Below are 72,089 nucleotides of genomic sequence, written 5' to 3' on the forward strand. Positions count from 1 at the left end.
CCCTTGTAGAGATTGCTTCTCTGTAGGAAGGTGGGGTAAGAACCTTTTGGGGCATTGCAGGTGCACATTTTCCCGCCATCCATCCTGCAGGCCTCCCTTTGGTAATACTTTCTTCCCTTTTGGAGATTGCTTCTCTGTAGGAAGGTGGGGTAAGAACCTTTTGGGATATTGCAGGGGAGACTGGAACCGGTGGGGAGGTCAATCCCTCGGTTGGCCACTGCCCAGTTTTTGCCATGGTGCCATCTGCTGAGGGAGGCAGGTGCCCACTGGCATTCCTCCCATCCATGACCTGGGGTTAAGACCCATCCCGGGGTTTCCTGCTTCACAGGTTTCAGTTCAACCAATGATGGCTGGCTAGGGGGGGTTATGTGCCAAGGACCCTCCTGCTGGCTTGGAGGAGTTATGGGCCAAGTAGGTGCCCTCTGCTGGCTTGGAGAATTTTCCCATGTTGATGGCAAAGGAGGTGCCCAGTGGCATCTTATCCATCCATACTCTGGGAAGAAAACCCAATCTGGTGGTGCTTCATTCACTGGTTGCAGTCCAATTTGTGACTGGCAAGTGAAAGATGCTGGCCAAATCCCTTCTTGCTGGCTGGGTTGAAATTCCCATTTTGATAGGGAATCTGTCTCCCACTCAGTTGCAGAATAATAAGTCATTTTATTTATTGCTGTCTGGAAGGAGTCAAAATCTCCACTCCAATTTTTTTTTCCAAGCCTTTCTTCCAAGCTGGGGGGAAGGAGGGGGAGCATGCACTCATGTTTAGTTGTCCGAAATGGTCTGGGAAGCCCATCAGAGATGATTGCGTGGGGATGGCTTGGATCTCCATTCCTTTCATCTTCTAGTCCTCCTCTAACCAGGTGTAGAAAAAGTCTTTTCCAGCCCCCTCCGTCCTCTTGCCAAATGCAATAAATCTTGAAGCAGATTCCTTTGCCTTTGAAGAATACAGAGAAGCGTTCATCTCAGCTTCTTATCTCCAAAAGCTTTCTCATAATTCTTCGCTGATATTTTACGCTGTCCCGGTCAGCGTTGAGAATTCAGAACCCCCCATCACCACCACCCCTGCGAGGGGGGTTGTTAGTGGTTTATTTTTAAAGAGAGAGTTGGAATAATGTTAGCGTTCTAAATACCATGTATGAAATCAATCAGAGACCAAGGCAGAATCATCCTTAAAGTTCCAATTTAATGATACAGGCAACTTAGCACGTCTATGGAATTCCAACTCTGATCTTCTTCCTGGAATTCCACCCAGTTGAAAGTTCATGATCTTATCCCCACACCCACAAATCCATCACATGTTCCAATCATCATCTTCCACGCTGGCACCTACACCACTCTGCTTCCGGTCAGGTGTCGAGGTGCGGAGACAAAAGATGACCTTGAGCTTCTAGAAAAGAATGACAACAATACATTCCACAATCCTACTCCTTTCTATTCCCCCCTCCCAACTACTACACTAATGAAGCAGCATAAGAAATTAATAGAAAGTGTGGCAGGCCAAAGATCCTAAAAGGAACATAACTACAGGCCTGACACAGTAGCTATGATGCTGTACTATGAATTAATCAATGATTTCACCCAGTAGTTTCATATCAAAGTGAGCTAATTGCTTATATCCCATACCAGCCAGCAATCCAGATCTAATGACTGACACTATTCTGTCTTTAGGAAACGAGTTGCGAACTTTGTAGATTTATTTTATTTATATCTGGCCTTTATTATTTTTACAAACAACTCAATGCAGCAAACACATCTAACACTCCTTCTTCCTCCTACTTTCCCCACTAAAACAATCCTGTGAGGTGAGGTGAGTTGGGCTGAGAGAGAGTGGCCCAAATTCACCCAGCTGGCTTTCATGCCTAAAACCGAATTAGTCCTCACAGTCCCCTCGTTTTTAGCCTGGTGCCTTCACCACTAGACCATTTAGCTAGCCTCAGATATTCAGATTATTTATTTTAGTTGCTATCTAATAAAGAACTGTGCTACTTTTTCTCCAGATTGACAGGGCTGACCTGGGAATTTGGCACCCAATTGGGAATGGACCTAGAAATTTTGGACCCAATTCCTTACTAGGCATTCCTAATCTTATGTATTTGGTAGATACAAAAACTTTGTCCCCCACACGGAAGGGGTTTTGGAGCGAGCAATGTTGATCAGCTTGCTTTGTGTAGGCTTCTGCCGCAACTGCTAGAGCCTTCTTCATATTCTCCCATCCTTTCTTTAGCATGTCCATCCATTCATTCCAAGACATGGAGGAAGAAGGTTCTCTAGGCAACTCAGGCATGGCAACAAATTCCATGCTGCTGTTAATCCGGAAAGGAGTAAATCCAGTGCTGCTGTGGACCGCATCGTTGTACGCCACTTCGGCGAAGGGTAGCAAGTCCGACCAGATGTCTTGCTGATAGTCCACAAAACACCAGATGTATTGTTCCACCACCGCATTGGCTCTCTCTGCTGCGCAGTTCATGCTGGGATGAACCTCTGAGCTCAGTTCTTGTGTGAACCCAATGGATCTCAGGACCTCTCTCCAGAACTTGGCTGTGAACTGGACTCCTCGGTCTGAAATGATCCTCTTGGGTACTCCGTGCAGGCGATAAATGTGTTTGACAAACATTTTCGCTAATTTCTTTGTGGATGGCAATCCTGAGCAAGCAATGAAGTGTGCCTGCTTAGAAACCAAATCAATAAGTGTCCAGATTACTTTATTCCCACTGCTGTCTGGGAGTTCCACGATGAAGTCCATTGTGACCTCTTCCCATGGTCGGTTAGGGCTCTCTGCTGCAGGTGCTGCAGGTTCTGGGCTCTTGGATTCAATCATCCACGGCTGGCCCTTTTCCTCCTCCGAGGCCACCCCCTTGTTAGGACTTTTCGTCACCTTAAGTTGGGGATCCTTTTCCAGAGGTTGTTGGCCCAGATGACACCTCTGTGGTGGCATCTGGGGCCCTCTCTTTACCGCCGTGGCGATTGGTACACACGTTTGTTCTTCAGCAATTCCCTCCTCCAAGGCCTCCTCCTTGGTAGGACTCTTTGTCACCTTAAGTTGGGGATCCTCTTCCAGAGGTCGTTTGGGCTTTTCCCCCTCCGAGGCCTCCCCCTTAGTTGGACTCTTTGTCACCTTAAGTTGGGGATCCTCCTCCGGAGATTGTTTGCCCTTTTCCTCCTCCGAGGCCTCCCCCTTGGTAGGACACTTTGCCACTTTAAGTTGGGGATCCTCTTCCAGAGGCTGTTGGCCCAGATGACTCTTCTGTGGTGGCATCTGGGGCCCTCTCTTTACCGCCGTGGTGGTTGGTGCTCATGTTTGTGGCATTGGGGCTGGAGCCAAGCACTCTGACGCTCTGTGGCCACGTTGACAGCAATGGTGGCATCTTGTTGGCCCCCACGAGGAATGGAACCTAGTTACAGCTCTAAACTTCGGAAGCTCCTCATCACATTGGACTGCTCTCCACCTTGCAGCTTCCCCCTTGGTAAACCCTTCTTCCCTTGTGGAGAATGTTTCTCTGTAGGAAGGTGGGGTAAGAACCTTTTGGGGCATTGCAGGTGCACATTTTCCCACCATCCATCCCGCAGGCCTCCCTTTGGTAATACCTTCTTCCATGGAGATTGCTTCTCTGTAGGAAGGTGGGGTAAGAACCTTTTGGGGCCTTGCAGGGGAGACTGGAACCGGTGGGGAGGTCAATCCCTCGGTTGGCCACTGCCCAGTTTTCTGCCATGGTGCCATCTGCTGAGGGAGGGCAGGTGCCCACTGTCATTCCTCCCATCCATGACCTGGGGTTAAGACCCATCCCGGGATTGCCTGCTTCACAGGTTTCAGTTCAACCAATGATGGCTGGCTAGGGGGGGTTATGTGCCAAGGACCCTCCTGCTGGCTTGGAGGAGTTATGGGCCAAGTAGGTGCCCTCTGCTGGCTTGGAGCATTTAACCATGTTGATGGCAAAGGAGGTGCCCAGTGGCATCTCATCCATCCATACTCTCTGAAGAAAACCCAATCTGGTTTTGCTTCATTTACTGGTTGCAGTCCAATTTGTGACTGGCAAGTGAAAGATGCTGGCCAAATCCCTTCTTGCTGGCTGGGTTGAAATTCCCATTTTGATAGGGAATCTTTCTCCCACTCAGTTGCAGGGTAATAAGCCATTTCATTTATTGCTGTCTGGAAGGAATCAAAATCTCCACTCCAGGGTTTTTCCCAAGCCTTGCTTCCAAGCTGGGGGGAAGGAGGGGGGGCATGCACTCACGTTTAGTTGTCCGAAATGGTCTGGGAAACCCATCAGAGATGATTGTATGGGGATGGCTTGAATCTCCATTCCTTTCATCTTGTAACCGGGTGTAGAAAAGTCTTTTCCAGCCCCCTCCGTCCTCTTGCCAGATGCAATAAATCTGGAAGCAGATTCCTTTGCCTTTGAAGCGTCGGCTCTCAGCTTCTTATCATCAAAAGCTTTCTCATTATTTCTTCGCTGATATTTTACGCTGTCCCGGTCAGCGTTGGGAATTCAGCACCCCCCATCACCACCACCACCCCTGCGAGGGGGGGTGCTAGTGAATTATTTTAAAGAGAGAGTTGGAATAATGTCAGCGTTCTAAATACCATGTATTCATTTAACCAGAGACCAAGGCAAAGTTATCCTTAAAGTTCCAATTTAATCATACAGGCAAGTTAGCCCGTCTGTGGAATTCCAACTCTAATGTTCTTCCTGGAATTCCACCCAGTTGAAAGTTCATGATCTATCCCCACACCCCATAATCCATCACATGTTCCAATCATCATCTTCCACACTGGCATCTACACCACTCTGCTTCCGGTCAGGTGTCTAGGTGCGGAGACAAAAGATGACTTTGAGCTTCTATAAAAGAATGACAACAATACATTCCACAAATCTACTCCTTTCTATTCCCCCCCTCCCAACTACTACACTAATGAAACAGCATAAGAAATTAAAAGAAAGTGTGCCAGGCCAAAGATCCTAAAAAGAAACATAACTACAGGCCTGACAGTGTGTGTGATTGTGTGTGTGTGTGTATTGTATTTGTGCTGATAATTTTATTTATTTACAAACAAACAAAATACACACACACAAAACTTAGACGTACACTACGTTTACACAATACAGTACAAACAGGAACTTCCTGTTCTTTCTAATAGCAATTTCAAATCGATACAGTTCTCCTTATGTTATTTCTCCTTCTAGTATATTTCATTTGCATTTCACCATTTTTTAAAAAAAGAATTTTATTGGTTTTTAAAAAATTTTGCGGAAAAGGGTAGGTGGATATACAAAAAAAAAAAAAAAAAGTTGGCAGCTCCATCGTGCCAGAGGTAGGAATCTCTCCAATTCTCACAACTTTTTACAGAAAAAAAAAACAAAAGATAAAAGATAAGCAGAAACAGCATCTTATTATACATTGTATCAACCATGTGTTCAATCATCTCTTTTGCCACTTTCTAATATATCAACAATTAAAATGATATTCCAGATATATTTATTTTTGTGACCTGAGTCTTTCCATTATTGTTCCCTCCCCCCTGTCCCCAGGCGGAGCCGCAGCCCCTCCCTCCTTCATGTCTTGTGTTTTGTCCCCTTTTTCACTACTTCTTATATTTCCGTCCTCTAGGAGGGCACTATGTTTTTTAATGAAGGCCTCTGCCTCCACGACTGTGTTAATTCTAATTCTGTTTCCCTCCCAGAAGATCAGCATTCCTTCTGGCAATAACCATCTAAACCAAATTCCCTTATTATATAATTTCTTTGATAAGGAGGAATACTTCCTCCTCTTATCTCTTATTTTTTTCGGAATTTGCTTAAGAATGGCAATTTCTTTATCTTTACATTTTAGTGGTCCCCCTCTCTGAGCCCCTAGAATCTCATCCCTCGTGGTCTTCCTAAGAAATTTAACATATACTTCCCTTGGAACATTATGTGTTCTGGCATATGCTGAATTAATCCTATAAACCAGATCCATATCCCACCACAACTGTTCTTTATCTCTTTTAATATATTCTGCTAAAATTGTACTCATACTATCCTTAAGATCTTCATCTTCTGTCTCCGGTAGGTTCTGGAATCTGAGAAAGAAGGACATTCTTTCAAGTTCTATCTTTGCCATAAAATTTTCCAATTCTATATTCCCCTTCTGGACTGCCTTAACCTCCTCCCCCAGCCCAACCGCAACCTCCTCTAGCACACCAATTCTCTGTTTATTTTCTTTTATTTGTTGCTGCACACTTTTAAGCTCATCTCTAAAATCTGCTACCTCCTTTTTCAACTCATTTTGTCCCGTTTCACCATTTTTAACCCTCTTATTTTACTCATCTATCTGCTATATTGGGTGATTACCTCTAATAAATTTAAACTCTCTTGTGTGTATATATATATATATATATATATATATATATATATATATATGTATATGTATATGTATATGTATATGTATATGTATATGTATATGTATATGTATATGTATATGTATATGTATATGTATATGTATATGTATATGTATATATATATATATATATGTTAATTCTCCTTAACTTCTATTTTTGGACTTTATTGACTTCTTTCATTGATCCTTGTTTCTTTCCTCCATCCACCTATACCATTTTTCCCGTATCTGGTAATATTCTGTTTCTTCTTTTCCCTGGATTTCTTTTGTTAATTTGTCCATTTCGGCACAGTCCATAACCTTTCTTATTATTTCATTTTCGCTTGGTATTAATTTATTTTTCCATTTCTGAGCAAAGGCAATCCTCACCGCCGTAATTATGTGTAAAATTAAATACTGGATTTCTTTTTAATATTTTTCAGTCATTATTCCTAGTAGAAAAACTTCTGGTTTCCAATCTATTTTGACTCCTGTTATTGACTATAGCCAATTTTTAATCCTTTTCCTGTACTTTTTAGCCTCCTCACACGTCCACCATATGTGATAATATGTTCCGTGTGTTGATTCACATTTCCAACATTTTGGGGAGGTATTTGCTGAGATTTTTGCTAACCTTACTGGTGCCAGGTGCCATCTGTAAAACCCATTTTATACTGGTTTTCCTTGTATGCAATTGATGGTGCTATTTTTAAATTTTTCCCACATTTTTTCCCCATTTATCTAATTCAATATTGTAGCCAAAGTTCTGTGCCCATTTTACCATTTGTTCTTTCACAATTTCTTCTTCCATTTTATATTTCAGAAGAAATTTATATATTCTCCCTATCATCTTTCTTTCTGAGCTTTGGATTATTTTATCTAATTCGTGTGGTTCCATTTCGATGCCGTATAATTTAGTATCATTATTGTGTTTAGTTTTGATTTGCAAGTAGGTTAGCCAGTTTACTTTCATGTTTTGTTCTGCCAATTCTTCGATTGTTTTTAAAATTCCCTGTCCGTTAATTACGTCTCTGTATCTTAACACTTTATTCATATCTGTAAAATTTGGGTGTGTCGTCCTTTCTGTCGGGGATAGCCAATTCGGGATTTTCACATAGTGGTTTTTTTTTAAAAAAAAAATTTTGAGCCAGTTTTGCAATAATGCATTTCTAATTAGATGTTTTTGAAAGTATTTGTGCGTTTTGTTGTTATTATCCCATAGGAACGTATGCCAACCTGCTTGCAGATCATGGCCTTCTAAAGTCAAGATTCTTTTATTCTTTAACTCTATCCAGTCCTTCACCCATTTTGTTGTTACTGCTAATGCTTATAATTCCCAATTTGGTAATGCTAAGCCTCCTCTCTCCTTGCTATCTTGCATTGACTTTACTTTAATCCTCGCTTTTCGTCCTTGCCAGATGAACCAAGCAGTTAGTTTGTTTACTTTAAAGACACAAGTCAAGGTAGTTGTGATAATGATGACTCAAATAAGCAGGGGATCGTGGTCGAAAATGAAGAACTTTCTTGAGAAAGGCGAAATGTGGAACCAGGTATCACACATCAGTCGCACAAGAAGAGCAAGATATCCAAAAAGAGAAGTCACCTTCTGGTTGGTGATTCAGTCGTAAGGGATGTAAATTTAGGAGAGGATATGGAGGTTTTAAAAGAGGTCAGGTGTCTCCCAGGTGCTACTGCCAGCAGAGACAAGAGGCATATTCTTAAGATAGTCAAGAATGCAAGTAAGGACTGTGACGTTGATGCTATTATACATCTTGGCACAAATGATCTGTCCCAAAAAGATGTACTTTCTGTGAAGAATGATTTCCAGAGCTTGGGGTATGAACTTAGTAGTATGGGTTGTAGGCTTATCTTTTCAGATGTTTTACCAGTATATAAGGAACAAAAAGGGAAGGGCTAGCGAGTTGCAGAGTTTAATGTGTGGCTAAAGGAGTGGTGTAAAAGGGAAGGCTTTGGTTTTATTAGTCATGATGTCTGCAGCTGGTCCAATGAAAAACTGTACAAAAGAGATGGTTTGCACCCATCCAAGAAAGGGACTGAGTTACTTGGCATTAAATTCACAGATTTTCTGGATAAACATTTAAACTGAACAGCGGGGACAGAGAATTAATTGATACAGAACATTTCTGTCCCCAGCAATCTAAAATTCATAGGGTGATCAGTGCACATAACATAGATGTTTGTTTGAGACCAGGAGGAGGAGCTTCCAGGGGAATGGAGGCTTGCCTCTAAGCTCCGCAGGATCGCGGGGTGCTTTTTGGAAAGTAGGGATGCTGCCGGCCTGTTTCCACCTCGAGGGCCGGGGGAGTTTGTTGGTGACCACCCCTGACGTCGTCCTGGATCCAGGTTGGTGCGCCGGGGTGGTCGGATAGCCGGATGGGAGTAGGAGAACGCCTGGCTGGAGTTGGAGCTGGGATTACCGCTCGGAGCTGGCGTTCGGAGCTGGTGTTTTCCGAGTGTTTTTGAACATCTCCGAGCGAGGTGGTGGGGGACGGAGCGAAATGGAGCGAGCGGAGGAACAACGAGGACAGGAGCGGCGATGGGGGCGACCCTAACAACCCGAGCGGCCAAATGGCGACGGTATGGAGGTGGCGGCGGCGGGGGCGGTTGGAGATGCCGAGCGCCGAACTCCTCGGTCACCATAAGCACCAGACCAGCGGGGCGGGCCGCGAGAGGGAGGATGAGGCCCGAGGCGCAGGATGGCGCCAGAAGATCTGTAGGAGGACTGTGGAGGACTGTGGAGGAGATTAAAACAGTCCTGCGGGCCTCGGAACACAGCTTTGGGTCGCTGAGTAGGTGGAGGGCCACTCGCGACGAAGGCAGGCTGTGGAGGGGGAGACGCTGGAGAAGCGAGTGGCCATACGCCGAAGGTTTCGACTCTTACCCCGCCGTTTTTGCTTTGCTTTCCTGAGAACTTGCCTCTTGCCTCTTCCGCATGCTTATTTTCAGCTACCAACTTTACCACTCTGACTTTGGGCTTTACCATTACTGCCCATTATGAACTACACCTCAGCTCCATTCGCAGACCAGCTGGTGAACTCACCACCCATCCTTTCCACCTTGGGATGGACAACTACCCCCCCCCCCTTTTTTTTAGGGAATCCCGGCCTATAAAACCAGAACAACAACCACAGCACCCGAAAACATATGCGGCCCTGTGTGTAACAAGATTTATTCGAGGTTAGATCTGCTGCTGCTGCGAGAGTCCCCCCTTTCAAGGGCCCACCTTGATGACGGGTTTGTTAACCCAGAGAGGTGGAGGAAACGGAAGCTCAGGAGTTTTTTAATAAAAAGTTTTTTTAACAGTTTTAAGGGGCTCTAAAGGGGAGGGGAGGGCTAAACAGACCAGGAATGGGATTAGTGCCAGGCGAACAGGTGTGGTCAGGAGGGGAGTGAGCGGAGCGGGGGAGAGGGGGGGAAATAACATTCCTACAGAGGGCCTTGTTATACCAACGGTCATAGGGAGGGGTGGGTGCGAGGACAGACAAAAAGCTTGCAGTCGGTTGGGAGACCGTGGTCGCTGGACACGCCCGGTCACTTGTACCAACCCCCGCATACTAGGTGGTCAGGATCTACAGAGACAGGGCCTGAGGCTGATGCTGTGTAATGCGAGGTCTGTTGTCAACCAGGCCCCCCTCATAAAAGACCTGATTTCAGAGGGGGAGCCAGACCTCGCAGGAATAACGGAGACCTGGTTGGGCCACGAGGGAGTTCTGCCCCTCGTGGAAATGTGCCAACCGGGCTACCGTGTATTCCACCAGCCACGGGCCCAGGGTAGGGGTGGTGGGGTAGCGGTGATCATACGGGAGAGTCTGGAACCGAGAGAGTTCACTGTGCCACAGACATCTGGGTGTGAGTCTCTGGGCATGAGATGGGGCCCAGGCAGACAGTTGAGCCTGCTGATTGTATACTTGGCTCCTCGCTATACATCAGCTGCCCTGCCCGAACTCCTCGAGCTGATCGCAGAGATGGCAGTTGAGACCCCCAAACTGTTAGTTATGGGGGATTTCAACTTGCCGTCGATGGGAGAAGCATCCGAGGTGGTCCGGGAGTTCATGGCTTCCATAACAGCCATGGACCTGACTCAATTAATTCAGGGCCCCACACACGAGGGAGGCCACACACTGGATCTTGTTTATGTCTCTGACCAGTGGACGAGTGATCTGGGAATAGGGGACTTAGTCATCACACCCCTGTCATGGTCAGATCACTCACTTCTCCGGCTTGACTTCCCTGGCACTACCCCCCACCGCGGGGAGGCGGAACCAGACTGTCCTAGATGGTTCCGCCCCAGGCGCCTGATGGATCCGGATAGGTTCCAGACGGAGCTTGGGCCACTTCCTGTCGACCTGACCCGCTCCCGGATGGAGGACCTGGTGGCCGCATGGAATAGTGCGGCCGCCGGGGCCTTAGACCGGGTTGCGCCTTTGCGGCCTCTCCTGTGGCAAAGATCCACCCTGGCCCCTTGGTTTACCAAGGAGCTGAGGGTGATGAAACGCCACAAGAGACGCCTAGAGAACAGATGGAGATCCTCTCGCTCCGAATCTGACCGAACACAGGTAAGAACCTATTTAAGGACATACCTTGTGGCATTGAGAGTGGCCAAACGTCGATATTGTGCCGCTCTCATTGCATCCGCAGACAACCGCCCTGCCGCCCTGTTTCGGGTGACCCGCTCCCTCCTGTCACAGAGGCCGCGGGAAGCCCCCTTGCAGGGCAGGGCAGAGGAATTTTGGGAATATCTGCAGGATAAAATCGCTCAGATACGGAGGGAATGGGTCTCCTTCAGTGATCCAGGGGAGACGTCCGAGGCTAGTCTTGAGAGAACATTCTGGGAGGAGTTTGACTCTGTTGCCACCGATGATTTGGACAGGTTGCGTGGGCGACTGCGAGCCACCACATGTTTATTGGACCCATGTCCCTCCTGGCTTGTACTGGCATCCTGGGAGGTCACACGAGGCTGGCTCTTGGGACTAGTGAACGCTTCATTGAGCGAGGGGTTCCTACCAGCCGCCTTGAAAGAGGCGGTTGTGAGGCCCTTACTCAAGAAGTCTTCTCTGGACTCAACTGAGCTAGCTAATTATCGTCCTGTCTCCAACCTTCCCTTCTTAGCGAAGGTTGTAGAGAGTGTGGTTGCTATACAGTTCCCACGTCACCTGGAGGAAGCTGATTATCTAGACCCGCGCCAGTCCGGCTTCCGACCCGGGCACAGGACAGAGACGGCCTTGGTCGCGTTGGTAGATGATCTCTGGAGAGCCAGGGATAGGGGTTGTTCCTCTATCCTGGTTCTATTAGACCTCTCAGCGGCTTTCGATACCATCGAACATGGTATCCTATTGCGCCGGCTGGAGGGGCTGGGGGTAAGAGGCACCGTTTTACGGTGGTTCTGCTCCTACCTCTCTGACCGGATGCAATGTGTGTTGGCAGGGGAGCAGAGGTCGACCCTGAGGTCGCTCACTTGTGGGGTGCCACAGGGGTCGGTCCTCTCGCCCCTCCTGTTCAACACATACATGAAACCGCTGGGTGAGATCATCCGTGGTTTTGGGGTGGGATACCATCTGTACGCTGATGACACGCAGCTGTACATCTCCACCCCGAACCACCCCAACGAGGCCGTTGACGTGATGTCCCGGTGTTTGGAAGGTCTGGATGGGAGACAACAGACTTAAACTCTGTTAGGTACTGGTGCGATCAAGCACTAGCAATGAACCCCAGGTCGAGGTTATAACAGAGCAACCCTGTAAAGTATACGCAGCGTGCGATAGATAAAGCAACCACACTGAATAATGGATAGTAAAGTAACAAAATAAACTTTACTTTTTGAAGAATATAGCAAAATCCATAAACACAGCCAAAAAGTCATACACAGAAAAAACAGTCCAATACTACCAAGATAACTTGGATACAAGTAGCAAATAACTTACACACAGTAAGTAGTAGCAACAGTAGTAACAGTTAGACAGCAGTTATCATACATCAATCAAGAGAGAGAGAGAGAGCAACAACATCAGCTGCAATTTAAATGCTGTAATCTACTAATTAACAGAGTTCCTCTCTTAAAGATACATAACATGCCATTGTGCAATATATTGTCTACCCAACTTGTTGGTTACACCCTAACATTCTCCCCTTTGGGTAGATCAATATATCCACTCACAATCTAAGATGATAACCTTCACATGATGAGGTATGTTTCACTGAACTTTGTGCCTTAGTGAAGTTGTCTGCTAAATTGTCTTCAGTTGAACAATATTCCAACTTTATCAGGCCATCCTTAATGCTTTGTCGAACATTAAGATACCTCAAATCAGTATACTTCGATCTCGTCTTAATAGCTAAACTAGTCGCCATTTTTATTGCTGCCTGATTATCTTCATAAACAGTAAAAGGTTCATTGATACTTAATCCCATATCTATAAGCAACTGCTTATAATATATCAGCTCAGTACATGTCAACGACAAACATGAAAACTCAGCTTCCATTGTGGATAAGCTTATGTGTTTCTGTCGTATCGACTTCCATCCAATCAGTACACCACCTAGCATAAAGGCTATGCCGGAAGTTGACTTCCTATTATCTATAGCAGCTGCAAAATTCGCATCAGCATAAACAGTCAAAACTAAATCCCTATTCGGTTCTAAATACAATGCATAGTGGATAGTTTTCTTCAAATAACGCAGCACACGCTTTGCTGCTTGCCAATGCCTCTCTGAAGGACTATCATTGAATCTAGCCAGTTGGTTCACACTAAATGATATATCTGGTCTAGACCAATTACTTAGGTACATTAGGCTACCTATCAAAGATTGATAGATTCCCTTATCAAAACCAGTACCCTCAGTAACCTCAGGTTTAAACTCCAATGCCATTGGTGTCTTTGCAGTTTTACATAGCTCCATGCTATATTTCTTAAGTAAATGATTAATTTTACCAGCCTGCGACAGCTTAAAACCTTTACTGGTTCTAACCACGTCTAAGCCCAGATAATGCTTAATTTCACCCAAATTCCGGATTTTAAATTTACTCTCTAATTGTGAAACAATGTCAATAGCTTCCTGCTCAGACCTAGTAATAATAGCTATATCGTCCGTGAACAAAAGCAACAACGAGATCAAACCATTTTTCACCCGTCTAAATAAACAAGGATCAGCCAAACCTGGAATAAATCCCATAGCTTTTAGTTCATTTACTATGCATCTGTTCCACTCAAAACCGGACTGTTTTAAACCATAAAGGCTCTTTTTAAGTCTCCAACAACCAGTCTGGCCATTAGAATCCACACCTGGTGGCATCTTCATATAAATGGTATGCTGCAATGGAGCATGCAGATACGCTGTTTCAACATCAATATGGGTAACATTACACCGATACTTAGCAGCCCACACCAATGCTGCCCTCAACGTAGAGGCTTTCAAGCTCGGAGCAAAAACCTCATCGTAATCCCTCTCAGTTTGGGAAAACCCTTGAGCAACTAAACGAGCCTTATAAATAGCATTGCCAGCAGCATCGTTTTTAATTTTAAACACCCATCTACAGCCAATTGCACTCTCCCCTGAAGGGAGCCTAGCTTCTTCATAAACCTTCAATTCCTGTAAGGATTTCAACTCCTTCTCCATAGCTGTCTTCCACAATTTCTTTTCCTTTTCAGGATACAGCCTTAACTCTGCAAAACTAGAAGGTTCTATGCTAACTTGCAATACTACACTGGCTTGGTATCTGTCGGGTGGATGCCTGTCCCTAGTAGACCTCCTAGGCAATACAGGACTTGCAGGATCATCCTGTTCCACCTCACGAGTAGATTCTACATCTACATCTTCCTCCCTTTTCAGAGTAATAGATGGACCATCCTGATTCTCTAACTGCTCATTTGGTGTATCATGATTAACCAAACGATCAACATCTATATCATCACAAACCTTGTGAAACTCTTGTTCTAGCTTCTCCCAACCAACATGTTCTGAAAATTTAGCACTAGCACTGTGCATAATTCTCCGAGTTCCAGGTTCCCAGAACCTAAACGATCTATGATTGGAATTGTACCCAACAAAAACCATCTTCCTAGCTCTGCTTTGATCCTTCCGTCTAGTCTGTGAGGGAATATGCACCCAAGCAGGGACACCAAATGTGTGTAAATAACTCAAATCAGGCTTCCTACCATGCCAAAGAGTATAAGGAATCTTACCAGTAGTTGAGTTAACTACTATGTTCAGAATATGGTTTGCACACATTATAGCCTCACCCCAAAGCTTTTCTGACAAACCAGAATCAACCAGCATAGTTCTGGTCATTGCCTGCAATGATTGACCACGTCTTTCAATAAATGAATTATGTTCTGGCCTGTAGGGGGCAGAACGCCTATGTTCTATACCAGCATTCTCCAACATTGATGTAAACCTATGATTAGTGAATTCAGACCCATTATCAGTGACTAGGCAAAGTACTTTTTTATCCATCTTACGTTCAACAAACTTTAACCATTTAGTAAAATGTTGGAAAGTTTCTGCCTTTGATTTCATTACATAACAGAAACCATACCTAGAATAATGGTCCATAATGCTGAGTATATAGCAGGCACCTCCTAAGCTAGGTTTCTTAGGGCCAATTAGGTCTGCAAACACTACATCCAGTAGTTTAGATGTCTTGAATCCTTGAAACCGGTTTGCAGGGGTAACCTTACTTTTAGCCTGGTTACAGGCATTACAGTTAAGATATTTTGAACAAGGTTTCAAATTGATTCCATTAGATAGAATAACAGTTTGACGTACCATTTTAAAATTTACATGGCCTAAACGTCTATGAAGTAGATGTATACAGTTATCATGGGGCTGTTTATTCTTATAACCAGGTTCAGAACTCGCAATATTTAAAGAGTTCTCATGTAGAATAAATAAATTATTCTCCAAATTGGCAATAACACTATTACCTTCCTTTTCAATAATGCATCTATCATTCTTAAATGTTACTGTAAACCCACATTTCACAAGGTCTTTTACAGATAATAGGTTAAATTTCATTTTAGGTACATATAACATTTCCAATTTTTCATTAATACATGGACAATAAGCTGTACCTTCACCTGAAGCCTTAATTTTCCAACCATTTGCTAAGGAAATGTGCTGTTTGCTAGCCTTCATAGTAACAAACCTTTCTTTAACCTTAGTTATAGAATGGGATGCGCCACTGTCAACCACCCAGAAACTATGGTTTACAGCCTTATCTACCTTAGCTACAGTTACAGTAACATTGTTGCTTTTTCTTTTACTATTAGCAACACTCCTTTTCTTGCTATTTTTACAGTTCTTAGCAATATGCCCCTTACCACCACAAGAATAACATTTCTTAACAAAATTTACAGTTGAAAACTGTGTTTCTTCTTGTGATTGATTGTCTCTGAACTGAACTCTATCCTCTCTTCGTCTGGACTCTTCAAGCAATCTCCCGGTAACCTCAGATAATGTCAGTTCATCTCGTGAAATAACTTCCAATGAGGAAACAAAAGAGTCGTAGCTTTCATCAAGCGATGATAGAATAATATACACCTGTTGAAGCTCAGAAAAAATTAACTCTTTTTCTTGCAAATCCTGCAAAGTTTTCTTCATGAAGTCTAAATGAGCCAACATATCACCACCTTTTTGCAAACGGGCTCTAAACAGTTTCCGTGTGAGATGAATATGAGCACCCACACTGTCCCGAACATAAATTCTCCGCAATGTGTTCCAACACCTAGCAGCAGACTCTTCGCCACGAATATGGACCAGTTGCTGGTCATTCAGTGTTAGTCCAATAATGCAGAGAGCTCTCTCATTGTCCCTGTTAAACTGCGCAATCTTCTTCGCATCCTCATTATCAGCAGGATCCCAATCTGTAACATCTGGTGGGTTCTGAACCACAAACCACAGTCCTTCTCTACGCAGAAGTAGGGAACACTTCAAGGACCAGGAAACATAGTTGGTTCCATCAAACCGGGTAATCATGGAGAGTGCAGCAGACTGTTCTTGTGCCATATTCACAAAAATAAACTATCCAAAAAGTGGTGCTTTAAAAAAAAAAAAAATTATGGTTAAGGCAGGGCGTCTGGGCCCATAACCAATGTTAGGTACTGGTGCGATCAAGCACTAGCAATGAACCCCAGGTCGAGGTTATAACAGAGCAACCCTGTAAAGTATACGCAGCGTGCGATAGATAAAGCAACCACACTGAATAATGGATAGTAAAGTAACAAAATAAACTTTACTTTTTGAAGAATATAGCAAAATCCATAAACACAGCCAAAAAGTCATACACAGAAAAAACAGTCCAATACTACCAAGATAACTTGGATACAAGTAGCAAATAACTTACACACAGTAAGTAGTAGCAACAGTAGTAACAGTTAGACAGCAGTTATCATACATCAATCAAGAGAGAGAGAGAGAGCAACAACATCAGCTGCAATTTAAATGCTGTAATCTACTAATCAACAGAGTTCCTCTCTTAAAGATACATAACATGCCATTGTGCAATATATTGTCTACCCAACTTGTTGGTTACACCCTAACCTGGAGAGCCAGGGATAGGGGTTGTTCCTCTATCCTGGTTCTATTAGACCTCTCAGCGGCTTTCGATACCATCGAACATGGTATCCTATTGCGCCGGCTGGAGGGGCTGGGGGTAAGAGGCACCGTTTTACGGTGGTTCTGCTCCTACCTCTCTGACCGGACGCAATGTGTGTTGGCAGGGGAGCAGAGGTCGACCCTGAGGTCGCTCACTTGTGGGGTGCCACAGGGGTCGGTCCTCTCGCCCCTCCTGTTCAACACATACATGAAACCGCTGGGTGAGATCATCCGTGGTTTTGGGGTGGGATACCATCTGTACGCTGATGACACGCAGCTGTACATCTCCACCCCGAACCACCCCAACGAGGCCGTTGACGTGATGTCCCGGTGTTTGGAAGGTCTGGATGGGAGACAACAGACTTAAACTCAACCCCTCCAAGACGGAGTGGCTGTGGCTACCGGCCCCCCGGTTCAACCAGCTGATTCCATCGCTGGCCATCGGGGGCGAGCAACTGGCCACCGTGGAGTGGGCACGCAATTTGGGCGTCCTCCTAGATGCCCGGCTGTCTATGGATGACCATGTGGCAGCCGTGGCAAGGGGGGCGTTCCACCAGGTTCGCCTGGTGCGCCAATTGCGCCCCCTATTGGACCGGGATGCCCTTCGCACAGTCACTCATGCACTGGTGACGTCCCGTCTGGATTACTGTAATGCTCTCTACATGGGGCTTCCCTTGAGATGCACCTGGAGACTGCAGTTGGTCCAGAACGCGGCCGCGCGGGCAGTTATGGGGAGTACGAGGTACTCCCATGTGACACCTCTCCTGTGCGAGCTGCACTGGCTTCCTGTAGCCTTCTGGGTGCGTTTCAAGGTGTTGATCACCATCTTTAAAGTGCTCCATGGCACGGGACCTAGTTACTTGCGGGATCGTATCCTGCCCCATACATCCCTGCGACCAATTCGCTCTCACAGAGAGGGACTCCTCCAGGTGCCGTCCACTAAGCAATGCCAGAGGGCGGCGCCGAGGGGAAGGGCCTTCTCTGTGATGGGCCCAGCCCTCTGGAATGACCTCCCCCCCGACATTAGGACAACTACCGATCTCCGCTCCTTCCGCACAAAACTCAAGACCTACCTGTTCCAACTAGCCGGCCTGGCCTGAATTATAATCTACATTCTCTAATCCCCCCTGGACAATTTTAAATTTAAATTAACTGATTTCTTGGGTATTTTAATTGTTTTAAATTTTATTGTGTTGTTTTTAACTTATGATTATTTATTTATGAATTGTACAATGTTTTTGATTACCTCCTCCTTGTCATTTATTTGTATATTGAGTTGTACGCCGCCCCGAGTCCCTTTGTGGAGAGGGTGCGGCCTATAAATTAATTAAATAAATAAATAAATATGTCGCAGTGAGATCTGCAACACACTCGAGTCCGGATTTGCCTGTCTGGGCCTTCAGGGTTCTCCCTTGGGTGGGAGAACGAGGCCCGGTCCTCACCGGGAATTTGGAGGGTCCACACGTGGACGAAGGCCGCAAATTAAGACACCACACAAAGAGTTAGCTCGAGGTGGGCAAGCACAAAGTGCCTGGAGGGTGTAAGCTACATACCTCCTGACATGTTCTGCACAAACCCCTTTATTGCATAGTTTTGCAAGGGCGGGGGAGTGGACACATACAAAAAAATACATTCAGTAATTTTCCACAAGAAGCAAATAATAACGGTGTCACAGCAAAAGGTGCCCTAACACCTGCCATATAACAGTCAAACAGTCAGATATCTGCGGTTAACCAATATCCTATGCAAACGGTATATTAAGCTAAGTAAACGGTTATTCAGATACTGTGGTCGGCCAATATCCTGTGCAAGCACTATGTTAAAGGTTACATTCTCACGGCCTACTTGCGTTCCAGCTTCAGCAAGGCCTGAACCAAACTACTACAACTGTATTCACATCTCCTCTGTTTTTATTATTAAAAGGAGGTTAATATCCCTCTAAGGCTATGCATTCCTCTAACGACCCACCCTCCGGTAGGCAGCGAGAAGAACCATTCACCTTATTCGGGAATCGAATCTCACTTTCTGTGTCGGAATCGGAATCCGAAAATGTCAGCAATGGTTGTTTGCAAGAGTCATACGAGGAGGGCAATAAGTTTTGTAGTAGGTTTAGATCTTTTCTAGTTGCATTAACCTCTTTATCTATATCACCTAAACGGCTACGCAAAAATCGAAGCAATTTTCCCATAACACAAGGACCAATAGTGCAAGCAAGCAAAACCAAAATCAAAGGGCCTATAAGAGCTGAAAGCAAGGTTGTTAGCCATGGTGATAAATTGAACATTCCTTGATACCATATGTGAGACTTGGAGCGTTCTGACTCTCTGTCTTTTAATCGGGTGTTTAGTTCTGCCATGGAGTCAAGCACAATGCCTGAACTGTCTGTATAAAAACAGCATTCTTCTTTCAAAGCTACACACAACCCGCCCTGTTTTAAAAACAGCAAATCCAAACCCCTTCTATTCTGTAAAAACAACCTCAGATAGTGAAGTGAGAGAATTCTGGAGAGCAACCATAGATTGTTCAATGCGTTTGAGATCGGCATCAATTTCAACACTGAGCTTTTGGACTCGTTGGTCAGCCACAACCATTCCTGCGATGCCTGTTGCGGCTCCAGTGGCTCCTAGGCCCAGGAGAAGGGCCAAAGTCATAGTAGTGACTATCTCACGTTTTGTTCGTGGGAGATATTGAGGTGTTTCCATTTGAGAAAGAAAGTCATTATTAGAGAAAACAGACATTTTTGGGAGGAGATAAATCTGAATACAAAAGGCTCTTTGTGAGGCTAAAATGTCTCCACTGACACACGCAGTAGCACGAGTGGAGCAGGCCCAAATAGAACCATTGGAGGGGATAAAAAAATATCCTTTAAAATAAGATGAAAGATCAACATTGGAGTGGAAAGAAAACAAAGTTACCCAACCCCCGTGAATATCAAGTGACTGGATAGAAGAGGACATCCGAGATTTTGGCAAATAAATCATACATTGATGATATAAATCTGTAGAAGCGTTAATACAAAAATGAGAAAAATTAGAGGGTACATATCCAAGGCAGCAGCCTTGACCTTCTATGGAAGATATAGTTATAGAAGAATTAGACCAGCGACAGGTAGTATCTGAGGTACTATTGGTAAAGGGTAGGGCAGAACCTATGGCCTCATAAAATGGTGGTTGGAAAAAAAAGGCACATCCAACACTCCGGATCAGCATTAGGAAAGGCATGACTGTTATTAAAAACAAAATAGGAGGAAGAAATAAGAGACAATAAGGCTTATTACTTAAAAATATACAGTTAATTACTTTAACACATGTTACATTTTTAGGAACTGCTACTATCAATATATACAAAGCAATTGCATCAGAGGGAGGATCATAAGCAATTAATCCTCAATGAAAGATAGTCTTATAATTCGAACCAATGAAGTGTTGAATTACTGCAGGCAAAATTCAAACAGGATCCAAGCATATAAAAAGCAAATGTTTCATGTACAGTTCAAGTCAGTGTGTGTAATGTTAGTTGCACCCATAGATTTTTATTGCAGTCACTGTTCAAATGAGTTTTTTGGTGAGATGACAAAACAAGTAAACATAAACAAATGATGACTAATGATGACTAAAAACTTGGCAAAAATGGCAGCACATAAGTTGTCGTGTCGTTGTTTCAGCACTGCTTTGGTGGTTTTTGGTTTTTCATATCACTGGACAGCTGTTTTGGCAAGATCGTATTGGCCACTGTGCTGTCTGTAAAGTCATCTTGGTCATCTCTGGAACTGGATTTGGGAACTGGTACGACAATATTCTTGTCTAGACAAACATCACGTACTAGAATCCATAAAAATCTGTAAAAACAAGCACAGCATATCCTCGTCCCCCTTGCGGGGGAGGCAAACAAACTTTTTAAATCTATTGTGTTACCTATGCCAAATTAGCCAAATTGGGGTACACCAAATTACTAGGTACCCAAAATCCCTCCTTTTTTATATGTTTGAAAAAACAGTCCCTGAAGGACCAATTAACACGTTCCACAATGGCTTAACCTGTGGAATTATAAGGAAAAACCCAAAAAATTAAAACTGGTGCAATTAGTACAAAATTACAAAAAGGCCAATGAAAAATAGGCCAGGCCATTGTCAGTTTTTTTAAAAAAATTTGCCCAAGGCAATAAAGGCTGAAAAAAAAATGTGGCCAAAAATTAAAAATAGATAATACAATAATAATACAATAGTAGAGTTGGAAAAAACCTTGGAGGTCTTCTAGTCCAACCCCCTAACTAAATAAATGAATTTATTTCTAAGGAGCCAAAAAAAGGAAAACATAGGTGACATCCATTTGCCATAGTGATTAGAGGCCAAATCATAAAAATTAACTTCTTTGTCCCCAGAGGGGGATGCCCCAAAACACTGGGAACAAAATAAAACAATTTGCTTGGCCTGGTTGAGTGGCATATGGCAAAATTGTGCCAGTCCCCAGGCATTTTGATGAGAAAAAAAATAATCAAAAATAAATCTAAAGAAAAAAAAACATAGTTTCTAAAAAATTAAAAATAAATTGACACACATAATAAAAGTCAGAAATATAGTTAAAAAGCTTATTAAAAAAAGATGTGAAAAAATAAAATAGCAAAAAACAATTTGTAGTGTTACAAAAACAACAATATTGCAAGGTAGGAAACTTTCATAAGAGTCCTTATAAACAATTTCATCTTCCATCCAAAAAAAAAAAAAAACAGTCTTATGAAAGCAAAGAATTGAGAACAATAGGCAAGTAGAAAAGTCATACAGACCACATAGTCAATTAAAAGACACTGAAAAAAAAATATTTTGAAAATAAAATAAAAAAATCAAATTTTGGAATAGAAAAAATAATGTTAATAAAATCAGTCCAATTTCTACAAAAAACCCAAGGTTATTAATTTAACTGCCTAAAAAAATGGCAAAACATTTTAAAACGGAGTCTGTTGTCTTTAAAAAAAAAACATCAAAAGAATTAGCTGACAAGTTACGCAAACCACAAATGGAATGCTCAAAATCTCATTAATCTTTTGAACTGTGGCAAGGGCACAAAAAAAAGAAAAAATAAATCAAATAAAAAACTTTAGATAGCGGCAGACAAAAACGGACAAATCCAAACAAAGATTCCCCAATAGCTGCCATAAATTAATTAGCAAAATAACTCCTTTCAAACAAAAAAGGTTGGAACAAAAAAGACTATAACATTTTATGCAGTCATGCTTTATTAAAACAATCTACAATTCATACAATACAATACAATACAATACAATACAATACAATAACAGAGTTGGAAGGGACCCTAGAGGTCCTTCAATCCAACCCCCTGCCTAGGCAGGAAACCTATACCATCTCAAACAAATAACCATTCAACATCCTCTCAAAGACCTCCAGTGTTGGGCCATTCACAACCCCTGGAGGCAAGCCGTTCCATTGACCAACTGCTCTTAGAGGCATTCACAGATATCACTGGGGCGTTTCATACACACACTCATGGTAAAAATGAGCAAACACTCATTCTCCCCGCTCCTCCTGCTTCCCTCCAAAGAATGACCCAGAAGGAAGAGTGGGTGGGGGGAGGGGGAAATTCACACAGGCAATCACGTGGACCTCTGGAGCCATTCACTTATCACTCCCTGGGGCATGGGGGACACATATTCACATTCATACTGCAATCAAACCTTCATGCTTGCTCATGCCAAACAATTTGGAAATGATAACACACATGCATACACACACATACCATTCTTTATATAAAAGGGAATCAAACTACATTCATACCAACTTTTACCATCAACCTACTCACATTTGCACTACAATCATTAATTTCACATATAAAAATCCCATTTCATTCTTTCTTCATGCAAGGCAGTTATTACAATTAAAACTGCCTTCTGGAGGCCAGGTTTTTACTTTAGGACTAATAGAGTAGGTTGGTCAGAAAAATGTGCAGAGGGTTTTTACTCAGGTTGAAGGCAAACCTTTAGTAGGAACTTCCTTCATTTCATACATACATACAAGGCAACAAAGGCAGAAAAGGAGCCAGCCCGTGGATCTACGTCAGGAAAGTCAGTAGGAGTTTCAGTAGGAAAAGAAGCAGAAGTCTCCGCCGGGGGAGCGGAGGAAGCGACTGAGACTTTGGGGGCCTCATAAGGAGGTGGTGAAACCTTCGGGGTTTCGTCCGAAGGAGAAGGATTAGGAACAAAAGAAACGGAAGAATCGTCTGAAGGAGAATTAGGATAAAGAGTAAGCGATAGATTTTCGAGAAAGCGGATAGACAGTGATGCCATTAATCTTTTGGAGAGAATTAGTACGCTTCACGAGAGCGAAAAGTTCCTCTCGGTGATGAGCAGAAACTTTTGAGCCCGAGGAGCCCATGACTTACGTGTGCACAGTGGCGTGTCCGGCCGGGTAAGTTCACAGGAGTGAAGGAGAGCACACCACTAGACAACGATCGTGCCCACGAAGACGCCAAGACAGGACAATCAGCCGGACGAGCCCCCAGATGTCGCAGTGAGATCTGCAACACACTCGAGTCCGGATTCGCCTGTCTGGGCCTTCAGGGTTCTCCCTTGGGTGGGAGAACGAGGCCCGGTCCTCACCGGGAATTTGGAGGGTCCACACGTGGACGAAGGCCGCAAATTAAGACACCACACAAAGAGTTAGCTCGAGGTGGGCAAGCACAAAGTGCCTGGAGGGTGTAAGCTACATACCTCCTGACATGTTCTGCACAAACCCCTTTATTGCATAGTTTTGCAAGGGCGGGGGAGTGGACACATACAAAAAAATACATTCAGTAATTTTCCACAAGAAGCAAATAATAACGGTGTCACAGCAAAAGGTGCCCTAACACCTGCCATATAACAGTCAAACAGTCAGATATCTGCGGTTAACCAATATCCTATGCAAACGGTATATTAAGCTAAGTAAACGGTTATTCAGATACTGTGGTCGGCCAATATCCTGTGCAAGCACTATGTTAAAGGTTACATTCTCACGGCCTACTTGCGTTCCAGCTTCAGCAAGGCCTGAACCAAACTACTACAACTGTATTCACATAAATAAATGTTTGTGTGGGTAAGATTATCACTCCTGCTGTCAAGCAAAACCAAGCATTTAAAAGTGAGTGCCACACCATGTGCATGAATCATACAAGTGGCAAGAAAATGGGGGCAGTCAGGCATAACACAGGTTATTTAGAAAGTAAACACAGGGTCAGTCAAAATGGACTCAAATGTCTATACACCAATGCACAGAGTATGAGGAATAAACAGGGCGAATTAGAAATTCAAGTAAATGAGGGCAGATACGATATTGTTGCCCTTACAGAAACTTGGTGGGATGAAACCCACAAATGGAACATACAGCTAGAAGGATTTAAATTTTTTAAAAGAAATAGACCAAATAAAAGAGGAGGTGGAGTTGCACTATATATAAGAAATAACTACATCTCTACAGAAATAGATCACAACAATGATGAGAACGATCTTGAATGCATTTGGGTCAATATTAAAGGTTGGTGGGGAAATAAAATTGCCATAGGTCTATACTACAGGCCACCCAACCAAGCAGAGGAAGTAGATGAACTTTTTGCTAGTCAGCTAACTAAGGTATGTAGGAAGCACACCACAATAGTAATGGGAGATTTTAACTACCCTGACATCAACTGGGAAACAAACTCTGCACCAAGTGGAAGATCCAACAGGTTTCCAACAGAAACTTCTCTGATCGCGCCTGACCTGGTGGAGCACCGGCAATCGCCGGCCCGTCACCAGGGAGACAGTCAGTGAGGTGAACCACATGATTGCTCCAATCGCACGGCCGCAGCCCGACCGGAGAAGTTTCTCTTCTCAGAAATGTCTTCTCAGTAGAGTTCCTGAAAGGGACAGGCAGGCTGTTGCCGGCGCTCCACCAGCTCCAGTGCAGCCCGACCGGAGAAGTTTTTCTTCTCAGAAATGTCTTCTCAGTGGAGCTGTGGCAGCCTGCTTGTCCTTTTGAGGCACTTCGACCCCTGGGAGGGAGGGTGCGGGGGAGGGGCGTAACTCCAGCCACACACACACACACACACACACACGTTGCCCAGTAACCCTAACCTAGGTAACATCATCAGTGCTAGAAGGGAGTGGGGGGGGGGGAGGAGGAGAAAGGACAAAAAGGAGAAAGAGAGGGAGAAAGAGGAGGTGGGGGAAAGTGGGATCCTTGCTGCTTTCTGAGCTTGGTGGTTTTCTTACAGATGTTTCATTACCAAACTAGGTAACATCAGTGCTAGAAGGGAGTGGGGGAGTGGGAGAAGGAGGAGAAAGGACAAAAAGGAGAAAGAGAAGGTGGGGGAAAGTGGGATCCTTGCAGACTTTTCATTACCAAACTAGATAGCATCATCAGTGCTAGAAAGAGTGGGATATATTGAGAGGAGGAAGAGGGGTGGGGGGGAGGGAGACGACAGTGGGGTCCTTGGTGTTCCCTGAGCTTGGTGGTTTTCTTGCAGACATTTCATGACCCAGCTAGGTATATCACACCAATGACAATAAAATATCTGCAAGCAAGCCATCAAGACCACAGGGCATTTATTTCTTCATTTATTAAATTTATATGCCTCCTGCCTCGTGGTCATCACGATCTCCTCATCAGGACCTTCCACAATGACCAGCCTTAGAATTACATCTCCACAATCTCAAATTTTATTTATTGTGTATAGAATATTTTAATGCTTTTATTTTAATTTATTGTGTATAGAATATTTTAATGGTTTTATTTTAATTTATTATGTGTAGAATATCTTTTTTAAACATTATTTTTAGGGAATTTTTATTTATTTATTGTTTATAGAATGTTTATTACAAGAAATGTTATTCCTTTTTGCAAATGTTTTATTTGTGATGCAATATGTTGTTTTTAAGTGTACAGGTTGGTGCATGGTTATGTGTCTCAAAATGGCTTCTTTTCTATGGGCAGGCCAGGTTGGTGCAAGGCAGCTTTGCCAGATTTTGTGTGTTTCTGTGTGATACCTGGTTGTTTAGGTAATTGTGAGGTGGTTGCTGGTTCTGTGAGCTTCCTGGCACTGTCCTTTATAATTTCCCACAATGCCTTGACGGTTTTTATTCCAGTGGCTTTGTCTTTCCTGTCCTTCGGGTTAGGGAAAAAAACTGGTTTCATCTGCAGTCTTTTGGTGGGAAATTGCTGATTTTTTATTTTTTCCTGGCACTGTCATAGTTTGTGTGTGTGTGTGTGTAACATCCCACAGTTATCTACACATTAATAATGATCAAGTACTAATAATATTTCCTTATACATTTTAGTGACCTTTCCTTACATAATTGGTGTTTTCTTTCATACTTTTAGATTTCTAATTGCTGTTTCTGTTAGTTAGCAATTGATAAAACAAATCCCACGTGAAAAAATATTCCAAGCCTTCTTGATTTTAATTGTCAATTTATTCATTCCTGCACATTCTAATATTTATTCATTTTCATATCTTTGTTTTTCCACTGTTGTGCAAACACAATTCCAGCAGCTGCTAACATGTGTAAAATTAAATATGTATTGTATTCCCTTTGAAATGCAAGTTGTAAGTAGTAGCTACTTACCTTCTGTAAGTAGCTCTTTTATTGTTTTGTGTACTTATTTTAATCTTATTTAAGTAGTAAGTGCACAAAATAATAAATTTCCTTTTTTATATCTTCTTTTTGTAGATCATCCATTGGGGCAAAGAATTCAGTGACATCGTCTTGGCCACTCCCACCCGGTCACATGATCGGCAAGCCACTCCTACCTGGTCACATGGCCGGCAAGCTACTCCCACTCGGTCACATGGCTGGCAAGTCACTCCCACCCGGTCACATGGCCGGCAAGCCACTCCCACCCAGTCACATGGCCGGCAAGCCACTCCCATAAAGCAGGCCACACCCACAGAGTAGGTTCCAAAAAAATTTTAAACCCACCACTGCCGTTGATATAGTTTACTTGGACTTCAGTAAGGCATTTGATAAGGTAGACCATAACCTACTACTAGATAAAGTAGAAAAATGTGGGTTAGACAGCATCACCACCAGCTGGATTCGTAACTGGCTGACCAACCGCACTCAACGTGTAGTCCTCAATGGAACTGCATCTACATGGAGGGAGGTATGCAGTGGAGTACCCCAAGGCTCTGTTTTGGGCCCAGTACTCTTCAACATCTTCATCAATGATTTGGATGAGGGAATAAATGGGGAACTCATCAAATTTGTACATGACACCAAGCTGGCAGGAATAGCCAACATTCCAGAGGATAGGCTTAAGATACAGAAGGATCTTGACAAACTTGAACATTGGGCACTATCTAATAAAATAAAATTCAATGGTGAAAAGAGTAAGGTTCTACATTTAGGCAAGAAAAACGAAATGCACAGGTACAGTATAGGTGGTACCTTGCTCAATAGTAGTACCTGTGAGAGGGATCTTGGAGTCCTAGTGGACAACCCTTTAAATATGAGCCAGCAGTGTGCGGCAGCTGCCAAAAAAGCCAACACAGTTCTAGGCTGCATAAATAGAGGGATAGAATCAAGATCATGTGAAGTGTTAATACCACTTTATAAGGCCTTGGTAAGGCCACACTTGGAATACTGCATTCAGTTTTGGTTGCCACAATGTAGAAAAGATGTGGAGACTCTAGAAAGAGTGCAGAGAAAGAGTGCACGATAGCAGTGTTCCAATATCTCAGGGGTTGCCACAAAGAAGAAGGAGTCAAACTATTCTCCAAGGCACCTGAGGGTAGAACAAGAATTATTGGGTGGAAACTAATCAAGGAGAGAAGCAACTTAGAACTGAGGAGAAACTTCCTGACAGTTAGAACAATTAATCAGTGGAACAGCTTGCCTCCAGAAGTTGTGAATGCCCCAACACTGGAAGTCTTTAAGAAGATGTTGGATAGCCATCTGTCTGAAACGGTATAGGGTTTCCTGCCTAGGCAGGGGGTTGGACTAGAAGACCTCCAAGGTCCCTTCCAACTCTGCTATTGTATTGTATTGCATCTCTCCTCCTACATCTCCCCTGACTGTCTTTGATGTAAACATCAGACTGAAGCAACATGGAAGGGATCTTGCATTAGAAAAGGATAAAAACCACAGGTTATGCTCTTTGTGGCTCAAGTTAAGGGACAGGCAGGAGCTGTCCTCTTGAATGTACTTTCTCTCTCTCTTCCAAGGGAATCTTGGTTTCTCCCTGTTTGAATCAGGAAAGCCACTGGATACGCCATCCTGTGACAATGCTTCCAATTCTTCTTTAGAAACAGGAAACAGGAGATTGATTCAGTCCTATGAATTATGGACCTCCTGCTTCTGGTGCTGCTGGTATCCCAGCCTGTCTCTGGGAAACTGAGAATGAAGTATCCATTGAATTTGGACAACCAGGATGGAGGGAAGCCATGGAGCTAATATAGGCCTGGAGTTCTTCTCATTGGTATATTCATCTCTGCATCAGCAATGTGACATACAACATTACCTTTCAATGTGGCTCCTTCTAGTCAGAGGCAGTCGTAAGTCATTCACTGTGATGGAGTTTCATTCCCTCCATTTGCAGTTCTAACACTCTTTTGTTTTCTTTCTTATTTACTTATTCCTGTAATGCAGGACCTGACTAATTTATTGAATCCTTTTGATTTCCACGGCCTCTCACTTTTTTGTTTTATTATCTGAAAGATGCTCAAATCCAGACCAAAGGAAAATAAAACCTGAAAGAAGTCCACATTATTTTCCTCTCTCTATTCATTCCTAAATTTATGACTTGGATACAGTAGAACCTCTGGTCACAAATGCTTCTGACCATGACCAAATCAGGTTTTTTTTTGTAAGGGCTAAATTTCCTGTTGTTTGTTTACAAAGAACAGTGACCCATATGTGGACCCTGAATTAATTTTGCATTAATTTTGGTTAGGTTCAGGTCACGACCAAATTGGATTGCGACCAAAGTTATGGAACAAATTATGGTTGTGACCAGATGTTCTACTGTACTGAGTTTTGTTGAAAGTAGTGATTGTTGTAATTTTCCCTGCCTAGCTCATTTCCATATTTTATATAATCTCTCACTGATATTCTGTGCCTGATTTTTATAAGAATAACTTGTTTTTAGAACAACTTTTCTGGACCACTCATCAAAAATTATCTTCCTTCTACCATTTATGATTATTCTGCAACCTTTTACTGAGCTAATGAAAATTAGTACTTCTAAAAATATGCCTGATTTTTTTTAGTGTATGTCAGATTTTTAAATTCTTTTGGAAGACTATCTCAATCTGATCTTCTCAATACTCACAAATATTAAAGGGTGATGGGTCACTATAATTTACCTCAGGTTTTGGATCAATATTGGCTTAAGTCTCAGTTAGTTTGTGGAGAAAAAAAGGATTAAATAGAGATAAGTATTTAGTTTTTGTTGTTGATGATCTTAATGTTAACATGAGCATGGTTTTACAGACTTTTTCTTTATCAAAAAGAAAGAATGAATTTCAATGTTGAAATGGTTAACAAAGAATACCAGCTCCTGCTCAATCTCACACTTGGCTACAACATCCATGACAACTATTCAAACACACTTGGAACTTCAAATGCCTTGCTGGATGTGCTTTCTACTGGAGAAGCCAATGTTCCCAACTACAACTATGGAAGGAAGGACAACATCTCCATCCAGATGTCAACATTAGCAGGCCCCTACAAAGTCCCACAGCTTTGTGTTTACATTTCTGTATTTGATAAAGTAAGAGGGGTGTTGGTTTGGGAGGGATAGATCCAACCATGTCTTCTCTGTGGAATTCCAGAACTGCTTTTCACCATATTCATTTGTAGGTGTCATGACTAGGGATTGGGATATAAAGTGAGAGGGGAGCAATGATCAAAAGAAACATATCTTCTCATGACCCCATCCTCGTTGCTTAGAGGTCTTCTGCTGCATAATTGTGAAGGTGAGGAGATGCTCTGTGTTCAGTCAAAGGGTCTTCTGGACAACAGCAAGGTGCAGCACTAATAAAAAGCTAACTTTTAAAAAATATGATCTTAGTCAAAATAATGGTATTTTCAATCACGAACAAATCCAAAATTTATAAACAGAGCCTTACTGGATTATCTTTCCTAGTGTTGATAAATCAGTATGTATTATGACCCTGTAAGAACCACTAGCATTAATTAATCATTTTACATAAAACTACAAATGGGTTAGCCATGCTGTTAATTATTTTTTACCCTGAAATGCTCATGATCAAATTCATCATAAAAGGTTTGAAGAACAACTTTGCCAGTGGAGAGGATTTTCTACCAACTGAACAATTCCAGAAATATCCCAACTGGTGGGACCCTCTATTGGCAACTTCATTTACACATACAAATAATATCTGCCATGCTCATATGGGTCAAACATAATTCTGACAGATAAAGACAGGGAATAAAAAGCACCCCAGCAATTCCAGGCCCATAACAGACATTGTGACTAAAACATATATCAGCTTCCCCTTGAATAATGAAAAGTGCATTCCTTGTAGAAGAACCAGATTTGACCCAGTATTGACAATTCTGTCGTCTTGAACAATCTAATTCTAAAAATATCAATCAGAGGAAATAATGTTTTGCTGCTTTTAGAGTATTTGCTGCAACAAAGTAAGAAACATAGAAGAAACTGATTGGCCTTAAAATGGAACTCAGAATGTTGACCCTGCTCAACGCCCTCTCTACAAGCACTGACAACGAGAACCGTTAATCAATGTCACAGGTTGGACTAGAAAATCTCCAAGATGCCTTCCATCCCAATTATTCCATGTTCTTTGTTCATTTGTTAGAGAGTGTGATTTGGGCTCAATGGAGCCCTGAGAAGTAGGATTGATGCTTACCAGAAGGTAAGACAAGGTGCTGCCAATATGACATTTAGGTTTCATATACTGTTAAGAAGATTTGGCTCCTATTCTCATAAGAATTATCTGATTATTGATAAGTCAAAATCAAAAATTAGGGTCTTTGGAAAATGACATATTGCCATATAGGGCTATTCGATGATGAGCCAATAAAGCAAGTTCACACCTTTCCTTAACTGGGTATTTTTCTCTGTGACTGGATCTTGGCTCCCTCAACATCAAAGGAGCTCATTTAGACCAAAGGGATAAGTGAATGCACTGTTAAAAGAATTTTAAAAAAATCATAGCTATGCGGCCTTGTTATCCTGAATTATTAAAGTATAAAAAGCCAACGTTACCACGATGCATTTATATTGAGCTGAACTTTGGGATTTAATTTATACCACTATTTGAACAAATTTGATCACATCACCTGAGAAGTATCTTGTGGGTGGATAAAAGGACTTCAGCTGCTGCCTTCAGAGCTGAATTGGGAATGTCTACTATTTATAAAATTAAAGTATATAATTGTTTTTTTTATAAAATTAATGGTATGGAAAATGACACAGTCCAAAAAAAATCAATTAGAACAAATAAATTTAAAATTAAAAGTTCTTGAAGTGTACAACTGGCAAATCATATTAGGAACTGTGGTCTCTCTGTCTTTATGCAATTGGAGAAAAAACTAAAAACATGATGCACAAAGAATCCAAGATTTTCAAAACAAAGAAAGACATAGCCATCCTCAGTAAGGTTTGCACATTGAAATGCATTGGCTGCTTCCAAATGGACAAGTATTGCGTTGAATCTTCCAAATCCCTTACAGTGAATATACTTGTTTTTATAGAGGTCCAGAGATAGAAGATGTAATATATCTATTATTTTGAATGTCAATTATATAAGAAAGAGGGAGATTAATATCTTGGACTGCATTTTAGAGAAACAATCTATTGGGATCCTAATATTAAAGCAACATATTTCATATGTGGTCTGAATTCAGAAATTATATATAATATAGCCCTTTTTTGGCAGAAAGTAATTCAGCTGAAATTTTCTTATGTGGTTTGATTGCAGTAAATTCTGGGGATGATAAAATACTATTTTTATTCCTTATGCTTATTGTATTCTAATTAATGTTTTAAATTCCATTTTTATATATGAGCTTGTTAATGTTCTGTGTTTTATATTCTGTATCTTGATAAGGCCTACTGACTAATCAACAAGAAACTGTTCTAATATGTGCATGAGAAAAAGCTGAGTTTATTAAAAGCTAAAATTTTTGACTTGATAAACCCCAAATATAACACAGAATTCTTCACTGCTTTTTCAGATCAGTGAACGAATTGCTTCAGAGGCTGTGAGTGATAAAAATCATTTCCCTTTTTTCCATCCAATGCTCCCCACAGAAGGATTTCAATACCCAGCAATTGTACAACTGCTCCTCCATTTTGAATGGACCCTGATTGGTCTCCTTGCTCCAGACACAGAGAAGGGAGAGCATTTCATGAGGACTTTTACTCCTATGCTTGTAGAATAGAATTTGTGTTGTTATATCACAACATTTCTCAGCGACTGGAAACACAGCAACCCTCAAGGATGCCCTTTCTAAGTGGAGACAAGTCAATATCCTTGTTCACTTCATGGAATATAAGTCTCCCTTTGACAGAATTCTTCCTTTCCATTCAACATTTGAAAGTTTGCCAGGACCCATTGAAGGGATAGTCTGGATCATGACAATAGTTGGAATATATTCAATGGGAAAGGACAGGCATCTCAAGTACATCCATAGTATTTGGACCTTTTCTCTTCAATGGAAAAAAATTGGCAAAAAGATGATGGTTTTAAAGATCCTTTCTTTGTGGAACCTGAATTTCAAGCTGAGTATTTTCACTGTTCTTTTTCAAAACACGTCTTTTCTGTCAAAGGCTGAAGAAGATGCACCCAGAAAGCTCGACTGGAGATGCAAGAGAAAAAATATAGGATGCGGATCAGAAATTCAGGCAATGCTTACAGTGCCATTAAGATTCTGGTGCATGCCTTAAATTTTGCATCCAAATCCAAGAGGAGAAAGAAGAAGGGAGAAGAGAGGTTGGGGGCTCCAATGCTGCACCTGTGGAAGGTAAGGGGTCCCAACAGGGATCCATCCAACTATAAATTCCTTTCAGGGTCTTTGGTGCTCTTTGAGCTTAGTTGTTTAAGATCTTAAAGTCCTGTATAAAATCTTATTGTATTTATTGGAAGAGACCTGTGTTTTCCCTTCTGCAACCAAGATGTTTTGTATATTGGAAAAATTGCTCCCAAACTCCTTCTGATTTTAAGCTCCTGTAAACCAACATGGCTCTTCTCCTTGTTCTCTTTCCTTAAGGCTAAAAACTGATCTCTTCCTCCCCTTCTTTGTCCTTGCCTAAAGCTGATGAAAATTTTCTTCTCCAAGTATGATTCCTTCAAGAGGACTTTTATGATTCAACTGGGTCATTAATGCCATTATTGTCAAATTAATAATATGTTTATTATCATTTCATTAAAACATTACTATTACTTTATTATAATCAGCAACCACTCTATATATAGAATAATATTAGAAAAACTACAAATGAAATCTTAAAAGAAAGATGTAGATTGTGGCTGCCATGCATTTGTGTTATACAAAATGCAATGATATATCAAGTCCTAGATGCTAAAAATTAGTTTCCAACTGGATTTTACGTATGCACCTCTCTCTATCTCAAAGTCATATTTTTATTTTCTAAAAGCTGGGAAATTTTAAAGGAGATCAAAATAACTGTGTCGAACCATTATTATACTTTCTGCATCACAAAATCATGATATTTCTACTTCCTTTTTTAATGAAAATATCAAAGAAGCAATGACCAAGGTATAATTGTTTTTTATAATGCCCCATTTTTATCAGTAAGATTAAATTTTATTTGAGTGCAATTTTTTTTAAATATATTTTTATTATTTTTACATTTAAAATGACCATTGTCTTACCTGAAGGGTCCTTTTCAGGGCGCTGCAACGGAGAGTCCAAAGAAGGGTTAAACACAGCCAATCTGCCCAGAACTGAATTGAAACTTTAAGCCACGCCTCTGGTGCCGACTCTCCTCAGATTTATTCAATGAAGACGTGGAACAGTTGCGCGCTGAAACTTCAACTGGAAGTCTAATATGGAACAAGTCAAAAATAGTCCAACAACAATAACAGAAACAACAAACAACACTGTGACTTCACAAACACCAGCGGAGAATAGACCCCAGGGCGGGGTGGACTCTCCGTTGCAGCGCCCTGAAAAGGACCCTTCAGGTAAGACAATGGTCATTTTCCAGGGCGCTGCTCTGGAGAGTCCAAAGAAGGGACATGCCCAAGCTAACTGTCACTAGGGCGGGAAGGCTCAGCCATCAGGGTCGCTCCGCTGGTATGGATGCCCTGAAGAACACGCCTCCCAAAGGCCCCTTCCGCCGATGCAAAACTGTCCAGTTTGTAATTTCGGACAAATGGAGACAGAGAAGTCCAGGTGGCCGCCTTGCAGATCTCTTCAATCGGTGCCTGTGTAGACCAGGCAGCTGTGGTGGCGGCGCTTCTAGTCGACTGTGCTGTGATATTGCGAGGCACAGGAACAGACTGTAAAACGTGGGCAAGCACAATGCAGGCTCGCAGCCATCCGCCGATGGTAGATGAAGAGACCTTCTTGCCTTGAGAAGCTGGTTGAAAGGAGACGAATAGAGATTCGGATTTCCGAAAACTGGCCGTGCGCTTGATGTATCTGCGAATAGTCCTGCGCACATCCAGCATGTGCCAGCGCTTTTCCCTCGGGTGCCGAGGATGCGGACAAAAATCCGGAAGGACCACCTCCTGCGCCCGATGAAACCAGGAATTGACCTTCGGAATGAAGGAAGGGTCCAGCCTCAGGATTACTCTGTCGTTACGAATGAGACACAAGTCCTCTCTGACTGACAAGGCAGCCAGTTCCGATATGCGACGAGCAGACGTGATAGCGACCAGAAAAACCGTCTTGAATGTGAGGTGTCTGAGACTGGCCGTCTTAATGGGCTCAAACGGGGGCCCGATGAGGGACCGCAACACTACATTGAGATCCCAAGATGGGTATCTGTGGACCACTGGGGGTCTCAGGTTGGTCGCTCCCCTGAGGAAACTGCGGATGGTCGGATTCCGGCCAAGAGATGCGTAGCCCTCAACTGAGAGGATGGTTGACAGGGCTGCTGCCTGGCGCCTCAGGGTGTTAGGTGCCAGGCCCTTGTCCAAACCTTCCTGCAGGAAGTCCAGGATGACAGGAACCGAAGCAAGGGGCGCAGACGTACCATGAGCCGTGCACCAGCTGGCGAAGGATTTCCAAGTGGCGTCGTAGATGCGCGTCGTGGACTGCCGTCGTGACGCTTGGATGGTGCCAATCACCTTGTCTGACAACTTGCCTCTGCTTAGGAGATCCCTCTCAAGTGCCAGACGGCCAGCTGCAGCCACTGGGGTTCTGGATGTTGAAGGGCCCCCTGGCTGAGAGAGATGTCCTGTGGAGGAATCCGCCACGGTGGTGTGATCGAAAGACTCACCAAGTCTGCAAACCAGGTTCTCCTGGGCCACTACGGTGCTACCAGCAGCACCTCCGCCTCCTCTGCTAGGATCTTCCTGATGACTCTGGGAAGAAGAGGTAGCGGGGGAAAAGCGTAAAGCAGACCTTTCGGCCACGGGCCGTGCAGCGCGTTGACTCCTTCCGCCCTCGGGTCGTGGAACCTTGTGAAGAACCGCGGAAGATGCGCGTTGGCCGCGGTGGCGAACAGGTCCACCAGCGGGAGGCCGAACCTCTGGGACAGTTGCTGGAACAGCAGCGGATGTAGACGCCACTCCGAGTGGTCGACTGTGGATCTGCTCAGCCAGTCCGCCTGGGTGTTGCTCGTGCCCGAGATGTGCTCCGCCTGAAGAGAAAGGAGATACCTCTCCGCCCATCGACCCAAGAGCTCCGCCTCCTTCATCAGGGATCTGGAGCGCGTTCCCCCCTGTCGATTGATGTGCGCCTTGGTGGCGACATTGTCTGTCATGATGCGCACGTGGTGGCCCTGAACGGTGCTCTGGAAGCACTTCAGCGCAAGCCTGACTGCCCTCAGCTCCAGCCAGTTGATGCTGTGAGCGGCTTCGGAAGGGGACCACCTGCCCTGTGCTAGCTGGTTGTGGCAGTGGGCCCCCCAACCGAACAGGCTGGCATCCGTTGTGATGGTGAGCCTGACTGGCTCCTTGAATGGCGACCCCTTTAACAGGGCCGGAGACAACCACCATTTTAGAGAGCGACGTACCTCTGCTGGAACTGGAATCAGTCTTGTTGAGCTGCTTTCGTTTGTTCTTTGATATGGGAGCAGGAGCCACTGAAGGGGACGGGAGTGAAGTCTCGCCCAAGGCACGATTGACAGGCACGAGATCATCTTGCCGAGGAGCTGTGAGAGCTGAACCACCTTGACTAGACGTGACTGCTGCACCTGAACGACCATCTCCCGAAGGCTGGCCACCCTTTCCGGAGACAGGGATACCGTGCACGAGGTGGTGTCGATGACGGCCCCTAGATGCTTCAGTCTGGTCGTGGGGACGAGATGACTTTTTTCCAGGTTGATGGTGAACCCGTGGTCCCGGAGCGCCTGCATGGTGTGTTCTAGGTCGCTGACAGCTTGTTGATGCGATGATGACAGAATGAGAACATCGTCTAGGTAACAATGGAGTCTGACCGGACGTGACCGTAGAAAGGCCGCCACGGCTGCGAGAACCTTTGTGAATGTCCTGGGCGCCGATGACAGGCCGAATGGCATTGCCCGGTACTGGTAATGGAGGCCCGCGTAAGAGAACCTCAGGAACTTGCGGTGGGCTTTGCGGATAGGGATGTGGAGGTAGGCCTCTTTGAGGTCTATGGACGTTAGTATATCGCCTGGCCTGATGCACCCCAAGATGGACTGGAGGGACTGCATCTTGAACCTGCGATATGTCACGTGGTGATTGAACCTCTTTAGATCTAATATCCCCCTCCACCCTCCTGAGTTTTTGGGGACCAGAAACAGGATGGAGTAAAACCCTCTTCCTTCCTGGCCTGCTGGGACAGGTTCTATGGCCCTGATCTCCTTGAGGTGCCTTATCTCCTGTTCCATGAGGGATCTTTTGACTAACCCTGAGGGAACTGGACACCGGATGAAGTGGCGGGGAGGGGGGGACCAGAATTCTAAAGTGAGACCCATGCGGACTGTTTGAAGAACCCACTGGTCCGACGTGGTCTGCTCCCATTTGGCGTGGAACAACTGCAACCGCCCTCCTATGGGAGCTGACCTGTGATGGTCATTTATACCTCCTAAAGGGTCGGGAGCCGGAGCCCCCCCGAAATGGCCGCTTGGAGAAGGGCTGCTGGCGACCTCTGTCTCGAAAGGACTGACGGTCCTGAGACCGCTCACCCTGCTGGGGATACGCCCGATGATAGGGGGCGGAGCTGGTGGAGGGCTCATTGTTCCGAAAGGCCTGCCTCCTGTAAGAGCCAGGACCTTTACGATCAGGCTTTTTGGTGACTGATGGCATCACTTTCTTTTTGTCCTTGTTTTCCACAAGGACTGGATCAAGGACCTCACCAAACAGCTTGTCCCCTTTAAAGGGGGCAGTAACAAGCTTCCATTTGGAGCGCATATCCACATTCCAGTGCCTAAGCCACAGGAGGCGTCTGGAAGTAACATTAGACGCTAGGGCACGCGAGGCAAACTTAGCAGCATTCAGAGTGGCATCAGCAGTGTACTCTGTGGCTGCCATGATTTTATTGATATCCTGCCTGACTTTAACGTCCTTGGCAGGTATCTTCCTCAAAAACTGCCTCAGCCACAGGAGAGCCGCCCTGGAGAAAAAGGAGGCTGAAGCGGAGGACTTAATGGCCCATGCAGCTGCCTGATGGGTCTTGTGACAAGCAGTTTCGGTTCTCTTGTCCTCAGCCTTGAGCCCCTCCAACAGGTCAGGAGGGAGCACAGAAGAGGAGGTAAGAGCCGCTACAGGGGGATCGATAGGAGGGAGCTTGAGCAGCTCCTCCAGGCTGGCATCCACCGTATATAGCTTCTTGTCATGGCTGCTGGGGGTAGCCATGGTAGCTGGCTGCGCCCACTGTCTTTGAACTAAATTGAGGAACATCTTGGGTACAGGAACTATTTCCTGGACCGAAATGGGTTCCTCAAAGAGATCCCCAGATAGATCATCAGGGTCTACAACCACCTGAGCTGGGGGGGTGGACCCCATGTGAGTTGAGATCTTAGCCTTATCTAAAATGGTTTTGAAATTATCCAAATTAAATAAGCCTGAAAAGGCCGGCTTTTTGGCGGGGCTTGCCTCATCCCCAGAGAATTCAGCTTCCTGCCTAGGAAGAAATTCCTCTTCTTCCTCCCAGTCTGACTCATCGGAGGCCACTGAAGAATGCAGGGACGGAGGTGGAAGGCTAGGAGTCATCTCTCTGGAATCCTCCTGGGGTTGCAAATGGTGGATCTTGCGAGTGCGCTTGCCACCTTTTCGCATGCCTGCCTCAATGCCCTGGGAAATGGCCCTGTTAATTATTTCCTGCATTTCAGTGGATAGGTTAGGCCCTTGGTCCTCAATGGGGCGAACCCCTTGAGTGGGCCCGGGGATCGGCTGTTGAGGGGCTAAGGGCCCCATTGGAGCTGGTCCCTCCTCCATATCAGAGGGACAGGCAAAGAGATCAGCCTGATCAGCCATGGAATGGCCTGGAGAAGTTGCCATGGCCAAGGAATCCCCTTCCTCTTCACTATCAGAAATGGGGCCTCCCTGGGCTGGAGGAATTTCCCTGGAGGGCTCCCCAGGAGACACCGAAAGGGAAGATTGGGCCTGCTGTTGGGCTTTGGAAACCTGTTTTTCTAAGGCCTTCTGTCGCCTTAATGCATCTTTGTCTAGGCCTGAGCCCTGCTTGGGGCCATGCCTGGAGTAAGGCTTACTCCCTCTAATGGCCTCCCTGGCTGCTTTCCCGGCCTGTCTTACAGGGGCTCTGGAAGAGACACCCTCAGAAGTCTCAGGGGCCTGATCTGCCATGGTAACAATCACTGGTTGGGGCAGTAGGGGGATGGGAAAACCACCACTCACCACCTCCAGAAAGCCCACCGCAGCACGATGCTCCTGAGGAGACAGAGAAACTGCAAGGCCTGAAGTAGCTTGGAATTTCTTAGGCGCGAGCAGAATTCGCTCCCAGCGCCTGCAGGAGAGTAAAGGAGGCGACCCAGCAGGCCACGATCCCACGCCGCTATCACTTGCTTGGATTGGGGCCCAGGTCGCCGGTCACACCGGCCAAGTCTGACTCCACGCGGCTCCTGCAAAGAGCCAGGCACCAGGCAGCTGCGGCAAAAAACTTTTAAAAGTAAAGCCGGAAGATTGCGCAATCCAAAATGGCGGCCGGAACTCACCGGAGCTCTGCGCGCCAAATTTAAAGAGGGAAGAAGCCAAAATGGCTGCCCTGGAAGCCCACGCAGCAATTTGACTTGCTAGAAGCACAAATTGCAACGGAGGGCTTCCAGTGGGAATCGGCCCCCAGTAGGGGTGCCCCAACAGCGCTGGCGTCGGCACTCCGACCCACACGCTTCCCCCAACAGCTGCCTGTGGCTTCTAGGAGCCAGAGCAAAGCCCCGGACTCCAGGAGAGCCGAAAGGGTGAGAAAAACCCAATTAAAAAGGGAAAAAAACAAACTTAAATTTAAACTCACCAGCCTGCTCTAAAAATCCTTAAATATGCTGTTTTAAAAAATTATTCTTCCTCTGGAGAGTCCAAGGAATCAATCTTAGAACTGGAGAAAATCTTAAAGCGTCTACTGGGCTAGCTGAATTGAAAAAATCTGAGGAGAGTCGGCACCAGAGGCGTGGCTTAAAGTTTCAATTCAGTTCTGGGCAGATTGGCTGTGTTTAACCCTTCTTTGGACTCTCCAGAGCAGCGCCCTGGAAAACAGTGCAATACCGCGGAGTCGGAGTGACCGTACATTCATATTATATACAGCTAGTCTCAACCATTAACAGTTAGCCTACTTAATACATTGTCTATCCTTTTGTCCAATCACAATATATACAGTTTATTCCAGTCTTGTCACCTTGTTTATACCAATCATAAAATCTGTTCCAGACTTCAAAATATTCTGATTCCCCTTTATTTTTAAGTTCAAGAGTGAGCCTATCTGCTTCTGCACAGGCCAACACTTTTCTGATTACATCTAGCTCTGATGGTGTATTTTCTTTTTTCCAATACTGTGCATAGGTTATGCGCGCTGCAGTTAGTATATGTATAATTAGATAAAGCGTATCTTTCTTAAACCCCTCCGGTATTATGCCTAGGAGAAAAGTTTCTGGTTTGAGTGCAATTTTAAAGACAGTTGTATCCACTTAATTATCATGCCATTCAGCGCTCAATTAAGTAGAACCCCATTCACAACATCAGGAAGGATTTGGTTGATTCTTTGCTAAAATTGGTTTATACGACCAGCATTCACACAGTATAATAAGGAAGTGTGATGATATGTGGGAATGAATTCGGAGGATGAGAGAAAGAGATGCTGCATAGGGAAGGATTGGATAAGATGTGGGGGAGGAAACCAGCAGCAGCATAACAGGCAGAAAAAGAAACTCAGATAAGATCTGTCAAAAGAGTTCATTAAAAGATTTGGACCTTCCCATTGATAATATAGTCTTACAATAAAGTAGAATTGGTTCATATGACACCCCCTCCTCCTGCTCCACTTGAATGAAGATTAGCCTTGCAACTATCTGCTTAACAAATCCTTGCTTTCTGGTAATCTCCCTGTTGTTTTCAAGGAGTTTATGAATACTCTAGTCATTTGTGTTATTTCTTCAATTGATTGGTGACCTTTCCTAAAATGTACTCTATGGTTGACAATTTTTGTCAATTATGTTGTCAGTGTTTTAAGTAATGCACCCATTGAAAGTAGAACTCCGAAGCAGGTAGATTCCTCAAATAACAGTTTATTAGATACATCATATTGACACAATGGTGAAAGCGACTCTGAAAGGTCCTGAGGTTTTTACCTAATTAAAAAATGAAAGTTCCCCCTCTCCTCCATGTCATCAGTCACATTGTCCAGTAAAGGTGCTGGCAGGTTGCTTGGTTACTCCACTCCTCCCCTCTAAGCCACCTGTTGGAATGACCTTGGTTCACACAAGAAAAGTTTTTCTTTTGATGCCAAAACCCCAGCTATCTAATTTCCCTCCTCCCTCTCCCCTCTTCTGCCTTGTGGCAACCATGAAGCCAAAAAGATGGCCTCAGCCAGGTTCGCTTCAAGGTTGACATATATCTTGTCACTATACTTTTTGTCAATATACTAAATGATTGAGAACTATTACTGAACCTTTGTTCTTGAGTTTTGAAGATAGTGGCACTTGTTCTCCCAACTCACAATGTTTAGAAGTTAAACAACCACAGAAGAAAATTTCAAATGTAAAAGGTAACATGAGATTTAAAAAACTCAAGATTTCTGCTTTTAAAATTCCTGAATGTTTCCATTCTAGTGGCATCCATTTCTAAAAAATAAGGAATTGTACAATCTTTCCCAGTTTAAAGTGTACTTGGATCAAAATGGAGAGCTAGCAGGAGATCTGAGGATCATTAGTAAGCTGGTTCTTCCCAAGAAGGATCCCATTGACCAGGAATTGGGGAGTTTTGAAAAGCAGCAACTTAAGATCAACCAATATGCTTTGTTACTGCTAAAGTTGGTCAACAAGGTGGGTAAAATATTGATATGTTTTCTTCATATTTCCAAACAATTAGGACCCTTTTAAAGTGGGCTAAACCTAGTCAAAGTGGTGGGTAACCTTGACTGAGAATTGAATGTGTGCAGTATAACTTTTATAATTTTCTTAAACAAATAGAAGGCCATCAATTCTATTGACCAAAGTATCCTTCAGATGCTATAATGCTGATTCACCTATATCTAAAATGAGATTTGGGGTGATTATTATTTAGGACACAAATCATTGCCAATTAATGTCTCTTTTGCAATTTATCATCCTAAACTCGTGAGAGAGGGCCTCATATGCTGAGGAACTTCAGGTTAATAGCTTCAGGTTCACTTGTTCCTTGTCTTCAAATATTAGAGATGAAGGTAATTCTATTAACCAGAGCCTGTCTTCAGGTTTGGATTGAATGCAATGAAACGGAGTCAAGATTGGATGTAAGTTCTGTTGGTCCAATTGGGAAATAACAGAATAACAGAGTTGGAAGGGACCTTGTAGGTCATCTAGTCCAACCCCTCTCTAAAGCAGGAGACCCGACACCATTTCTGACAGATGGCAGTCCAGTCTCTTCTTGAAACCTTCCAGTGATGAAGCTCCCGCAACTTCTGAAAGCAACTTCTGTTCCATTGGTTGATTGCTCTCACTGTGAGAAAATTTCTCCTTATTTCCAGGTTGAATCTCTCCTTGTTCAGTTTCCATCCATTTTTCCTTCTCTGGCCTTCAGGTGTTTTGGAAAGTAGCTTGGCCCACTCCTCTCTGTGCAGCCACTCAAATATGATCCTTCTCTTCACTAGACTAGCCATGCCCAGTTCCTGCAAACGTTCATCATATGTTTTAGCCTCCAGTCCAGTCCCCTCATCATCCTGGTTGCTCTTCTCTGCACTCTTTCTAGAGTCTCAACATCTTTTTTATAGTGTGATGACCAAAACTGAATGCAGGATTCTAGGTGTAGTCTTACTAAGTTTTTACAGAGTGGTATTAGTACCTCACGGGATCTTGATCGAATCCTTCATTGACTGGTTAGAGTCAGGGTCTGCTAAAAATGCCAAATGTTTTTAATCAGCTGAGACCATAGTTATACATTTCTCTCTTTAATCCCATTGGGATAGTGGAATTTAGGAAGGAGGTCCAAGGCTTTCAGTTCACATGAAATAATAATGACTGGTCTGATGTGAGCTTATTTATCCATTAATTGAATAAATTTGTTTGCTGCCCATTTTACCATGATAATGGTTTGAAAACTGAAGGACTGAAGCCTGACTTTGGTGCAAAAGAATCCTTGTATCAGAAGTAATAAGGGACAATTTCAAGGGAAACATTAATTAAATTTGAGCTTTGGCTTTCAAGAGTGCACCATAGTTTTAGAAGCTAGTCAGTCAGTTTTAGTTTTAGTTCAACAGCATGGTAGCCATATAAATTGAACAAATAAATATACAAATAACGAGCATATCCTTTAAGGTTGCCAGCCCTTGTTTGTAAGGATTTTTTCCTCTGCATCTTAAGTGGGGGATAGCAATAGCAATAGCACTTAGATTTACATACTGCTTCATAGTATGTTTGACTGCCCTCTATAAGCAGTTTACATAGTCAGCATATTGCCCCTAACAATCTGGGTCAATCTAGGATAGTTTTGGATTGCTTTCAAAGGGAAGGAACTTTGCAATGTTTTATGTACTCCAGAAAAGAACCTTTCCAGATCCTACTGTTCAGATATTTCTTTCCTCATCACAGTTTTATTCTAATAAATCTAATGGAATAAACATTTAATAAATATTTTACAATAACATTTAATTTAAATGGATATCTTATTTCAAAATCATGCCCATGTGAAGAATAGAGGAATATATGTTAATTCCACTCTTAGGAGGAACACCCTGGTTGTGACTTGATGCTTAAATCTTTTCTCAATTTCATCCCTCCAGACTTTGTTAAGTAGAAAGGTACATTTTTTGCTATCTGATATGTCCCAAGAAAAAAAGGAGGAACTAAATGAGGCATCTGCCTGCAATTGTATCTCCTGCAACCCTTGGGAAGCATCCAGAGATTTGTAAGCTGGGTGTTGGCAATGAGCCCCTGCTGTGACACCTGAAATGACTCTTGATTTAAATCATATGGTAAAAAGCACCCAAAGAAGAAGGAAAAACATCACCAAAAACCTCAAAAACAAAAAAAACCCAACCCTTTCCTCTTTTTGGAAATGGTACAAGAGGGAGCGGACACACACACACACACACACACACACACACACACGAGAGAGAGAGAGAAAGAGAGAGGGGGAGAGAAAGAGAGAGAAAGAAGTGTGAGAGAGAAAATGAGAAAATAATGGAGGGAGAGAATGAGAAAGAGGAAAAAGTGATAAGTAAATGAGAGAGAAAGAGGGGGGAGAGAGGGAGAGGAACACAGAAAGGAGAGAGTTGGAGGGAGATAATGAGAGAGGGAAATGAGGGAAATGAGAGAGAAGGGGAGAGAAAGAAAGGAAAGAAAGAAAAAAGAGGGAGGGATCGTGAGGGAGAGAAAAAAAAACAAGCGAGAGGGAGGGTGGGAGAGACCCATTTCCCACAGAAAACACTGGGAGTCACCAAACCCAGGTAGGTGTGGCTGTGGGGGGCATGTGACTGGGTGGGAGTGATGCTGAGTTGGCCACACCCACCCAGGTTTTATGACTCCCAGTATTTTCTTTTTTGTGGGAAACGGGTACAAATGGCTCTTTGAGCATTTAAAATTGCCGACCCCTGGCCTAAGTGAAGCCCAGAGACTACTTGAATAATGTTCATGTCTACCTCCATCTTACATGAATGATGAATCTCAACATATTTTCTTTGGCATTTCTTCTTTCTCTTCTCAGTCTCTGCCTCAGTCCAAATGTGTGGAAAAATGTCAGCCTGGATTTGTCAAGAAGGCTTGAGAAGGAGAGCCAGTTTGCTGCTATGATTGTGTTCCTTGTCCAGAGGGGACCATCTCCACTCAGGAAGGTGGGTGACAATATGCATTTTTTTTATTTTTTTATTTTTAAACAAACAAAAAACAAACATACAAAACACATAACATAAAAACATCTTCCATTCCGTACAGTGTGTCGATTGGTTACAAAGCTTTTGTGCATCCTTTCCATAGTCAACCCTTAAATTTTATATAAAGTCACATATTGTCAATCAAGTATATTTGTATACATTGTTATTATAGTACTTCATTTATTTGTCACTATTATTTCTTCATTTTAAACATGGTATTCTAAATATGGGTTCATTTATATTATAATTGTTTGTTACATCATCTTCAACATGTCCAATAATAAGTATTTTTCTTATATCCTATTTTAATTCTAGTGTTTTGGTATTGGTAACATTCTCTAATAAATTTTCAGTTCCATATTTTTTTAATCTAATCACTAATTAGATAGATCCCATATCCTATAAAATTGTTTATGTTCTTGTTCTCTAATTTCATATGTCAACTTATTCATTTCAGCACATTCCATTGCTCATATCATCAATCTAATACATGCATACAATTATTATGATTATTAAACATTCATTGAATATAGCTATTATTACATCCTTTTTATGTGAAACATATTAAATTTAAAATAAGTTTATATTATGGCATTTCATTACATCATCCTGGACTCATCCAATGTTGTTACATCTTTGTATTCTATTCTATATAGAATTGTTATCTTTTATTTAAAAAAAAGACTTTTCCACATCATCTCCATAGTCCTCACTTACAGCTTATATAAAATTCCATATTGTCAATCTAGTATATATAAATGCATTATTATCATTATGAATCATTTATTTGAATCACTATATATATGAATATATATTAATCACTATAACTATTATTACTTTGTCTTATACATAATACTCAACTGTTGTGACCCAGCAGGATCCTTTGCAGCTGCTGAGCGACTCAGATAGCGATGAACCCTATGAGTTGGCTATGGAGGAGGCGGAGGACCCTGGGCAGGGTTCAGACGCAGAGCAGGGACCAGAGAGGCTGGTTGGCCACCAGCCAGATTGAGAAGGGCGGAGAAACGAAGGCAACATCTGCTCCAGAGACAAGCTCCTAAAAGATAATGAAGCTCAGGTGGTTGGGGCGTGGCCCCTCCCAAGACTGTATATAAGACGGGACTTTGGGAGGAAGGTTTTGCAGGACTCAACCGCTCGTAACAGTATTGAGGAACGTCTGTCTGGTCTGTCTTGTATTATGTTCTGTTTGATTTGGGTTGCTGCCAACTATTCTTGCATGTGATTCTTGTCTGGGCTTTCAGCCAACAGAGTTGTAATCTTTGTGATTAAAAAGTGGCGAACAGTCAAGCCTGTATTTGCATTCATTACCGGACGGAGGGGGGGTCAGAACACTCAACGTTTAACTAAGTTTAACTTAATTTTATTGTAACATTTCATTTCATCATCCTGCATCCTTGTAGTCCGTGTAGTGCCGTCCAATCTCTCTTGCCATTTGTAGAACCTGTATTCTAAGTGACTTCTTGATAAGTCTTATGTGGACTTCTCTTGGCAACTTGTTGTTCATTGCATATTTTATAAAAACTCGAGACCCTTCATCTGTTCCTTTCATCAGCTTGCCTTTGGTTATCACTGATGCTTCTGCCAAAAATACTCTCATTATTTCTGGCAAAATTTCTCCCCTTTCTTCATCTATGTTTTGAAGCATGAGATAGAGTTCCAGTTCGTCTACCTCTCCTTTCAGTGTTCCAGACGTTACCTTTCCCTCCACTCTCAGTTTGCTGTCAGTATCAACAATTTTCTTTTCACTTTGTTCATATTTTTCTGAAATTTTTTGAACTCTATCTTCAAGTTTCATCATTATTTCATCAATATTCTCAACTCTTCCCTCCATTCTTTCTGTTCTTTGTTCTATAATCCCCAGATTCTTTTCAATTCTTTCTGTGCTTATTAGAACTTTTTGAATTTCTAACATAATTCTTTGCAAAATTATTTCCTCTTCTTCTGCATATTGTGCCATTTTTCCAGGTTGTAAACACTGCCAATAGGACATCCAAGACTTTTTACTAGGTTTCAAATAAATTCAGTGTAATCTTTCAAGTCAGGGCTTTATCTTTATTCCAAAAGAGCACCTGTATAAACAAGATGTGTTTTCTCTCTGTTCCTTTCAGTAAACCAAGCCAATAACCTTGAGATAAGAGATGTAACCAAGCCTCCAGCCTCTAGATGTCAGTGTTACTTCTTTTCCTCTGCTTTTTAGTTCTCTCTTTAAACTCCAACTTTGAGAAAAGGAAAAAAAAATACTTAAAATGCTTTGAGGTTCTGATCCAGCCGAGCATTCAGAGGAAAGGGATTCTTAGTCCACAAATACAAATAATGAAGAAAAATAGATGAAGAAGGGGGAAAAAAGACCAGTCCAATTTAAAAGTAAGAGGCATTTGTAAAAATTCCTCCATAAAAAAAAATGAAATTAAAGAAGAAAAAGATAACACAATAGTTTTAAAACAGGCTAATTCGCTGCGTAATCTCTTCTTGTCTTCAATTTTAACTTTACTCAAAGTCTTTTTGGGTGTTCTCTAAAAGTAAAATTTATCTCACCAATTCCGACACAGTCTCTCTCCTGCTCAGATTCCGTTTCAGGGGTCTGTCAGTACCTTATGCAGCTTGAAATGGCTGCTTCTCTTGTAGCTGGCAAAAAGAGCTTCTTCCTGGATCAATCAGGGACTTTGCAATGTCCTTGAGATCAGCAGGACATGCCCTTCTCTATCACCGTCTCTGTGGGACGGTTTAGGTCCAAAAGGACCGTCCAGGAACAGAGATATAAGCAGCAATCCTGGAGCTCCAAGATTGCATGCTGTGTTGTAGCGACGTCAGGCCCCGCCTCGACAATATGCATTTTAAAGACAAATGTAAGTTTGATGGTTTTGTTCTTAATTTTCATGGCATCCAATTAATTCCACAATGGGAGAGATAACAAAAATTTTTGGGAGGATGAGGTAGGAAGGAGATTGTGAATTGGTTAGGAAATCTTTCTTTTATTTCCCAGTTTGGATGTATCCTTCCATATGTATCTTTCTTAGGAACTTCTGAATTCTTTGTAACTTGAGGAATGGTTTTAGTTCAATGGGGTCTGCTCACTCAAACCAATTTTATATTAGAGGCCAAAAGATGCATCAATCATATATTTAATCAATTACTCTTCATTAAGATCATAAATCTTAATAAGCTGAAATATCTGTGTGTATATATTTATATATATTTATATTTATTAAATTTATAGACCGCCCCCTCTCCCCGAAGGGACTCGGGGCGGTGTACAGGCAACACAATAAAAAACAGTATACAAAATTAAATACTCTTAGATACCCCTAAAATCAAATTAAATACTAGGCTGTACAGTGTGATAAAAATTAAAAACAACCTAAAAACCTACCCCTAAAAATTTAAAATACAGGCTAGAAGGATTAAAACTACGGTTAGGCCAGGCCAGCTAAGTTGAACAGGTGGGTCTTAAGTTTCTTGCGGAAGGAGCGGAGATTGGTGGTTGTTCTAATATCGGGGGGGAGGTCATTCCAGAGGGTCGGGCCCATCACAGAGAAGGCCCTACTCCTGGACATCGCCTGCTGGCACTGCCTAGTGCACGGCACCCGGAGGAGTCCCTCCCTGTGAGAGCGAATCGGCCGCAGGGATGTATGGGGCAGGATGTGATCCCGCAAATACCTAGGTCCTGTGCCATGGAGCGCTTTAAAGATCAATCAATCAATCAATCAATTTAAATTTATTAGCCGCTCCCTTTCCGAATAGGACTCGGGGCGGCGTACAATGGAGTAAAAAACATATAACATTTACATAAACCCATGACATACATAAATACAAAAACACACATGTACGGAGGAGGTTAACAGATACAATACATAGACAATTAAAAACCATTAAAATACCCTAATTATAAAACCCCATGTACAATCCAAATTCAAAATGTTAAAAACAGACAGTCAGGAGGGGTACGAGAAAATTACGGTTGAGCCAGGCCAGATAGTTGAAAGAGGTGGGTCTTCAGTTGTACACGGAAGGAGCGGAGATCGGAAGTAATCCTGATGTCACGAGGGAGGTCATTCCACAGGGCTGGGCCCATCACAGAGAAGGCTCTGCTCCTGGGTGTCGCCCCCCGACACTGTTTGGCGGACGGCACCCGGAGAAGTCCCTCTCTGTGAGAGCGGATTGGTCGTAGGGATGTGTGGGGCAGGATGCGATCCTGCATGTAACTAGGCCCTGTGCCATGAAGCGCTTTAAAGATGATAGTCAACACCTTGAAACGCACCCGAAAAGCCACAGGTAGCCAGTGCAGCCCGCGCAGGAGAGGTGTTGCAGGGGAGTACCTAGTACCTCCCATAATTGCCCGCGCGGCCGCATTCTGGACCAACTGCAGCCTTCGGGTGCATCTCAAGGGAAGCCCCATGTAGAGAGCATTACAATAGTCCAGTCGGGACGTGACTAGCGCATGGGTGACTGTGTGAAGGGCGTTCCGGTCCAATAGGGGACGCAATTGGCGCACCAGGCGAACCTGGTGGAACGCCCCCCTTGCCACGGCCGTCACATGGTCATCCATTGACAGCCGGGCATCCAGGAGGACGCCCAAATTGCGTGCCCGCTCCACGGGGGCCAGCTGTTCGCCCCCGATGGCCAGTGATGGAACCCACTGGTTGAACCGGGGCGCCGGTAACCACAGCCACTCCGTCTTGGAGGGGTTGAGCTTGAGTCTGTTACTTCCCATCCAGACCCGTACGGCCTCCAGGCACCGGGACATCACTTCGACAGCATCATTGGGGTGGTTCAGGGTAGAGATGTACAGCTGAGTGTCGTCAGCGTACAGATGGTACTCGACCCCAAAACCACTAATGATCTCACCCAGCGGCTTCATATATGTGTTGAACAGGAGAGGCGAGAGGACCGACCCCTGCGGCACCCCACAAGTGAGCGGCCTCAGGGTCGACCTCTGCTCCCCTGTCAGCACACATTGCGCTCGGCCGGAGAGGTAGGAGGAGAACCACCGCAGAACGGTGCCCCTCACCCCCAACCCCTCCAGACGGTGCAATAGGATACCATGGTCGATGGTATCAAAAGCCACCGAGAGGTCTAATAGGACCAAGATGGAAGAGCAACCCCCATCTCTGGCCCTCCAGAGATCATCCACCAACACGACCAAAGCCGTCTCCGTGCTGTGGCCGGGCCGGAAACCGGACTGGCGCGGGTCTAGATAATCAATTTCCTCCAAGTGGCGTGGGAACTGTTGTGCCACCACACTCTCTACAACCTTCGCCATAAAGCAAAGGTTGGAGACAGGACGATAGTTAGCTAACATAGCTGGGTCCAGGGAAGGCTTCTTGAGTAGGGGCCTCACCACCGCCTCTTTTAAGACGGCCGGCAAGAACCCCTCTCTCAAGGAGGCGTTGACTAACTCCTGGAGCCAGCCTCGTGTGACCTCCCAGGATGCCAGTATAAGCTAGGAGGGACACGGGTCCAATAAACATGTAGTGGCTCACAGTCGCCCACGCAACCTGTCCATATCATCGGCAGTAACAGAGTCAAACTCCTCCCAGAATGGTCCTTCAAGACTCGTCTCCAGCGTCCCTTCTAGACCACTGAAGGGGACCCACTCGCTACGGAACTGAGCGATTTTGTCCTGCAGATATTCCCCAAATTCCTCTGCTCTACCCTGCAAGGGGGCTTCCCGCGGCCTCTGTGACAGGAGGGAGCGGGTCACCCGAAACAGGGCGGCAGGGCGGTTATCTGCGGACGCAATAAGAGCGGCACAATATTGACGCTTGGCCACTCTTAATGCCACAAGGTAGGTCCGTAAATAGGCTCTCACCTGTGTTCGGTCAGATTCGGAGCGTGAAGATCTCCATCTGCTCTCTAGGCGTCTCTTGTGGCGCTTCATCACCTTCAGCCCCTCGGTAAACCAAGGGGCCTGGGTGGCTCGCTGCCACAGGAGAGACTGCAAAGGCGCAACCCGGTCCAAGGCCCCGGCAGCCGCATTGTTCCATGCGGCCACCAGGTCCTCCATCCGGGAGCGGGTCAGGACTACAGGAAGTGGCCCAAGCTCCATCTGGAACCTATCAGGTTCCATCAGGCGCCTGGGGCGGAACCGTCTAGGACATTCCGGTTCCGCCTCCCTGCGATGGGGAGTAGCGCCCGGGAAGTCGAGCCGGAGAAGTGAGTGATCTGACCATGACAGGGGTGTAATAACTAATTCCCCTACTCCCAGATCGCTCCTCCACTGGTCAGAGACAAAAATAAGGTCCAGCGTGTGACCTCCCTCGTGTGTGGGGCCCTGAATTACTTGGGTCAGGTCCATGGCTGTCATGGAAGCCATGAACTCCCGAGCCACCTCGGATGATCCCCCTGTCGACGGCAGGTTGAAATCCCCCATAATCAATAGCTTGGGGGTCTCAACCGCCATCTCGGCGATCACCTCGAGGAGCTCTGGCAGGGGCGCTGATGCATAGCGAGGAGCCAAGTATACAATCAGCAAGCCCAACTGCTTCCCTGGGCCCCACTTCACGCATAGGGACTCACACCCGGATATCTGTGGCACAGTGAACTCTCTCGGCTCCAGACCTTCCCTTATGATAACCGTTACCCCACCACCCCTACCCAGGGCCCGCGGCTGATGAAATGCACGGTATCCCGGTGGGCACATTTCCACGAGGGGGAGACCCCCCCTAGCGGCCCAACCAGGTCTCCGTTATCCCTGCAAGGTCCGGCTCCCCCTCCGAGATCAAATCATTAATGAGGGGGGCCTTATTGACAACGGACCTTGCGTTGCACAACATCAGCCTCAGGCCCTGGCTCTGTAGGTCCTGGACACCTAGATTGCCGGGGTTGGGACAGATGACCGGTCGTGTCCAACGACCGCGGTCTCCCAACCGGTTACAAAATCTTTGTCTACCCTCGCACCTACCCCTCCCCACGACCGTTGGGATGAAAAGACCCTCTACTGGAATATCGTTATTCCCCCTCCCCTCAGTAGCTCCGCTCACTCCCCTACCAACCTCACCTGTCAGCCTGGCACTAGCCCCTCCCTCGGCCTGACTAACCCCACCCCCCCACCTTAGGACCCACTAAAATATGTAAATAACATTTCATTAAAAAACCCCTAAGTTTTCGCTTCCTCCACCTCTCTGGATTAATAAATCCCTCATCAAGGTGGGCCCTCGAAAGGGCGGAGGGCCATACTTGCGAGAGGGGGGACTCCCGCAGTAAGATCAGGTCTGCCCTCGAGTATATGATAGACAATAATTTCAGCAGGGCCTCAGATCAATTAAGGGTGCTACAGATGTTAAAATATATAGTATATAATACACTAAATCCAGTAAGATGTAGAAAGCCAGAGCTTGGGTACAGGTGGTAAGCTGGACCAGTCAGGTGCCAAAAGGCCACAACCCTAGGTGGGGATGGTGGGCTAGTCAGATAGTCTGCAGATGGTAGATGGTAGATGGTCAGTAGGTGGTCAGCAGGGGGCAGATGGTCAATAGGTGGTAAGCAGGGGGCAGATGGTCAGTAGGACAGTAGGTGGTAAGCAGGGGGCAGATGGTTAGTAGGTGGTCAGCAGGGGGTAGATGGTCAAAACAAGGTAGGCGGCCAGCAGGGGGCAGATGGTTCTCCTGCCTGGCCTCTGGCACTGAAAGCCTCCCGCTAGCCACCAGCATGCCCCCTGGTTCCTGCCCAGCCTCCAGCGCTGAGAGCCTCCCTCCTCCTACCAGGCCTCCAGCGCTGAGAGCCTCTTCCATCGCTCCTCCGCTCCCGCCACAGGCCTGCATCCGCCATTCGCCATTCCCTGAGTGTTCAGCGTTTCCAGCCGCCGCTCCAAGCTCCAGGAGCCATTCCCGCTGGCCTCCGACGCCCCGGCTGGCCTCCAGCCTTCCCACCGGCCTCCGGCGCTTCGGCCGGCCTCCAACGCAATCAACAGCAGCCTGAGTGTTCGGCGTCTCCAGCCGCCGCTCCAAGCTCCAGGCTCCAAGCTCCAGACTCCCGGCCCCTCCGAGACTCCACCAGCGCCGACATCAGCCCGCACGCCCCCGAACACACCAGCCAACTTCGCCCAGCCGTCTTACGCCCAGCGTCTCCTACAGCGTCTCCCACACCAGCTGGCCGGCGCCGACTCACTCTCCCGTTCTCCCGCTCTCTCACTCTCCCGTTCTTCCCGTTCTTCTTGGCCGCCAGACCACCCTGGAGACCAACTTGGGTCGCGATGAAAAGCCAGGGTGGTCAGTTACTGGACCCTGGTCCTCGAAGGTGGCACAGAGGACCGGCAGCATCCCTGCTCTATCAAACGAGCCCCGCAAGCTCAGAGGCAGACCGCCATTGTTCCAGGAAGTATATGCATCTTGTTTGACATAAGCATAGGTGTGTGCATTTGTAATTGTAAGCACATTCACATAACAGGAAGATGAGCTTTATAAACTGTAGAGTCAAGAAAAAGGAGGCTGGCTGTTCCTTTTTAATTTTCAGAACATGGAAAAATTAAGGGACGGGCAGAACTAAAGATATTAGATGATTACTGTCCATCTAACCAATTGCTGATTAAATGCTGCATTAGCCAAGAACAATTTTAAAAATAAAAATCAACAGCCTCTTTACAAGGAGAGGGGCCCAGTGGAGTCTAGGGTGGAAATTCACGCTGCATCCTGGTGTCCAGTGTAACAGTGACTCTATGTCTGGAAGTCCCACTGAGTTGTGTAATGAGTTCAGCCACATGCACCTGATCAGGCCACTCCATGCCCCAGGGCACCCCTAAATGCCTGCCTGTCCCAATTCCTCAAAGTGGAGACATATATATTCTCCCTTAAAGATGAGACAGTGCTATTACAAATCCCAAAATATAAATTACACTTTCATCTTTGTCCGTTTTTTTTTCTTTTGCTTTAGTTTTCCTTCCAGTATAAACTTCCCTGTCAAAAGGACATCTCTGATGTGTCAAATTTGCCATAGTAATGAAGGGGCTGACAAATTTGGTAAGGTGGAGAGCTATACAATACAATAGCAGAGTTGGAAGGGACCTTGGAGGTCTTCTAGTCCAACCCCCTGCCTAGACAGGAAACGCTATACTGTTTCAGACAAATGGCTATCCAACATCTTCTTAAAGACTTCCAGTTTTGGGGCATTCACAACATCTGGAGGCAGGTTGTTCCACTGATTAAGTGTTCTAACTGTCAAGAAATTTCTCCACAGTTCTAAATTGCTTCTCTCCTTGATTAGTTTCCACCCATTGCTTCTTGTTCTACCCTCAGGTGCCTTGGATAACAGTTTGACTCCTTCTTCTTTGTGGCAACCCCTTAGATATTGGAACACTGCTATCATGTCTCCCCTAGTCCTTCTTTTCATTAAACTAGACATAGCCAGTTCCTGCAACCGTTCTTCATATGTTTTAGTCTCCAGTCCCCTAATCATCTTTGTTGCTCTTCTCTGCACTCTTTCTAGAGTCTCCACATCTTTTCTACATCGTGGCAACCAAAACTGAATGCAGTATTCCAAGTGTGGCCTTACCAAGGCCTTATAAAGTGGTATTAACACTTCACATGATCTTGATTCTATCCCTCTGTTTATGCAGCCTAGAACTGTGTTGGCTTTTTTGGCAGCTGCCGCACACTGCTGGCTCATATTTAAAGGGTTGTCCACTAGGACTCCAAGATCCCTCTCACAGGTACTACTATTGAGCAAGGTACCACCTATACTGTACCTGTGCATTTCGTTTTTGTTGCCTAAATGTAGAACCTTACTCTTTTCACCATTGAATTTCATTTTATTAGATAGCGGCCAATGTTCAAGTTTGTCAAGATCCTTCTGTATCTTAAGCCTATCTTCTGGAGTGTTGGCTATTCCTGCCAGCTTGGTGTCATCTGCAAATTTGATGAGTTCCCCATTTATTCCCTCATCCAAATCACTGATGAAGATGTTGAAGAGACTTGGGGTTCCCCACTGCATACTTCCCTCCATGTAGATGCAGTTCCCTTGAGGACTACACGTTGAGTGCGGTTGGTCAGCCAGTTACAAATCCATCTGGTGGTGATGCTGTCTAACCCACATTCTTCTATTTTATCTAGCAGTAGGTTATGGTCTACCTTATCAAATGCCTTACTGAAGTCCAAGTAAACTATATCGATGGCATTCCTCTGGCCCACTAATTTTGGCATTTTGTCAAAGAATGCAATAAAATTAGTCTGGCATGATCTGTTTTTGACAAACCCATGTTGGCTTTGGCTATTACTTTGTTTACTTCTAGGTGTTCACTAATTCGTTGCTTGATTATCTTTTCCAGAATCTTTCCTGGTATTGAGGTCAGGCTGATAGGTCTGAGGTTTCCTGGATCTATTTTTTTTTCCTTTTTTGAAGATGGGAACCACATCAGCTCTTTTTCAGTCCTCTGGCAGTTCCCCGGTGCTCCAGGATCTCTGAAATATATAGTTTAGTGGTTCTGATATCTCATCTGCCAGTTCCTTCAGAACCCTGGGGTGTAATCCATCTGGTCCTGGTGATTTGAACTCGTCTAGGGTAGACAGGTGCTCACTTACCATTTTCTTCCCTATTTTAACTTGTGTTCCTAATCTGATTTTTGTGGTGCTGTTTTTGATAGGTTGGACTGTTTTATCCCTTTGTGTAAAGACAGTTGCAAAGAATGAGTTAAATAGTTCTGCTTTCTCCCTGTTGCTTGTCACCTTCTTGCCACTTTCTCCCAGCAATGGACTAATTGTTTCCTTAACTTTTTTCTTGTGTTTAGCATGTTGGAAGAAGCTTTTTTTGTTATTTTTTTTTACTTTTGTGGCAAGCCTTTCTTCATTGTGAGCCTTAGATTTCTTCACTTCATCTTTACAGGCTCGGGCCATTTGCTGATATTCTGCCTTAATTATGTCCCCCTCCTTCCACTTTTTATACTTACCTTTTTTGTCTTTCAGTTTGTCAGATAGTTCTTTATGCAGCCATGCTGGTTTCTTTTGGGAGCTGTTATTTTTCTTCTTCATTGGTATTGTGCTAGACTGGGCTTTTGTAATCTCATTTTTAAAAATTTCCCAAGCTTCTTGAGTTGTTTTCCCCTTGAGGATTCTCATCCATGGAATTCTTCCCAAGCTCTCTCTAAGTTTATTGAAATTAGCTCTCTTAAAGTCCAAGACTCTAGTTTGACTTTGTTCTACTACTTGTGTTTGCATAATGTTGAATTCCAATATTGCATGGTCACTTGCCCCCAGGGTTCCTGTGGCTTCAACACCTTCTATCATTTCCTCCCTGTTAGTGAGAATTAAGTCCAATATGGCTGATCCTCTTATTCCCTTCTCTACTTTTTGGGAAACAAAGTTGTCTGCAAGGTTTGTTAGGAACCTGTTGGATCTTCCACTTGGTGCAGAGTCTAATTGGCAGGAACAATTGAAGGAGAGATTTTGAGCCAAAGGAACAATGAAATCTAAACAGAGGTCTCATCATAAAACCGTCAAGTGGATATTTCCTTCCCACTTTTTCTTATCTTTCCAATTTTCTTTATTGTTAAATATTGAGATATGAATAGTATCTCAAAAGGAATATAATCCTGCTTTTGAAAGGGAAAAAAGCCTAACATGCTTTGTTAGGATTAAAAAGAACAGGGGGGGGGGGGAGAACTAATAAAAGATCAATTTACCTAATATCCATTGATACTAATGTTGAATTCATTCTCTATTTAAAATTGTTGCCCAAATCTAGACGATGGATTCAGTTCCTCTTCTTGAATTCTTTCATGAATTAATCTTTCTTAAGATCTCTTTATTTTCAAATTAATTTATCAAATTTATATGGCTGTCTATTTCAAACAAAGTGACTCTTGTTGGCATACAATTAAAGCAATAATTGAAAATTAAAACAATGAGAAATAAACTCCAAGAAAGCAAGAGAGGAATGCCTGAAGATGCTACCAATTATGCAACCAGCACACAGGGCTCTGTTACCAGGTGATTCCCAGGGCTGATGACAGAATCAAATTTTCAGGGATTTCTAGAAGGCTTTACAGTTTGGAGATACTCTCTAATCCAGGGTAGTCAATTATTTTTAACTGGAAGGGGCTGTACAAACTTCCCTGAAGTAGGTAGTGTTGCAACCCTTCTCAAGAGGAACTCCCATGGATCCAACCATGTTAGAAAACGTTTACCCTGTGTCCAGGATTTTTACAGAAATTGACTGAAAGCATAGTTGGTAAGTAAATAATCAATAACTGAGTTTAAATATTCCTGGGAGAAATGAATGTGTAGCATCTTTCAAATATTAAAATTAAAACAAACAAACAAACAAACAAACAAACAAACAAACAAACTGAAAGTGAAAGATAAGATAAGAAGATGAAAGATAAGAATCTTGAGGATTACCTCAGAGGAGGGAGTTTGTGGCACCAGATATTTCTTCTTTTAATTTTATTTTCTTGTTGTTCTTCTTTTTATAGTTGTATATAGGGGGGATTTTTTGTCTGGAGTGTATATACAATTTACTAAGGCTTTACCATCTTTCAGTATCGCATCTCACCCAAAGGTTTTACTGAAATTTGAAAGACTATAAAACAAATATTACTTTGTTTTCTTAGATGCTGAAAAATGCACCATGTGCCCAGATGATCAATATCCAATGAAGAACTGAATTCAATGTATCCCAAAAAGAATAACCTTCCTGCCCTATGATGAACATCTGGGCATCATCCTCATCTCTTTTGCCCTACTCTTGTTCCTAACCACAGTGTTCATTTTAATCCTATTCCTTCAATCCTTAGAAACTCCCATTGTCAAAGCCAACAACCGGGACCTCTCCTTCATCCTCCTCATCTCTCTCCTGCTTTGCTTTTTGTCCCCCTTTTTCTTCATTGGGCAACCAAGGACAACCACCTGTCTTCTCCGACAAACAATGTTCAGCATTGTCTTCTCAGTAGCTGTGTCTTCTGTGTTGGCCAAAACTATCATGGTGGTGCTGGCCTTCCTGGCCTCAAAGCCCGGGAACAAAGTGAGAAGATGGTTGGGGAAAAGCTTGGCCAACTCCATTATCCTTTCTTGTTCTGCTGTCCAAATTTTCATCTGTGCCATATGGCTGGGAGTATCTCCCCCATTCCCTGACTCTGACCTGCACTCCCATCCTGGAGAAATCATCCTTCAATGCAATGAAGGCTCTGTCACCATGTTTTATGTTGTCCGCAGTTACATGGGTTTTCTAGCTGTCATATGCTTTACATTGGCTTTCTTGGCCAGGAACCAGCCTGGGACCTTCAACGAAGCCAAGCTGATCACTTTCAGCATGCTGGTCTTCTGCAGTGTCTGGATCTCCTTCCTGCCCACCTACCTGAGCACCAAAGGAAAGTCCATGGTAGCCATGCAAGTCTTCTCCATCGTGGCCTCTGGTGCTGGGCTGTTGGGCTGCATCTTCTTCCCCAAGTGCTACATTATCTTCCTGAGACCAGATCTAAACACAAAGGAACAACTAATGATAAAAGCAGGGACCTGATTCTAAAATTGGTTCTTCGGATTATAACATTTAATTTTTGATTGCAGTTCTTGGTTTATATGCTTCATTTGCCTCTGTTTGACAACTGATGTTATTTAAAACTGAAGGAGATAAAAGTAGTTATTTTAATCAATATAATAATAATAATATAACAATAAAAAATAAAATAATAAGATAAGTTAACCGTTAATATTTGTGTTTTAAACCAATTGGTAGCCTTTCTTTTCCTCAGCACACAAGTTAGCCAATATTTGGCTTAAGCAATCCTTTAAGAGAGGATACATATGAACCATGTCCTGGGTTTTGGACTGCTTTTACGTATCTTCAGAATTAGCTAGGAAGGTCTCAACCTCATCTCCTTCATGGTTCTTTCAGAATTGGCACTTCAATTCCCCCAAGGTCTGGTTCTATTGGGAGGAGAAGGGTTAGTGTGGATGACGTGGTGTTGCAACTTCCAGAGCTCTATTTGGCTTTGGTGCTCTTTCTCATCAATCTCCCTTCAGTTAAGTTCCAAATCAACTTTCACCCTTTTCATGGCTTCCTCATTCTTAGCCTCCCATTCCATCTTCTCTGAGCTGAGGTGCTGAACAGACTTTCTGCCTTCTGGTGAGGAATCTTCTGTAGCAGATATCTTTATAGCCTGTGGCTTTCTGAGAGGGTTGGCATCCAAGTATCTTTGTCACTTCTCAGCTGTATGATTGTCCTAGTACTACCTAGCCTGTCTATCATTGATATGGTAACAGTATTCAATATGTTGAACACTAGAAGGTACCAGAGAATAGAGGAATGTTCCCTTTTTAAAGAAAAAAAATATTTGTTTCCACTGCCAACCATCAGAGGTCACACTCTCTGATGAGGTGAGGATTTCCCCTTCAATCCTCTTTTCATTCCTCAGAGGGCTGGAGAGGAAGAAGGGAGGGAACAAGGAGAGCAAAGTGGGGAGTAGCTGCTCCCCCATAGCTGGGTCTCTTCAGAACTGAAGGAGCTCAGAGGAGGGGAATGTTTGGCCTTGAAGACACCTTTTCCATTATTATAGGGTGGTAGAAGTGGGATATTGAACACTAGGGGGTAACCAGGGAATCAAGAGGGTTTTTTTTAAAAAAAAATCTTCCTCTGATAATAAGCAAAGGCCGTATACCAACCACAGGTCTTTATTTATTTCCCCTCCTAAAAACTGGCGATGATGGACAGGCTAGGACAGTCACACAGCTGAGAAGTGACAAATATACTTGGATGCCAACCCTCTCAGAAAGGCACAGGCTATGAAGATCTCTGCTACAGAAGATTCTTCACTAGAAGGAAGAAAGTCTGTTCAGCACCTCAGCTCAGAGAAGATGGAATGGGAGGCTGAGAGAGAGGAAGCCAGGAAAAGGGTGAAAATTGATCTGGGGTTTAACTGAAGGAAGATTCCTGAGAAAGAGCACCAAACCCAAAAAGAGCTCTGGAAGTTGAAATACCGCATCATCCACACGAACCCTTCTCCTCCCAATAGAACAAGACCTTGGGGGAATTGAAATACCAATTCTGAAAGAACCATGAAGGAGATGAGGTTGAGACCTTCCTAGCTAACTCTGAAGATACCTAAAAGCAGTCCAAAACGCAGGACATGGTTCATATGTCTCCTCCCTCAAAGGATTGCTTAAGTCAAATATTGGCTAACTTGTGTGCTGAGGAAAAGGAGGGCAACCAGCAGTTTAAAAATACAAACATTAACTATTAAGTTATTTTAATTCTTTGATGATTATCTTGATTTAAATTTGATTACTGTAACTGTTGTTATTTCCTTTGAATTTAAATAACTTAAATTGTCAAATAGAGGCCAACAAAGCATATAAACCAACAATTGCAGTCAATAATCAAATGTTATGAGCGTAAGAAACTATTTAATTATCAGTTCCCTACTTTTCCTATTAGGTGTTCCTTCATGTTTAGATCTGGTCTAACAATAAGAATGTAGCACTTGGGAAAGAAGATGCAGCCCAACAGCCCGGCACCAGAGGCCAAAATGGAGAAAACCTGCACGGCTACCATGGATTTTCCTTTGGTGCTCAGGTAGGTGGGCAGGAAGGAGATCCAGACACTGCAGAAGACCAACATGCTGAAAGTGATCAGTTTGGCTTCATTGAAGGCCCCCGGCAGGTTCCTGGCCAAGAAAGCCACTGTAAAGCAAATGACAGCTATAAAACCCATGTTTGTTTGTTTGTTTGTTTGTTTTATTGGATTTATATGCCGCCCTTCTCACAAAGGACTCAGGGTGGCGTACAACATTAAAAAACACATTTCACAAAAGTTAAGAGGAAATTAGATAAATATCCAAAAAAACAAACCCAATTAATATGACAATAACATTAAAAAAACTTAGATAAAATTTACAGGCCAGGTCGGCTTGCTGGAAAAGCCAACTTTTTAGGGCGCGTTGGAAGGACCGGAGGTCAGGGATTATGCGAAGCTCTGGGGGCAGCTCATTCCAGAGGGAAGGCACTCCCACAGAGAAGGCTCTCCCCCTGGGGGTCACCAGCCAACACTGTCTGGCTGACGGCACCCTGAGGAGGCCAACTCTGTGGGATCGTACTGGACGGTGGGAGGCTACTAGTGGCAGTAGGTGGTCTCGCAGGTACCCTGGGCCTAAGCCATAGAGCGCTTTAAAGGTCATAATTAATACCTTGAATCGCACCCGGAAAACAACCGGCAACCAGTGCAGGCCACCTAAAAGGGGTGTAACATGGGAGTACCTAGGTAACCCCATGATAACCCGCGCGGCCGCATTCTGGACCAGCTGAAGCCTCCGGGTGCTCTTCAAGGGCAGTCCCATGTAGAGAGCGTTGCAGTAGTCCAGGCGAGAAAGGACGAGGGCATGAGTGACTGTGCACCGAGCATCCCGATCCAGGAAGGGGCACAACTGACGTACTAGGCAAACCTGGTAAAAGGCCCCCCTGGTCACGGCCATCAGGTGTTCTTCTAAACTAAGCCGCGTATCCAGGAGGACTCCCAGATTGCGGGCCCTCTCTGAGGGGGCTAAAATTTCTCCCCCTATCATCAAAGATGGGACAAGATGCATAAATCGGGATGACGGAAACCACAGCCACTCAGTCTTGGAGGGATTGAGTTTGAGCCTGTTCCTCCCCATCCAGATCCGCACAGCCTCCAGGCATCAGGACATAATGTCGAGGGCATCGTTTGGGTGGTTTGGGGTAGAGATGAAAAGTTGGGTATCATCAGCATATTGATGATACCGTACCCCAAAACCACGGATGATCTCACCCAGCGGTTTCATATATATGTTGAACAGGAGGGGTGAGAGAACCGACCCCTGGGGCACCCCACAAGTGACACGCCTGGGGGTCAATCCCTGCCCTCCAGTCAACACGAACTGCGACCGATCTGACAGGTAGGAGGAGAACCACTGTAAAACAGTGCCCCCCACTCCCAACCCCCCGAGTCATCGCAGTAGGATACCATGGTCGATGGTATCGAAAGCCGCTGAGAGGTCTAATAGGACCAGGACAGAGTAGCAGACCCTGTCCCGGGCCTGCCAGAGATCATCGACCAACGTGACCAATGCCGTCTCCGTGCTGTACCCGGGCCTGAAACCCGACTGAAACGGATCCAGGTAGACAGCTTCATCCAGGTACTGGGGAAGCTGACGTGCTACCACACTCTCGACAACCTTTGCTACAAAGCGAAGGTTGGAGACCGGACGATAGTTGGCTAAAGAAGCTGGGTCCAGGGAAGGCTTCTTAAGGAGGGGCCTCACCACCGCCTCCTTCAAGGCGGTGGGAAAGAACCCCTCTCTCAATGAAGCGTTGGTAATCGCCTGGAGCCAGCCTCGTGTCACCTCCCGGGAAGCCGAAACTAACCAAGAGGGACATGGGTCCAGCACACAAGTGGCAGCACTGAGTCTCCCCATAATCCTGTCCATGCCTTCGGGGGTCACAGGGTCAAACCCATCCCAGATTGTCTCCTCAAGATTCATCCCCGTCGGCTCGCCGAAATCTACCCAGTCAGAGTCCAAGCCTGTCCAGATCTGAGCTATTTTATCCTGCAGATACTGAACAAATTCTTCAGCCCTACCCTGCAAGTGGTCTTCCCCAGTTCCTTGGTTAAGTAAGGAACGGGTCACCCTAAACAGGGCGGCTGGGCAGTTATCTGCGGACACGATAAGAGCGGAAAAATGTTGCCGTTTTGCCGCTTTTATCGCCACTAAGTAGGATTTAATATGAATTCTTACTAGTGTTCGATCAGATTCGGACTGGCTGGTCCTCCAGCCACTCTCTAGGCGTCTTTTCTGGTGTTTCATCTCCCGGAGCTTCTCGGTAAACCAGGGAGCCACCCGGGATCGACACCGGGTCAGAGGCCGCAAAGACACAACACAATCCAAGGCCCCAGTGGCCACCCTATCCCAGGCTTCCACTAGGGCTTCGGTCGAGTTGTGAGCAAGGGATTCAGGAAAAGTCCCAAGCTCCATCAGGAACATTTCGGGGTCCATCAGGTGCCTGGGGCGGAACCATCTAGTCGGTTCCGCCTCCCTGCGGCGAGGGGTAGCAGTATGGAAGTCAAGCCTGATGAGGAAATGATCAGACCATGACAAGGGTTGAATAGAATTATCCCTTAAATCTAGATCATTCATCCACTGCCCAGAGACAAAAATCAGGTTGAGCGTGTGTCCCCCATTATGGGTGGGGTCTTGAATTAACTGTGTTAGGTCCATAGCTGTCATGGAAGACATGAACTCCCGAGCTGACTCGGATATCTCACCAATGGAAGGCAGATTGAAATCCCCCACGACCATAAGCCTGGGGAAATCAACCGCCAATCCATCTAACACATTCAGCAGCTCCGGCAGGGCCGATGAAACGTAGCAGGGAGACAGGTACGTAACAAAAAGGCCCACCTGAGCTCCAAGGCCCCACTTCACAAAAAGGGACTCACACCCGCCTATTTGAGGCACAGTGACCTCCTGAGGTCTGAGACTTTTCCTAATAACCACCGCCACCACCACCCCTGCCCCTGCCCTGGGCTCTTGGCTGGTGAAACGCCCAGAAACCTGGTGGGTATAGTTCGCTAAGGGGAACACCCCCCTCATGGCCCAACCAGGTCTCCGTAATGCACGCCAGGTCCGCTCTACCCTCTTGTATGAGGGGAGCCTTATGTACCACGGACCTGGCGTTAAGCGACACCAGCTGGAGACCAGGGTCCTGTAATCCCGAGCATCCGGGGGTGCGAGAAGGGCGATGAGGGTCGGAATGCGCGATCGCTCTTAAACAGCAAACCCGCGTCCTCTGAACACAATTTGGCCCTTGGCCCCCACCATATCTGCCTCTCCCACAAACAGTAGAGATGGTGAACCCCCCAATGGAATGGCTTAATGTCTCCCCCGGAATCCCAAACTTTCCCAGCACTCCCAACCCCCGCCCATTAGTTAGCTCTGGCCTGTGCCCTGGCAGACTCCCCCACAAGCCTGTCTGAGCCATCTGAATCAACCCCCCCTCCCTCCTTAAAATTTGGTTTAAAAACCCCTGTAAAAAAACCCTAAGAAATCTCTTTGCATGCCACATCTCCGGATCCCAAGATCTGTCATTAAGGAAGCGTCTTGATAGGCCAGAAGGCCATCCCCGGGAAAGGGGAAGTTCCTGGAGGGAATAAAGTTCTGTCACAGTATAACATAAAGGAGAGTGTGGCATCAACCAAATGGGATGACATCATGGGGAGATGGAACGAGGAGATGACATGTCCACGAGGGGGTGGCAGCCGGCAGTGTTCAAGGGGGTAGCGGGAAGCTTATGTCCATCATAAAAATAGTCGGTGTTGAGGACAATATGTAAGAGTAACGGCCAACTGTCAAAATCGCAGCAGATGCTAACTTGCGAGGTGGTGAAGCGGCCAGTGATGGCGGCAACGAGGACAGCGGCGGCATCGGCGGCTGCTCCAACTCCGACTCCAACAGCTAAGCTCTGCCCACGCCAACCGCACTCATATCCATTGCCAGGGCCGCACTCCGTTGACCCAGTCCATAATATCACAGGAGGGGCCAAATGGCCAAATGGCACAGTACGGTGGCACAGGCAACGGCAGTGATACCGGGGGGGCACAACGAAGGAACCCCCCCCACTCCAACCACGCCCACGCCAACTACCAAAGCCATCTTCCGCTGGCGTTAATATCCATGCCAGCTGCCTCAGCCACTCCCCACTGATCCAATTTATCATGTCCATAAGCAAGGTGAAGGGGGGGGGGGGGAATCAACCAGGATAATACCACGGCTTGGGGAGCAGCAGCTGCAGAGACCCCAGGCCAGGCGTCCCGCCGCAGCTGCTGACCGCGCTCACACCAGCAGCCACCGACGCTCTCCATTCTCCTTTCACCGCCAACCGCCCCATTTCACTCACGATGTTCTGGCTGCAAGGCAGGACATCGCAGCTCAAGGGTATCCCCTGAGGTCCCAGGAAGTTCTCATAGCTGGACCTGGAACCAGCGATGGGATAGGGTACCCCTGCAAGCCCCAAGAAGGACAATCATCTCCCTGAAGCTCTCCTCAAACGCGACAGGACACCATCTTGGGCATGCTGTAATTATGTAGCAAAGGACAACATAAAACATGGTGACAGAGCCTTCATTGCATTGAAGGATGATCTCTCCAGGCTGGGAGTGCATGTCAGAGTCAGGGAATGGGGGAGAAACTCCCAGCCACATGGAACAGAGGAAAATTTGGACAGCAGAACAAGAAAGGATGACGGAGTTGGCCAAGCTCTTTCCTAACCATCTTCTCATCCTGTTCCCTGGTTTTGAGGCCAGGAAGGCCAGCACCACCATGACTGTTTTGGACAACACAGAAGACACAGCTACTGAGAAGACAATGCTGAACACTGTTTGTTGGAGAAGACAGGTGGCTTTCCTTGGTTGCCTAATGAAGAAAAAGGGGGACAAAAAGCAAAGCAGGAGAGAGATGAGGAGGATGAAGGAGAGGTCCTGGTTGTTGGCCTTGACAATGGGAGTTTCTATGTATTGAAGGAATGTGATTAAAACAAAGCCTGTGGTTAGAAACAAGAGTAGGGCAAAGGAGATAAGGATGATGCCCAGATGTTCATCATAGGACAGGAAGGTTATTCTTTTTGGGATACATTGAATTCGGTTCTTGATTGGATATTGATCATCTGGGCACCTGGTGCATTTTTCAGAATCTAAGAAAACAAAGTAATATTTCTTTTATAGTCTTTCAAATTTCAATAAAACCTTTGGGTGAGATGCGATACTGAAAGATGGGAAAGCCTTAGCAAATTGTATATACACTCCAGACAAAAAAAATCCTCAGTATATAAAACTATAAAAACAAGAACAACAAGAAAATAAAACTGAAAGAAGAAATATCTGGTGCCACAAATTCCCTTCTCTGAGGTAATCCTCCAGGTTCTTATCTTTCACTGACTTTACTTTGAGTTTCTTTGTTTATTTTAATTTTTAAATTTTTGACAGATGTTACACATACTTTTCTCCCAGGATTATTTAAACTCAGTTATTAATGATTGATTGACCCGCCAACTATGCTCTCAATCAATTGCTGTAAAAATCCTGGAAACAGTGTAAAAGTTGACTAACATGGTTGGATCCATGGAGAACCTCTTGAGAAGGGTTGTAATATTGCCTACTTCAGGGAGATTATACAGTTTTATAATCCTTATTCAGATTATTCCAGTTAAAAATCATTGACTACCCTGGATTAGGGAGTATCTCCAAGCTGTAAGACCTTCTAGAAATCCCTGAAAATGTGATTCTGTCAACAGCCCTGGGAATCACCTGGTAACAGAGCTATGTTCATGGATGGAATTTATGCAAGCCTTTTAAAACGAATGGATTAAGTTTTCTTCTTCTATTTTTTTCTTTTATTATTCTTTGTAACCTATGGACTAAAATTCTCCTCTTTCATTACTGTGGATGTTTTTCTAACTCATTCAAGAATCGGTTTTTTTAACTTGAAATACAAAAAAGATACAAAAAGAAACAAAGAAAATTGCAACAATAACACTGCTACTCGGAGGCTGGAGGTTTGTGTATTGGAAACGAAACACTTTTACTTTTCTTACTGATTATCCTGGCTTGGCACTCCAAGGTCTCACTGCTTGTTTATAGAGAGTGATAAGAAGAAAAGCATACAGATGTCCCTTTGAAGTATAGGGAGAAAAGAGAAAAGTTAAAATAAAACTTTATTGTGAATCTATGTGTCAGCGTTCCAAATATCATGCAGAATTAAATCATTGTCCAAGGCAAAGTTATCCTTAAAACTCCAATTTAATAAGACAGACATTTTGGCATTATGCTGTGAAATTTCAACTCTAACGTACATCCTGTGAGTTCACCCAGTTAAAAGTTCATCATCTATCCCCACACCCCATAATTCATCACATGGTCCAATCTTCATCTTCCACGCTGGCATGTACACCCCTCTTCTTCCGTCCAGGTGTCGAGGTGCGGAGACAAAAGACGACCTTGAGCTTCTAACAAAATCCATAACAATACATTCGACAATCCTACTCCTTTCTATTCCCCCCTCCCAACTACTATACCAATGAAACAGCATAAGAATATATATATATATATATATATATATATATATATATATATATATGTGTGTGTGTGTGTGTGTGTGTGTGTGTGTGTGTGTGTGTGTGTGTGTGTGTGTGTGTGTGTGTCAGGCGAAAGATCCTAAAAGGAACAGAATTACAGGCCTGACACTATGCTTAATCTTGTAAACACCTTCCAAGCTAGAGCAACAGTGTTTGTTAGCTGGAGATAATTGCACAACTTCAACAGCAGAAAGAAACTTTAAGCCTGCAAAAGATATTCTTAGAAATTTAGAAATTATCAAACACATTTGAGACGATGGAGAAGAAGTTGGAAGAATTAGAGCATCTAACAGTAAAATATGATGAAGTAGTTGGAGATGTTCATCAAGTGGAAAAAGTGGAGGTTAGAATCCTAAAAACCGAAGAGGAAAATGACCATAAAGAAATTAAATTTGCTGATATTTATGGTGATTGGTTTGTTTTTGGAAATGGAAAGAGTGGAATACTGAAAGAGGAATTAAATGGAGGGGAACTCTACCCCAGATGGCAAGACACAGAAGAAGAAAAAACAAAAAAATTTATGGATTTAAAGAGATAAATTTTATTAGCAACATCATTGATAACACTACTGACAATTAAAGATAAGCTGATTAATAAAACAGAAGAAGGGCATCAAAATTGCATGAGAGATTTTATAATCAAGGAGTTGCTAAGAGGAGTCCATACAAATTTGATTAAGGAGATAATTAGAGGACTGACACCACAAATGGCAGAAGACATGAGACTGTTTTGCTACTGGAAAGATACAGGTTGATATGTGGAACTGTATAAGTCTTGATTATTAGGGGGGGAAATGTTATGATACAGGATATAGTCAAATAAAGGAGGGATAATGATAACAACGTATATATATGAATGGGTACAACATAAGGAAATTGGATGTAAATTGTAAACAGTGATTTGGAAAGGAGGATTAGAATTTTTTGTTACTAAATATTATGGATGTTTAGCCAGAATAGGCCATAACGATTTAGTGTTATTGGAGGATATTAAAAATAGCAAATGAAATGCCAGTATGTGGTTATGTTTTAAATCTTGGTATATTTTATGATGAAGGACGTTTAAACAATTATAGTCAAATGAAAATGGAGGTATGATGATGGTAATATGTATAAATATATCTGAGTTAAAATACTTGAGTTAATATGAATTATGGTTGATGACTGTGGAAGAGATGCAAGAAAGCCTTTTGTAACCAACTGATACACTTTCTACAGTATGTAAAGAAGGAAGATTTTTTGTGTTGTGTTTGTTTTGAAAATAAAAAATAATAAAAAATTATTTTAAAAAGCCATCCAACCTAGATTTGTCTTTAAAATGCATATTGATGAAAGCGCCCTGACCAAAGGTCTTATGTCTACCTTATATGAAGGTTTATCATTCCTCCATAGTGTAGTTGTTTCCTGTATCACATTGCTACTATAGGATTCATCTCTATTTTTCCTGTGATGCATTTCCTGTTGTATTTTATACTCTTTAACAAGATGGCTTCTGCACAATGATGGCTTGTGTAGCATTTTAATTACTCCACATGAAACACACTCATGTGGAATCCAGTAGGTTTTCCTACAGTGTCACCCACCTTCCCGAGTGGAGATGGTCCCCTCTGGACAAGGAACACAGTCATAGCAGCAAACTGGCTCTACTTCTCGAGCCTTCTTGACAAATCCAGGCTGACATTTATCCACACATTTGGACTGAGGCAGAGACTGAGAAGAAAAAGCAGAAATGCCAAAGAAAATATGTTGAGGTTCATCATTCATGTAAGATGGAGGTAGACATGAACATTACCCAAGAAGTCTCTGGGCTTCACTTAGGCAAACATGAAATCTCTGGATACTTCCAAATGGTTGTAGGAGATATAGTTGCAGGCAGATGCCTCATTTAGTTCCTCCTTTTTTTTCTTGGGACTATCAGATAGCAAAAATAATAATAATCTTTCTACTTAAAAATGTCTGAAGGGATGAAATTGAGAAAAGATTTAAGCATCAAGTGACAACCAGGGGGTTCTACCTAACCATAGAATTAACATGCACTCCTCTATTCTTCATATAGGCATGATTTTGAAATAAGATACCTCATTTTAAAGTAAACTTTACCGTAAAAGATTTATAAAATGTTTATTCCATTAGGTTTATTAGAATAAAACTGTGATGAAGAAAGAAACATCTGACCAGTAGGATCTGGAGAGTTTTTTTCTGGAAAAAAAATTGCAAAGTTCCTTCCCTTTGAAAGCAATCCCAAACTATCCCCCACTTAAGATACAGAGGAAAAATTCCTTACAAACAAGGGCTGACAACCTTAAAGGATATGCTCTTTATTTGTATATTTATTTGTTCAATTAATATGGCTACCATGCTGGTGAACAAAAACTAAAACTGACTGACTAGTTTCTAAAACTATAGTGCATTCTTAAAAGCCAAAGCTCAAATTTAAGTAATGTTTCCCTTGAAATTGTCCTTTATTACTTCTGATATCAGGATTCTTTTGCACCAAAGTCAGGCTTCACTACTTGAGTTTTCAAGCCATTATCATGGTAAAATGTGCAGCAAATAAATTTAATAAAAAATAAATAAATAAATAATAATAAATAATAATAATAATAAATAAATAAATAAATAAATAAATAAATAAATAAATAAATAAATAAATAAATAAATAAATAAATAAATAAATAAATAAATAAATAAGCTCTATCCACTATACCAATGAGGTTAAAGAGACACAGGTATAACTTTGGTCTCAGCTGATTAAAATGTCACTGATTATGGGTCTGCAATTCTAGGAGACCCTAACTCTAACCAGGCAATGAAGGATTCGATCAAGATCCCATGAGGTACTAATACCACTCTGTAAAGCCTTAGTAAGGCCACACCTAGAATCCTGCATCCAGTTTTGGTCACAACACTATAAAAAAGATGTTGAGACTCTAGAAAGAGTGCAGAGAAGAGCAACCAAGATGATTATGGGCTGGAGGCTAAAACATATGATGAATGTTTGCAGGAACTGGGCATGGCTAGTCTAGTGAAGAGAAGGATCATATTTGGGGGGATGCCACAGAGAGGAGGGGGTGAAACTATTTTCCAAAACACCTGAAGGCCAGACAAGGGGTAATGGATGGAAACAGAACAAGGAGAGATTCAACCTGGAAATACGGAGAAATTTTCTGACAGTGGGAGCAATCAACCAATGGAACAGAAGTTGCCTTCAGAGGTTGTGGAAGCTTCATCACTGGAAGCTTTCAAGAAGAGACTGGATTGCCATCTGTCAGAAATGGTGTAGGGTTGCCTGCTTTAGAGGGGGGTTGGACTAGATGACCTACAAGGTCCCATCCAACACTGTTATTCTGCTATTTCCCAATTGGACCAAAATAACTTCCATCAAATCTTGATTCCATTTCATTGGATTTAGTCCAAACCTGAAGTCAGGCTCTGGTTAATAGAATTGCCTTCATCTCTAATATTTGAAGACAAGGAAGAAGTGAACGTGAAGCTAATCTTCAGCATATGAGGCCCTCTCTCATCAGTTTTATGGTGATAAATTGCAAAATAGACATTAATTGGCAATGATTTGTTTCCCAAATCTCATTTTAGATATAGCTGAATCAGTTTATAACAGCTACAGAATTATAGATTCTGAAGGATATCTTGGTGAATAGAACTGAAGACCTCCTATCTATCTAATATAATTAAAGATGTTTTACTCCCCATATTCAATTCTCAATGCAAGTTACCCATTTTTTGACTAGGTTTACCCCACTCGAAAAGGGTTCTGATTCTTTGGAAAAATGAAGAAAAGACATCAGTATTTTGCCCACCTTGTTGAGCAACTTTAGCTGTGACAAAGTTTCTTGGTTGATTATAAGTCGCTCCCTTTCAAAACTCCCCAAATCCTTGTAAGTGGGATCCTCTTTGAGAAGAACCACAGTAATAACTATTGTCAGATCTGCTGCTATGTCTCCATTTTGATCCAAGTACACTTTAAATAGGGAAAGATTGTACAATTCCTTCTTCTTTAGGAATGGATGGAACTAGAATAGAAACATCCAGGAATTTTAAAAGCAGAAATCTTTTCTTAAATCTCATATTATCTTTTTACATTTGAATTTTTCTTCTGTGGTTGTTTAACTTCTAAATATTGTGAGTTGGGAGAACAAGTGTTGCCACTATCTTCAAAACACAAGAACAAAGGTTCAGTAGTAGTTCTCAATAACTTAGTATATTGACCAAAAGTATAGTGAGAACATGTATGTCAACCTTGTAGCAAACCTGGCTTCATGGTTGCCACAAGACAGAAGAGGGGAGAGGGAGGAGGAAAATTAGATAGTTGGGGTTTTGCTGTCCAAAGAAGAAAAGTTTTCCTGTGGGAACCAAGGTCATTCCAACAGGTGGCTTAGAGAGGAGGAGCGGAGTAACCAAGCAACCTGTCAGCAGTTTTATTAGACAATGTGACTGATGACTTGGAGGACAGGGGGAACTTTCAATTTTTAATTAGGTGAAGACCATGGGACCTTTCAGAGTTGGCTTTCACCATTGTATCAATATGACGTATCCAATAAACTGTTCTTTGAAGAATCTAACTGCCTCAGAGTTCTACTTTCAATGGGTGCATTACTTGAAACACTGACAATATAATTGACTAAAATTGTTAATTATAGGGTACATTTTAGGAAAGGTCACAAATCAATTGAAGAAAAAACACAAATAATTAGAGTATTCATAAACTCTTTGAAAACAACATTGTGATTAGCAGAAAGCAAGTATTTGTTAAGAAAATAGTTGCAAGGCTAATCCTTATTCAAGTAGAGCAGAGGGGGTAAATGATCAGATGAACCAATTCTACTTTATTGTAGGACTATATTATCAATGGGAAGGTCCAAATCTTTTAATGAACTCTTTTGACAGATCTTATCTGAGTTTCTTTTTCTGGCTGTTATGCAGCTGCTGGTCTCCTCCCCCACATCTTATCCAATCCTTCCCTTTGCAGCATCTCTTTCTCTCATCCTCCAAATTTATTCTCACATATCATCACACTTCCTTATTAAACTGTGTGAATGCTGGTGATATAACTTTGATTTTAGCAAAGAATCGACCAAATCCTTCCTGATGTGGTGAATGGGGATCTATTCAATTGAGCAATGGATGGCATGATAATTAAGTGGATACAACTGTCTTTAAAATTGTACTCAAATAAATTTTAAGCGTACTGATAAAATTGGGGAGTTATGAAAACAAATAGACCTTTGTCATTGCTTCTTTGATATTTTCATTAAAAAAGGAAGTAGAGAAATCATGATTTTGTGATCCAGAGATTATAATAATTCTTCGACAAAGTTATTTTGATCTCCTTTAAATAATTCCCAGCTTCCAGAAAATAAAAATCCGATTTTGAGATAGAAAGAGGTGCATCTGTAAAATCCAG

This window comes from Natrix helvetica (genome assembly GCF_964273705.1).
Source record: "Natrix helvetica genome assembly, chromosome: W".
Lineage (NCBI taxonomy): Eukaryota > Metazoa > Chordata > Lepidosauria > Squamata > Natricidae > Natrix > Natrix helvetica.